General features: G+C 40.2%; 1 protein-coding gene and 3 long non-coding RNA genes across 9 annotated transcripts; 2 read left to right on the forward strand and 2 right to left on the reverse strand.

The window, feature by feature from the left end:
• Window positions 1-26399: 26399 nt before the first annotated feature.
• On the reverse strand, window positions 26400-32897 carry LOC109202533 (protein NLRC3-like). The gene is made up of 5 exons (XM_025907770.1): window positions 32780-32897; window positions 31707-31948; window positions 31419-31609; window positions 29821-31103; window positions 26400-26602 (listed from the first exon to the last, which is right to left on the reverse strand). The coding sequence occupies exons 1-5, from the start codon at window positions 32788-32790 to the stop codon at window positions 26425-26427; spliced, it is 1905 nt and encodes a 634-aa protein (XP_025763555.1). The 5' UTR covers window positions 32791-32897; the 3' UTR covers window positions 26400-26424.
• A 5346-nt stretch (window positions 32898-38243) lies between these two features.
• LOC109202618 (uncharacterized) lies at window positions 38244-39696 on the forward strand. Its single transcript, XR_002062563.2, has 3 exons — window positions 38244-38636; window positions 38741-38841; window positions 38986-39696. It is a non-coding gene; the product is annotated as an uncharacterized LOC109202618 (long non-coding RNA).
• Window positions 39697-41078: 1382 nt separating this feature from the next.
• On the forward strand, window positions 41079-42225 carry LOC102083031 (uncharacterized). The gene is made up of 3 exons (XR_268375.4): window positions 41079-41099; window positions 41378-41437; window positions 41792-42225. It is a non-coding gene; the product is annotated as an uncharacterized LOC102083031 (long non-coding RNA).
• Window positions 42226-42333: 108 nt separating this feature from the next.
• Window positions 42334-46631, reverse strand: LOC109202619 (uncharacterized). 6 transcript variants are annotated; one of them, XR_002062566.2, is made up of 5 exons: window positions 46584-46631; window positions 45364-45467; window positions 44450-44607; window positions 43959-44017; window positions 42334-43022 (listed from the first exon to the last, which is right to left on the reverse strand). It is a non-coding gene; the product is annotated as an uncharacterized LOC109202619 (long non-coding RNA). The 6 variants fall into 6 exon arrangements; XR_002062567.2 differs by lacking the exon at window positions 46584-46631 and adding an exon at window positions 45553-45665; XR_003220421.1 differs by lacking the exon at window positions 46584-46631 and adding an exon at window positions 45545-45624.
• Window positions 46632-61727: the final 15096 nt, after the last annotated feature.

A 61727-nucleotide genomic window follows, 5' to 3' on the forward strand; every position in this document is an offset into this window, starting at 1 on the left:
GCCCATTCTGATCAGACTGAAAGATTTATAGAGATTTATCCATGTGCTGGAAAAGGATTTGATATCAACATATATGCAGATTAGTAGGAGCATTTTCTTCATATTGATTTAGAGTTCAGTACTAGGAATATGTAGAATTAACATCTGTGTGCATGACGAGTGATGAAAACTTTCAAAGGACGTCAGAATTGGTGTCTCTACCTGTGACTGTCCCAGAGGAACCTACCTGAGGGATTATTAAAGATCTGTCTATCTAGAAAGACTTGCATTGATTCACAGTGTACAATTCTTTCTAATCTATTAACATCTTCCTCCAAATCCTGTTTCTGCTGCATCAGAAGGGCTCAAACCTCCTGCTGTTGTCTGCTGGACCATCAATTCTACTTTATGATCATCTTCAAAGATAAAAACGTGAGTTTCTTTGTGAACTCTGTGAAATGATGTTTAGTTTGAACCAATCCTGTGTCAGCTGCAGCCACATCATTGCCACGCATACAAATGGCTGCGTTCCTGTTTAGACCTGCTGGCTGTCAATGGGCTTCATTCCATTTCAGACTGCCGGTGGTCGCTGTGATCTAAACTCAACATGGCTCCTGTGTTAGAAGAGCCTCTGATTTTAAATTTGCACATTGAATAGTTTCTTTGCAACACTATGGAGCTACCAGCCCAGTATATGTAGCCCACAGTAGATGGAGTTATCAAGCTGCACTGACAAACATCAGGACTCATGTGATCCCTACATTATCAGGCTGGAAAATGTTGAACTTAAAAAAAGTATTAAATGACCTCCAGCAAAGTCAGACAGTGTTTCCACCGTAAAGTGTTTCAAACTCCCTCAGCTGAGACATGCTCTCTAAGGAGAGATAGTGAACCAGCTCAAGGACAGCTGCCGAAAGGCCGTCTGAGGCTCATCCGCTGTAGCAGGACAAAGCCCAGATTTTAAGAGGACAAGCTTCAGCTTCACAGACACAAAAAGCAACTCTGCAGTTGCAGAGCTGACCTACCAACAAGAGGCAAAGATAAGAAGTCACTCAACATTTGTTTTTATGAACCTCCTGAGACCCACTGCATATGGAGACATGGTGGTGATGGTAGCTCCATCTTCATCCTCCTCTTTCCAATATATCCACTAACCCTCTGAGCACATGTACAAACTGTCTCAGCCTCTCAAACTTTCAAACCTGAGCTGTGCCTGTGATGTACTCATTTCTAATCCTTTCCATTCTGGCCAGTCCAAGCATTTAGAAATAAATAATTACAAAAACACCATTCAAAGAGAATTCTTACTTTTTCTACTTATCAGGTCCAACCAATCTGAAGTATCTTGGAGAAACAAACAATATATCCTAAACTTGACCTCAGGTCCGACAAATTAATGCAGTAGGTACATGGTCATCTTCATTTACCTGATAAATATTTCATTTTAAAATCAGATCAAAATAGTTTTGCATTAAATCATAAATCTGCAAGAACAAACCTGTGTTCACAAACATGTTTATCTCTCTTGTGTTTACTGCGCGGTTCTGTGATTCTTTGGTAAATGTAGCTCTGACTCATGCCAAGTCATTTCATAGTAGGTTTCCTATAGAGAGGTGAGGATTATGGGAAAAAACAAAAGAGAAAACAAGCAAAGAAAATATTTTAGAGCAATTATGAACTCATTTAAAAGAAATCTGAAATCCCAACATTTATGAATATAAATAATGATTAGGAACTTACAGTCCACTTCTCTGGAAGGTGGAGAGAATTTTTGTGTGTTTTCCTAATGCAGGTCCTGCAGAACACATGAGTACTGCTGCGTTCATACACCAATATTCTCCACGTTCTCTGCAAATGATGCAAATGTTTGTGGATGGTGCTGAGGATTTATATCACACTTGCAAAATGTGATATTTCAGTGAATCCCATAGGCTGAGTTCTTTCCTCTTTGTCTTACTGTTTGCTGTCTCTGAACCAAAAGTGCTGCAAGTCACATGATCCATGTTCTCAGCCAGTGGTGTGACTGGTGTGGGGACAGGTAAACCAGTCTGACTGAAGCTAGGAGGTGAGGACTTCATTTGTAGATATGAACTGGATTAACTGGACAAACATGCAGACAGACAAAAAGTCTAATGACTAAACCGAGAGACCTTTGGGATGTAAAGTGTCAAACGTCAGGAGAGATCCACTAGTTCTATACAGTACATGTTTTCCTAGCTACAACCAACTGTACAGCAGCAATTTTAACATGAATTAGGCGATCGTGGCTCAAGAGTTGGCAGTTTGTCTTGTAATCAGAAGGTTGCCGGTTCGAGCCCCGGCTCCGACAGTCTCGGTCGTTGTGTTCTTAGGCAAGACACTTGACCCGTTGCCTACTGGTGGTGGTCAGAGGGCCCAGTGGCGCCAGTGTCCAGCAGCCTTGCCTCTGTCAGTGCGCCCCAGGGCGGCTGTGGCTACAATGTAGCTGCCATCACCTGTATGTGAATGGGTGGATGACTGGATGTGTAAAGTGCTTTATGGTCCTTAGGGACTAAGTAAAACGCTATACAAATACAGACCATTTACCATGAAATTGTGGAAGAAAAAATACCGAAATAGAAGAACACTGCCTTCATTTATGTCACTGGCAAAATCTTTGGTCAAATACATGTCACGTTACATTTGTAGTAGTTCAAGCCACGAATTTACACAGGTTAAAGCAATATAAGTCAAATATGACTGTTACATTTATCCAGCTGACTTCAATATTACCTATATGACCAAAAACCACAAAGTGGAATGAATTGGTTGGACTATATGAATAACCTTACTCATTTTTAATTATGAATCAATCTATTAAAAGGCCAAAAATCATTTTAGAAAATACTTTAAAAAGGAACGTTGGAACGTAGCTACTTTAAAACTAAAATTCAATCAAGAAGAGGTGAGCATCCAAAATCCTAGAGGAGGGCTCACAGTTTAAAAGGACCATCATGGCACCAGTTATGAGAGCAGTGCTGCTAAGGTTTCAAAACTCAACCAACTACTGTCGGCATGCTGTCCTGAAAATTACACCTCCATCAAAGTTCTTTTTTTGATGTTTCAAACCAAACAACAAAAACAGAGCAGCTGAGCTCCACATGCTCCAGTCAGTCTGATCAGAGGCCATAAAGAGCCACTCAGGATGTCCTTCAGCACAGAGACCAGACTGCAAATGAAGAACCAGTCTGAGCCCACACTCTGTTGCCATGGTGATCAAACAGCTGCTCAAACAGGTAAACTCTGACTTTAAGCCACTGATCTGTCTGGTCGGTTCCAACCTGATGATTCAGTGAGTGAACGGCACAGAAACATGGAGTCTGTCACAGGAAACAGCAGTTAGCATGAATTTCTCCACAAGACTTCATATTCAGACACTGAGCAGCTGTAGGTGAGCTGAACATGTCTGATGCTGAAAAACAGAGTGACTGTTTCCTGGAATCAAAAGCTGAAGTGATGAAGATGACTTCATAGTAAATAATGTCAGCAGCTGTGAGGAAACTCCAGATGTTCCAGATGAAGTGATCAGAGTGAGTAGAGTCAGTGTGCATCAGGAATGTCTGCTGTTGGAGGATTCTCGTGGATTCTTGTTGTCTTTGGCTCAGCTTGGATCAGTGATGGATGGAGGAAATTTTACTGCAGTCATCCTAAACAAGGAGGAGGAAAGGAGTTCCTCTGGATCATCTGTGCAGCAGGAACAGAGAACAAAATCACACTGCTATAATTTCATTGGCCAATGAACACAATGCAGGCTGATGGACTAACAGCGTGTTAACTTCCATCCAAAGTGTTACGGGTCCGAAATTGAGGATGAGAGTAAAACAATGATAGTCCAGAAAAGGCCGTTCAAACAATTGATTTTAATGAATGCACGCAGCGTGGAGAGGTGCAAACTGCAAAGCAGTTGTACATCTCTACCCAAAATACACTCTAGATTGCTTTTATAACATCAGGGTATTGTAACGCCCCTTCTTGCGTTTACAAGCACATAATTTGCATGTACAGAACATTCATGTATTTTAAGAATTAACTGCAACATAGAGGTTCCTCCTTGTGGCATACTCTTAAGAATATGGTGATGATCTAAGGCCTTTGAGATCACCATGGGCTGGACATCCTTCCGTCACCTGTAACTAGGCAAACTCAAATGCAACAAGAAGTTGAATACATTCAGGCCTTTGCTCAGCTACTTTTTTACTGTAACAATATACTCAGCATATGAGTTATGATATATATATATATATTTAACTCAATCATTTTAAAGTAGTTATACTGCACCTGTAATAAACATGTTAATATTTGATTATGATAACCCCTATAATATAAATTATAACATAATGCCAGCAACTTCAATAAATGCTTGGATGAAATGATAATTAATGCAATGATAAGATGATGGTTATGTAAAATAATCCCTGTAATTCCACAATTCCCCCTTTTGACGTCTTCCGAAGACGTCACTACACCATTCCCAGGTCCACTACCTTCGCTCTGACCCTCTCTAGCCGCCCCCTGACTCAGCAAATCCGACAACAACCTCATGCCCTCTAGGTGGTCCAGCAATAAAACACCAGCTCCCACTTGAAAACACTTCATGCTTAAGTGGTCTCTGCTCCTTTTCTGGGTCCCTCTCTAGTGGAAATCTTCTCCTGTAAGGGATAGAAAACAAACAACCTTTCTCTGCTATACCTTACTAACTTACTGTGTTCATCTCAGGTTCCTGTCATTATTCAAAATTGGTTCCCAATATCATATCAGGCAAAATGATAAACCCTACTGCCACGTCTGCTTTGTTAAGCTCCTCAGCTAGACTCTGTACCGGTTTGCCAATCTGTGTGTACATGTCTCTACACTTTTAATGTCTAAATGCACATCTGGATGTATGTGCACTTGTATGTCTATCTGCATCTATGAGTCAATGATTTGTCAGATATAAGGCGTTAATGTAAGAAATGTTTCCTGACTATTAACTCCTGATACTCAAGGAACTTTCCTGTTTGCCGAACTTCCTAGGTTTGGCCTTTTACACTTTGACTAAAGAAATTTTAACAGAGCCCAAAAAGATTTTTATTTTACTCCTGTGCTTGACAGGTTAAGCGAAGTTGTTTTTTGTTTTGTTTTGAAATTTTTCCCTTCTGTGTGTGTGTGTGTACATAAGTAAGAATATAATAATCAACCTAAGATCCCTGGTTTGCAAATGATTTTCTGCCCCCGCTGCAGGGCAACATCATGTGGTGGTGAGTCTATGTTGGCTAGTTTAATGCAAATATGTAACAGTTGCTTCATTACATTGCCCACTCAGAGTTGCGCAGTTTCAAAGTATGTGGAGAGTTCAATACACATTTCTTGGCTAATTATTTTCCCAATAAAAGTGAAATCACACATTGCATTTGATTTCACTTATATATTATCATGTTCTGGGCTCTATCCATTATATTAACTTTATTCAATCTCAATACTCTTTATGTGTGTGAGCAACGCTTTTAGTCTTATTAAACACAACCCAAGTAAAATGCACACCATCCCCATGTCAGCCTAAATCTCCGCTAAAGAGCACACTTCAAAGTTTTCTATCTGGATTTACGCCTCTTTTGGCCTCAAGCATATACATAACATGCCAAGGTTACTGTTAATGCCCGTTAGACAAGTTTCCATTATCTACAACATTTTGTTTCACCCGGCTCACCCTCACACATTTCCTGTTCACTTATTGCATATTTATCTTTAACACCATTTACCTCAGTAGTTGCTAAGCAGAAACAAAGCAACCTGTGGTCCACCTTTACCCTGTAAAATAAACCCCTGTTATGATTGTGTCTGTAAGCATGTTTTGCATTCATTCATTACACTCCACGCCATTCCTACAAGTTAGGAGCTGTAAAGTTGAAAGCTACCTCAAGTCCAGGCCTTTGGCCTGGCCTATATTTAAATCATGTGTGTTTGTAAGCGTGCATGGAATTCACCTGCTATGTTCTCATCTTCCCTCAACATGTATCACCTGGACACTCTCACCAGTGAAGCTTAAAACCCTCTTGGATAGAACATCAACTCTAAACAAGCACAGTTATGCATTGTGTATAAAATTAACTCAACCTCATGCTAACCTACATAAGTACCTGTCTTAAGAGAGACCTCTGCACAGCTCAGACACCAGTTGCAAGAGCTCTCTAACATTAGAATCATCAACTGTGACTGATATAGTGTTATTTCGGTACTTTATACTTCACACATTTTGAACGTTATTTATATGGGGAGTTCCTCTTTTTGTGTCTATATTTATTAATATGCCTTGTGCACTAAAGCTTCCTGTTTTTCAGTCTGGCTGAGCACTCGTTTGTGAGTATAAACTGGCCTCTACAAGCCTTCATTAGCAGATACACATTACAAATACTTCATATATGCAGAGAAAAACCCAATAATCCACATTTCACTATTTTGTTCTTTGGTTCAGATTTGGATTCTGTATTGTTCTTCATTTGTTATTATTTATGTTTAGATTGTTTATTGCTAATCTTGGTTTGTTGTTGTCTGTTTGGGAGCTGACATAGTCTCTATAAATGAACTTCTTTTGGTGGAGTAGCATCAGGAGAGAAGCTCCAGAGAGGCATCTTCCATGTTAAACACTAAAATATAACAAAAGAGATCTTCTCAACGTGTTGTATATTTGTAATATTTCCTTATTATTTTGTCATAAAATAAATCAACCAAATAACTTAAGCTGTGTGACAGCACCTTGCGTTTACGCCAGGCTGTGAACTGCCCTGAAGCTACACCCCCTTTCACCCCATTTACTTTCTCAATCTTAGTTTAAACTATTCCTGACCTTCTCCTTCTCTCGTCTGATCGTCTCAAGCACATCCTGTACCAAATTTACTTCCTCTTTTCAAGTCCCACATTTAATTACAAGCTCAAACATATTTGCCCTATATTGCTGTCTCGACGTGTGTCCTGTCAACTTAACAGAGTTATTCTCAGAACTCAGAGCTTTCTAAGTCTGTATATTCTACAAGAGAGCAAGTCGGTAAACAAGTTTATCCTCACAAAGGTTATTAGATAAAGGTCACGTAGAAATTTGCTTAGTAACCCTAAAACAGCACATTTCATGTAGCTAATCGCATATATTAACACCCCCCTTTTTGTGACACATCTCATGTGTTACAAACTCAAAATCCTTCACTCAGGTTAGGGAATTAAAAGAAAAGTTTAGTCCTATCATATTATGTATAAATGCTCCGGCCCTTCAAACCTGTATTTAAGGAATGAAATCAAATTAATCATCATGTCAAATCCTTTCTTGGCTCCATCCACAGCCTGCATCCTTGAAACGTCCTAGAAACAAAAACCTGTGTGTTAACCAGAACATCACCTTTTATACTCAGTTTATCCACTTATGATCCAACCTGTGTTATAACAGAAAAGTTAAAACAGAACAATTATCAGTCATGTGTCCAACCTTAGTCCAGTCTTTTGTCAGTGTCCAGTCGGTCCAACCTATGGTCTGCCTGGTCCGTCCAGTCACCATCCATTCCCACACATTCACTCACACGCATTAACATCAGGTATTGCTGACAGTGGAGACTATCTCGAAAATATTCAGTCTTCACTCTCAGCAACATCAACTCATTTATTTGTTTTACTTTGTTTTTAAGAAAATAGTTCTTTCTGCTTTTAGACTGGATTGGCTCGCGGCAATCCTTTTACTTTGTCAGCGCTGTTATCCACTCTTTTGCAGGCCTGCTTACAACAAAAATGAGAAAAAAGAGAGCTGAGTATTAGCTCATCAAAGTACAAAACAAAATCACCTGACAGGTTTTTCTTTATAAGTGCACTGTTACAAAACCCCTTAAACATGTCCATGTTTATTAAAACTCCCTCTTTAAAAATAAAACAACAACCTCAAAAATCTTCAACAATCTTAAATTTCACCCATAGACCACACCCAAAACGTAAAAAAGCTACACCGTTTTGTACACGAGATCCCCCTTTAAGCACTTTACCAAACTCACATTCAACCTTAACATATAAGCACGTTCTCACAATATGTCAACACTAATTTATAAACCTCCTAATCAAATTTGCACCTCTGAACAATCTACCCCTCCTTTAAGGCCTCAATCACACACACACAGCAAGCTCCTCTGTCCACATTCACACGAGCTCTCAAACTTTTGCATACTCAGCCATATCTCAACAATTTAACTTGGCAAAAGAAATACATGTTTAAACTTTATCACATTATTGAATTATTTTCATTTTCTTTCTATACTAATCACTTGTTTTGATCACTCAGTGCAAGAGCACTCCTGAGTCACTCTTATAGACACTTTTCTTTTGTTTTTCCATCTATTTTATGAACCATTCACACCATTCTCTCACTCATACAAGCAGCAAGCAGATCTTCATTGCATATGCTTATGTTCTTAGCCAGGTTTTTAATCAATATCTGTTCATTAAGCTTCAGGAGCTTGTCTTTATAAGGTTAATGCATTTTCTGTTTGTGTGTGTATGGGTATATGTTATTTTGCATCTATGACTTCACAGTCTCCCAGACTTCTTCCCAACTCTCCAGTTAAGCAGTCAGTTTTCTTTTTCCCCGAGTTACTAACCCACATTTTGATTTCCCACCTTAAATTACCGCCCTCCTGGTCTTCAGCCAGGAGCTGGGGCTTGCTTTTCAGGTTCCTGGACACATCCTGCTGTGAACAATTCAACCAGAAACTTGCCTTAACTTATCCATAGATGTTAACCTCTAACTTTCTTCCGACTGCTGCTGTGGAGAGCCGGTCCAAGTCTGCTTTACTCCTGAAAATAACAAAACTAAGACATTTTCATTATTATCACCAGTGGTTAAATAACCCATTTCTCTGTCTCTGGTCAGAAACACCAATTATGCCATGCATGTAAGCGTGTTCTTCCCTGCATTTTATGTTAATTGGGTGTAAACTGCTTCTTCATTAAATTAATTCATTGAGTTTCTCATTGCATTTCTATGTATTCATGTTAATGTACACTACGTGTAAGCTGTTTCTTCATTGCATCCTATATATTCATATTTAATTTATGCATTTCACCACTGAGCTTTAGATTCAAACTATCTCACTTCTGATTCATTTCAAAAATAATCTCACATGTAACAATTTGTATGTGTGTTTTCTATTCATTAAGGTAATAACAATTATTTCGTTCATTATTCTTACCTTTTCTAATGTTTACCTCTTTGTTATGCTGTGGTGGACATCCCTAAACAATTCATGAGTTCAGGTTTCAATTTTCAATCCAATTATATCCTATATTCTCGCAGTCAAACTCGTCCAGCTTCATCTCTCACTGGTCCTCTCTGCACAATGTCCTGTTCGGGCTTCAAAGCTCCCGCAAACACAGTCTCAACTCAGCTGTTGTCTTCTTCTCTGTTTCTTTACAGTCTTTCTTTCAGATTAAGTCCCAGCATGGCAAAATATCACTCAATGTCCAGTGCTCTTCCACAATTCTTTATCCCACTGTTCAACTGCCCAGCCTGTATTTTCACAGTACATGTTACATTACTCTTACATGCTGCTGCTGGTCGTCAGTCGTCATCAGTGTTACTGGATCAGTGGCACTGTCGTTTGCCTGCTGTATTCAAGTCCACGATGTTCTATCGGTCTTCATCAGGCGATTAACTGTCCTTTGAACTTCTTCTCCGCTTCAGGGACAAAGTGAGAGATCCAGCCGCACAATTTCGAGCCAAAAACTGGCTTATTCTCCCAATTCTCTTAATCTACTTTTCTGCTGCTGAACTCAAGGTTGCAAAGTTGAAAGACGCCCACCTGTATTGACACACTAAACCATATAATTAGTATTATATTCATTTTTTCTTAAAGGCTTCATTTGCTTCATGTGCCTAGAGTTAAATCTCTCTCTCTGTGTTCTTTCTGTACACACTCAGTTCCCATATATGGGCATGCACAGTTCCTGTTCACTATTTCCTGTCGCTGCAGCCCCGGTACATAGAGCAATATTTCCTGTTCCTCAAACTAATCTAACTCCTTTGTTTTTTTGTTTTCTTGAATTAAAAACACTTTCAAACTTTAGCACATCCTACTTTTCATCACACAAGAAATATATTTCACACTCCTTTATTCCATACACACCTTTTAAATGCTCTAACCTCTTTCAGACGCCATAAATCGTCTCACACGCACTGCCTTTCTCTCTCTCAGACTTCCCCTTTTCACTTACTCAGACAAATCACCCAGTCACTCAAATCAAATACTGACAGCATTCACACAGTTAAAATCACACAAAATACGCTTTCATACGAGTATTTTGGACATGCCTTCCATGATCAGAAAGAGCAAGTCAAAAGAAAAAAGAAAAAGAAAACTGAAACCTCTCATAACATCACTGAAGGTCAAATATCTTCATAGACCCAAAAGTAAGCATATTATTTCCCTAGTCAAAAGTCAAACCGTTACTCACAGTAATTTTAATCTCACAGCCTTTGTGTTTTGAGTCATGGTCAGTGGCCCCTATTTCACAGCAAACACGCACCTCTGTTTCAACCAGCCCTGTCTGACCATCCGTTATTGGAGTCAACACAAGACTAAACGTAAAGCCAGTCATATCTCTGCTATCTTCTTCCAAAACTCCATGGTCTGTTTCCTCCATGGAGTGTACAGGTTACATTACAAAACTACATTTGAAAGCCACTCGCACACATGCAAAATGAGACAGACATGTATTATAAAGTAGTCATCGTATTTAACAACCGTAATGCCAACAAAGTAGAAGTAAAAGCAATTCTTCCCTTAAAACACCAATATAAGTCGTCCTTAACCCAGTCTCTGCAGTCAGTCATTAGTTACTCATTAGTAAACAGGAAATGTCAGTCTAAATAAGTCGCAGGCATCTAATTTACATAAACACAGACACACTCTCAAAATAACCAGCCGGCTGCAGTGCCTGTGACAGGCAAAGCCTATACACAAACATAGAAATTATAACACAGAGACGTCTAATAAATTAAATAATATTTACAAGGCCTTAAATTGCACAACCTACCTAATTTAGACAAATTTGCATTAACCCTCCAAGGGACAAACTCCAAGTTTTTGATAATCAATGACCCAGTATCAGGTCCAACCTGTGTCTGGTCTAATTGCTAAAGTTCCTAAGTAAATTTAAAAGCGTCCAACGCCCAAGGTCCAACCTTTACTACCCAAACAAAGTGCAAACACCGTTCCAAATGGTCAACTGATCCAATCAGTAGCTATTTTGGACCGTCCTCAGTTGTCCACGATTGCCAATCGGACTATCCCGTCCAACGGAAAATCCTGAGCGTCCCCAGGAAATTGGGAGCGTCACCTCCGAACAATGCACTTTCTTAGAACTTCCCACAGTTCCGTTCTACAGAAATTTACTTGTATTTTAAAGACATCCTATGAAACCACAAAACCGACTGTATTGATGTCCAAGCCCAGCTTTATATTCAATTATGACTGTATTACCATATACAGATTTCAAATGACCTATATCCTAAATTCAGTAGTCCAACTACTTTAAATTCTCTTTCCTTAGCAGTCCAACTGCATTTCCTTTAATCAGTACTGTCACTTAACCTTACATTATCATTACTTCAACTTCAATTCTCATGAGATTTTCACCAAAATCAAAACAGACCTTTACCAGTAATTTTCAGTGAGTAGACTTTCAATTTTGTCAGACCCAATTCAGCACTGTTTGGAAATAATTCAACAGGTAGTGCCTTACCTTTGAATAAGCCGGCTTATGTCCACTCACTTCGACCACTGACTCGTGTCTGCCTGTTTGAGCACCTTGGACCCTCTCAGTCTCAACCTCCACCTTTTCTCCCTCAACCCTCGGCCAATGCACCAAATGTTACGGGTCCGAAATTGAGGATGAGAGTAAAACATTGATAGTCCAGAAAAGGCCGTTCAAACAATTGATTTTAATGAATGCACGCAGCGTGGAGAGGTGCAAACTGCAAAGCAGTTGTACATCTCTACCCAAAATACACTCTAGATTGCTTTTATAACATCAGGGTATTGTAACGCCCCTTCTTGCGTTTACAAGCACATAATTTGCATGTACAGAACATTCATGTATTTTAAGAATTAACTGCAACATAGAGGTTCCTCCTTGTGGCATACTCTTAAGAATATGGTGATGATCTAAGGCCTTTGAGATCACCATGGGCTGGACATCCTTCCGTCACCTGTAACTAGGCAAACTCAAATGCAACAAGAAGTTGAATACATTCAGGCCTTTGCTCAGCTACTTTTTTACTGTAACAATATACTCAGCATATGAGTTATGATATATATATATATTTAACTCAATCATTTTAAAGTAGTTATACTGCACCTGTAATAAACATGTTAATATTTGATTATGATAACCCCTATAATATAAATTATAACATAATGCCAGCAACTTCAATAAATGCTTGGATGAAATGATAATTAATGCAATGATAAAATGATGGTTATGTAAAATAATCCCTGTAATTCCACAATTGACACAGCCAGCGAGTCTCGTACTAACCAAAGTAATCAGAGTAAGAGCAGCTCTGATTGTGCTTCTCTGTGAAATCAGCAACAGTTCACATCAATGAGAGGAGCCTGAAGGAGGATCAATGTGTTCCTGCTGAGAGAAACTGCTGGGACTGTGTGAGGTCCTGAGGACTGAGACTCGGGTGGAGCTCAGGATTTATCAGAGGAGAGCTGCATGATTACATGTTTGTTCTTTGTTTTCAGCACATCCAGAAGCATCCAGGCATGAATCTAACACACTAACAGATTCATGAGCTTTCATTGATCACAGATTCAGCAGAAAGAAGTCTCTCTCTGTGTGCGCACTGCTGAGAGAACGCAGCCGAGTTCAGCTGATTATGCTGTGTTTTAGTCAAATCCAGCATTACTGAGGAGCAGTAAGTAACACTCAGCTTAAGAACTGATAACATCTCCCCCTCTCTTTTAATAAAGAAACACTGCAAGAAGCTGCTGTTAGCTCTAAAATTTAGTCCACTTTACAGCACATTTCATGCTGCAAACATGAGGAATTCACACTTTGAAATGTTCTCCTCCTGAAAGAGAAACAAATACATGTCCCACAAGGCCTGCCTCCAAAATCTCCATCCACGCTTTTCAGTCCCAAAGCGAACCCTGCGCCTCTTTAGGAAATCCTGACAGCAGCGCACACACGTGTGTGATGATGTCACAAACACACACCTGGGCTGTGTCCCAATTCAGGTTATGCACGCTTGAAGTACGCATTTCAAGTACGAGTACGTCACTGCCACGCGACGACGGCTGTCCCAATTCAAAGTGTACTTCAAATGCATACTCCAAATGCGCCGTCGACTTCTCAGAATATCAAGCGTGGTCCGGTGCACGCTTCGTGGTCCCATATATCCCACAATCCATAGCGCGGCGGTGGGTGTGGATAATTTTGCCGCAAAATGCGGCAGAAGGGAGCGGCCGAAGAGTGAACTGTCAAAAGTAAGTACTGAATATTATGTCACTTATTTATGTGCGAATGTTTAAGAACATTAAAACATTACTGTTGGCCACATGTCGGCAAAGTTATGTGACATTAGTGATGTTTGTACTTTCAGCGGTAACTTGGTTTTAAAGCCTCTACTTCTAAATATATGTATAGTTGACCTTAATCTTACAGAGAATGTGATGATTTTATGGATAATTAAAGTCAGTCATATATCCACAAACACAACAAGCTGAAAGTCAGTGATGCTGCTCGGTTTGCAGTCCTGAATATCACGGCACAAGCAGGATTCACTGCACTGTTAATGTTAGCTATGTTATATTGCTGCCTCTGTTCGGTGGTGTCGAGCCAAACGGACTTTAAGGTGTGTTTGAACGAGCTGACGGTTCACTCGTTAAGCTGAAAGAAAGATGCTTTAATCACAGGAGTCACACATGTGTCCACTGGACCATCTGGAACTCTTCTTGTTTAGCACTCGTAATAACACAAACACTAAATCCTCCTTCTCTTGTGCTGTTTTGTAGCAGTGTATACACCTGAGACTGTCACCTGTCTGTCTGTCCTGCACTCTCTCTCTGTTTCTTTCTCTCTGATTGTGGAATAAAAGTATGAACATGTATTTATAAGTTACACTTGTGTTTGAATCCTGCAGCTTATCACACATTTGATTTCCATGTGTGACGACTGCAAGTGTCCAGAGTGAGGACAGACTGAGGGACCCACTGCTGCACATCATCTGTGAGGCTTTGCACCCCTGATGATCCACCAGGACAAACTCAGCAGTGTGTGAGGAAGAGGAGGAGGAAGAGCCAGCAGCAGCTGACAGATGGAGAGAATAAACAGACTGTTCCCTGTTTGTGAAGGACTGCTAGGAAAGTTTAACATAACTAATTATCTGTCCTGAATCAGTCTTATTAGGTAATGTTCAAATAATGTTATCATCCCAGTGTTTTCAGTGTGGGAGAAAGTACTCAGGGCCTTCAAGTTACACACTATGAAAGGCAGCAACAAGTTTAATATTCAGAAACCTAAAGTATGTATCAGCAGCAGAATGGAGCTAAAAATAAATTTTAATTAATTTTAATAAAGTTTGTTTCAGTTCTATGAAGCTTTGAGGATTTTGGATTAGTAGCACTGCTGTGCAGTGATGGGAATAACGGCGTTACAAGTAACGGCGTTACTAACGGCGTTACGTTTTTCAGTAACGAGTAATCTAACTAATTACTATTCCTATCGTTACAACGGCGTTACACTTACTAACAAGGAAATGCGGTCCGTTACTATTTTTCAACAAACAGACGGTTGACGCTGTGTTCAGCTTACCGCATCTTCTGGACGCTACAGCTTTAAGCAGCTGCGCGCTCCCGCGGACGCTAATCACGAGCACTGTCCAGCACAACACCTGGAGCTCAGGGGGCAAAACAATCGCATGAGTGCTGCTGTTTGACTGAGGAAGAATAAAGTAGTCGTGGTAAGCCAATCACATGACCACTTCAAGACAAAGCAACAAGGTGATATATACCAGTTTATAAATTGTGTCGATAGGCCACGTAAAACCAGAGTCATGATAAACAATATATACGCGGCGTTTTTTCCTCAATAGTTTCGCCACGTTAGCGCTAGCAAGCACTCTCTGCTTATGAGCAAAACAAAAAAAAAGTTTTAGGAGTGACAGCGAGAGAGAGAGAGAGAGCAGGAAAAGAGAGAGAGCGAGTTTTGAGATTTGTGACGTTTAGCGTGTTTGGAGTGTGTAGTTAATGTGTTGTCTTGTGTAGTTAATGTGTTGTCTTGTGTAGTTAGTGTGTAGTGTTGTGTATAGTTTTGTGTTGTGTGTCAGAACAATGAGGCGACTGCTGTCTCCAGGTAGAAACAGGAGTGATACACCTGCTGCTGTCAGACCTGCAGGTATCAGGCTGTGATGTTCTCCTTTGTAGTGGACAGAAATTATGTTTTGGAGTGGCACAAATAATTTGTGTGACATCTTATTGAATGCAGAACAGCTGATTGTTCTGTAAATAGTTTGAAATGGATATTTTAAAAAAGGGTAAAAGGTAAATGGATGCAAATAACTTTGTTGTTTGCAAAACTTGTGCATAGGATTTTAAAATTGACAATTAATATTTGCATTTGAAGTTATGAAATATGATTCATTAAACATGTTTATGGTTGTTACAGTTAAAAATATAACTTTTTCTACTCTGATTTTATGCTTTTTGTTTGATTTTAGATCAATTCTGGTTGTACAGTATGAAAAAATGAGAACATAACTGTAAATTCAGGCACGTGAGGTTGCGCTAAAAAGAATGATACCAAACAAGGCAAAGTAAATAGTTTTTAAAGGTAAAATGTGGAAGGAAAATCAAGAGTAGTAAAAAAATGTCCAATTATACTCTGGACGCCAGAGGGTTAAACGTTCTTTGTTTTTTTTTAAAGTAACGCAATAGTTACTTTTCCAAGTAATTAATTACTTTTAGAATATTGTAACTGAGTTACTAACTCAGTTACTTTTTGAAGAAGTAACTAGTAACTATAATTGAATTACTATTTCAAAGTAACTTGCCCAACACTGCTGCTGTGTTTGTTGCATCATATTGCTGTAATTGTTTATATGCTTTATATATTCTGAGGTAAGTTGATCTATAGTGTTACATCATATTCTATAAGGATGTTATGTGTTTGTTTACTTTCTGCCCAGTTTGACCCATTTAGCAGAAGTCAGCCTGTTTAAGGCTCTGATATCTATTCTGTATGACTTAAAGCAGTTATGACATGGTCCGATTTTCTCACCCAATAAAGGAATATTTAATATATCAGTCTGATCTTCATTCTATCAGAAACAGTTATCACAGCTCGTAGATTTTCTTTTACACATATATGTAAGCAATGAGCCAAATGTAGTAATGCCAACATACTGAAAGAACAATATTTGTCTGTTATATGTAATATATCTATATGTACACTGTAAAAGATACTTGTCTTTGAGTGAAGATATAAAGTGATAGGAAATTTGAATAACTGCAACTTGAATCTTTACTGAAGCTCAGTATTTGACACAGAGTTCAAGTTCACTGCTGTAATAACTAATAATGATTAATATAATAATAACTTTAATATTGTCCATATTATATTTACATTACCAAAGTGAGATGACTTTAGTCTCATGAACAACATTAGCTAATTGTTATTTACTAACTAATCTTAAAATGACTGTTCAGTACAGAAATGAAGGCCAACTATCATGTTTTACAGTCCTGTGGTCTCAACTAATCAAAGTGATGTCATGACTCAGCCTCAGATACTTATCAAATCACACAAAGCTCATACAAAACAAATGAAGAAAAAAAAGTTTCAGTTACTAACAAGGAAACGCGGTCCGTTACTATTTTTCAACAAACAGACGGTTGTAGCTGTGTTCAGCTTCATCTTATATCAGCTGCAGGAAGTAGCTGTAAGTAATCTGGAAGCTTCAGCTTTAAGCAGCTGCGTACTCCCGTGGACGGTAATCACGATCACTGTCTAGCACAACACCTGGAGGTCAGGGGGCAAAACAATCGCATGAGTGCTGCTGCTTGACTGAGGAAGAATAAAGTAGTCGTGGTAAGACAATCACATGACCACTTAAAGACAAAGCAACAAGGTGATTTATACCAGTTTATAAATTGTGTTGATAGGCCACGTAAAACCAGAGTCATGATAAACAATATATACGCGGCGTTTTTTCCTCAATAGTTTCATCACATCTACTGTCTAAGGACAGCGCTAGCAAGCACTCTCTGCTTATGACCCCCCTTATGAAGTTTTAGGAGTGATGGCTAGAGAGAAAGAGAGAGAAAGACAGCAGAAAAAGAGAGAGAGTGAGTTTTGAGATGTCAGAGATTTGTGACGTTTAGCGTGTTTGAAGCGTATAGTTAATGTGTTGTCTTGTGTAGTTAGTGTGTAGTGTTGTGGATAGTTTTGTGTTGTGTGTCAGAACAATGAGGCGACTGCTGCCTCCATCAGCGTTAAACATGATATATACAAATAATTTGTGTGGCATCTTATTGAATGCAAAACAGCTGATTGTTATATAAATAGATTGAAATAGTTATTTAGAAAATCAAGGTAAAAGGTAAATGGATGCAAATAACTTTGTTGTTTGCAAACCTTGTGCATAGGATTTTAAAATTGACAATTTATACTTGCATTTAAAGTTGTGAAATACGATTCATTAAAGATGTTTGTGGTTGTTACAGTAAAAATATAACTTTTTCTACTCTGATTTTGTGTTTTTTGTCTGATTTTAGATCAATTGTGTTAATACAGTCTGTCAAAATGAAAACATAACTGTAAATTCAGACACGTGAGGTTGTGCTGAAAAGGATGATACCAAACAAGGCAAAGTAAATTGTTTTTAAAGGTAAAATGTGGAGGAAACATCAAAAGCAGTTAAAAATGGCCAATTATACCCTGGACCCCAGAGGGTTAAACGTTTTTTTTTTAAAGTAACACAATAGTTACTTTTCAAGTAATTAATTACTTTTAGAATATTGTAACTCAGTTACTAACTCAGTTACTTTTTTGAAGAAGTAACTAGTAACTATAATTAATTACTTTTTCAAAATAACTTGCCCAACACTAATCACATCCAGCAGTTGTATTCTAACTGTAAAGCCTGCTGAGCCAAAGCACTGGCACTTTTTAATATACAAATTGCAACCTTTAATAGAAACCTACTGGTCAGCATCTTATTAGCCTGCTGTTAGCTTCATTCCACAGAAAACTGTTAGAAACTAACAGAGTTCATAAAGAACAAAGAGAAATGTAGCGATTTAAAGCCTTTGAAGTGCTTCAGATGATCTCTGTTCACTTATGTCCACTCATTCATTCATTTGTGTAAGCTATCTAATGCAGCTTTGATCTTCACAGTCTGCTTTATGAAAACTCATTCTATCCCTGAATGTCAGAGTGTTCCTCCTTCTCTTTTCCCATCATTCATGCTGGCAGTGGAGGACATTTGGATTTTGGACTGTGTTTTGGATGATTTGTGTGTGTTTTGTGTTGGGCAGCTGTCTGTAAAGCAAACGGCCATTTTGGTTTGGATTTCAGTGTCAGACACACTTTAAGGTGGAATGAAGAGTTTTAGAGTTTCACAGTGAATTATCCAGTGGAGGATTCTTCTTCTTCTTTGAAGATTTGAAATGTGAACATCGTTCTGCTACAGTCAATGGACTAAACCAGAGAAGAAGAAAACAGACTTTACCATGAAGATCCTCAGTGTGGATCAGTATAATATCAGCCTGATGTCTGCAGTTTAGCTTCAGCAGAACTTTAACATCATATTCATCTCAGCACAACTAAAACATGGTGACTGATAGGGCTGCCACAAAAATTAATTTTGATAGTTGACTAGTCACTGATTATTTTTGCCATTAGTCGACTAATGAGATCATGAGTCCATTGGACGTAAAACATACAGCTTATTGCACCAGCATGCATCTGCTCTTATATAACTATCATTAGCTTTCAGCTTGAAGTATTTAAGGTATGTGCTAACTAAGAAAAAATAAAGATAAGATGATAATTTATTAAACTTTTAATGAAATTTGCAGATTGTCTTGGTGGAGTTTAATAAACTCAGCCGTCTGCTCCTTGGCCATGTAAAATATAACAGGACACTGGAGTAAATTCTCTACCATCTCACACTTCTGTTTAATCAGTTTTCTGTTTTAAGGTTATTCAGCTGTGTGAAAAATATAACATTAATCTCAGCTGATGTACTCAGGAACAAACAAAACAGAAAAAAGCCAAACAATAACATTTTTAAGTTATCTAAGTGACTTATATCATGTTAAACCTGAGTAGCCAAAGGGGGTTTGAATACAATATGCTGGGAGTTGAACCTTGACCTCCCGGCCAGCTCGTCTCCGAAAACGTCAGAGCACTTTTGCAAATATGCGATGTCTTGATAAATTGAGCAGATATTTTAAGTTTACACAGCTACATTCTCACCTAAAAAAACAAATCTGAAAACTTTATTTTGTGACCCAGAAAGACTAATAAGAGTAATATTAAAACTAAGTAGCTGCCGCCATTCTTGGAAACTGGAATTGGCTGGGGCACTATGAATTCTGGGATAGTTTGTGTCACGAAGGAGACACATCCTTCAAATCTGGGGAAATTAAAGATGCATTTGTCGGTCGCATTTGGAGAAGTCTTTGACTTTGGACAACCTTTGTCGCGTCGCTGTAACATAATTGGCCTACAAATGCGACCCCTGAATTTGGACACAGCTACGATACCGGAGACTACTTCTTCTTCGGTGTTTAACGGCAGCTGGCATCCTTGTAGATGTATTGCCGCCATCTTCTGTTTCAGTCCATTTCTACACTCTTAAATCCTACTACTGTACTCATTCCTGCGTCTTCAAGGATCTTAAAAAGCTTCAAACAACACGTCGACTATTAAATTAGTTGTCGACGATTTTAATAGTCGACGTAATCGTGACTAGTCGACGAATGGTGGCAGCCCTAGTGACTGACCTCAGAGTTTCAAGTCCACATTCTGGACTCTTCAGAAAACCACACAGCAGCTTCACTCCTGAATCCTGCAGGTTGTTCCAGCTCAGGTCCAGCTCTCTCAGATGGGAGGGGTTAGACTTTAATGTTACTGCCAGATTATTACAGCTGATGTCTGACAAACCACAGCTCCACAATCTGTATAAAGAATGAAAGATGCAAGTTTATCAGACAAAGTGTGAGTTTGAAATCATTCAGTGTTTCATAATCTGTTCAGAGCTGAAGAAGGTTCAGAATGTAGAAGTTTAGAAAATGGAAACTCCAAAAAGCTGAAGCCAACAGGAAGCAGCTTCAAACAAACAGAACAAGAGAAAAAACTCTGAATGTTTCACATTGAAGTCGTACATTTCTTACAAGACAGCGTCACTGATCATCATCTTCTGTTCAATAAAAAAAATGAAGCCTTAAAGGGCTCAGCCTTTATCTCCAAGAAACAAAGCTTATCATGGACAACCACCAGTTCAGCCGATCTGTGGACAGCACCAGCATCTTTAACTAAGTGTGAGAGGTGAGCAGTTTTTGGAAGCCTTTACTGTCTGATAGTGATGTTTAAACGATGGCTCAGAGCAGGATTTTGATCATTATTTTGCTTTTCTTCTATTATTATGTTTAGCTTCTGCTTCACAGATATTCTCTGAGATATTCTCTGAAATATTTCCTACTGTTGGACAAACTTTCACAGTTTCTTCATAAAGGAGATCTCTTGTGGAGTCCATCTGTGCACACACAACACTACCAAACTCATCTATTCAATTCAATTCAATTCAATTTTATTTATATAGCGCCAAATCACAAGAAAAGTCGTCTCAAGGTGCTTTATATTGTACAGCAGATACAGAAAAAAAAAACCAACAATCATATGACTCCCCTATGAGCAAGCACTTTGGCGACAGTGGGAAGGAAAAACTCCCTTTTAACAGGAAGAAACCTCCGGCAGAACCAGGCTCAGGGAGGGGCGGGGCCATCTGCTGCGACCGGTTGGGGTGAGAGAAGGAAGACAGGATAAAGACATGCTGTGGAAGAGAGACAGAGATTAGTAACGGATATGATTCAATGCAGAGAGGTCTATTAATACATGGATGATCTGATATCGTCGTGTTGGTGTTGTTCCCAGATCATCATGAAAATGTTGTTTCAGGTTCAACATTGCAAGTCACCAATCACATTGTTGTGACATTATTCTTTTGCGCGCCAAGCCATTCGTGCGTTTATGAAATTCCAATGTTGCAAGGACAATATCAATTCTGCTTACCGTTTATTAAAGGGTTAGGGTCAGGGTCAGGGTCCGTTGATCGGCGGACAGACGCGGTTTCTCGCAGCTTAAATACAGTTTCTTGTTTTACGGTGGTTTTTCCGGAAGTCGCAAAACTATGACATCACAACATTCTGATTGGTCACTTCCAATGTTGATCCTGGAACAACATTTAGTATGATGCTCTGGGAACAACACCAACACGAGGAAATCAGATCGTGCATTAACACATAGTGAGTGAGAAAGGTGACTGGAAAGGAAAAACTCAATGCATCATGGGAATCCCCGGCAGCCTACGTCTATTGCAGCATAACTAAGGGAGGATTCAGGGTCACCTGGTCCAGCCCTAACTATATGCTTTAGCAAAAAGGAAAGTTTTAAGCCTAATCTTGAAAGTAGAGATAGTGTCTGTCTCCTGAATCCAAACTGGAAGCTGGTTCCACAGAAGAGGGGCCTGAAAACTGAAGGCTCTGCCTCCCATTCTACTTTTAAATACTCTAGTATTAAATTCAGTTCTTTGTATTCTTTTAACGGCAAAGAGAGACTAAGCTCAAAGTGGTCTAACTCAAAAAATGATCTTTAATTTTACATTTTCCGGAAAATGGAGACTGAGCACAGAGACACCAGCTCAAGTCTGAAGCAGCAGCAGGCAGCCTGATTATTATATACTTCCTCTGCACGTCATGCACACTTTAAGTTTCGATCAAACACTCTCCTTAGTTTCACTTTCTGTCTGCACCTCATATGCTCTGCAAAAGCATGCAGTTTCCTGTCAGTACTTTTTGGCTCAGACTGTACTCAGAGCTGGCCCTCTCTTATACATAAAACAATATAATCAGCAAATAAGCACTAAGAATATATATTTAAATCCCAACACTAGGAACAACAAGTAGGCCTGCAGAGCGAGAGCGAAGTGCTCTAATAGGGTGATATGGTACTACAAGGTCATTAAGATAAAATGGGGCCTGATTATTTAAGACCTTGTATGTGAGGAGCAGGATTTTGAATTCAATTCTGGATTTAACAGGAAGCCAATGAAGGGAAGCCAAAACAGGAGAAATCTGCTCTCTCTTTCTAGTCCCTGTCAGGACTCTTGCTGCAGCATTTTGGATTAGCTGAAGGCTTTTCAGCGAGTTTTTTTGGACATCCTGATAATAACGAATTGCAGTAGTCCAGCCTGGATGTCAGGGCTCTGTGTGCGGGCAGGCGGGGAGGAGGATCCAAGTGCAGGACTCAAACACAGAATTGTAACTTAAAACCTCAGCTTTATTGCTGGCATGAAAAACGAAACATAAACTGAGCAATGGTATTGAATACTGAATAACTGAAGCACTGACACGGAAAAGCACAGGCATAATCTGATGGTACGACGCGACCCTGGGTTGAGGAAAACACAGGGCTTAAATACACAGGGTAGTAATGAGGGAATGGGCAACAGAAGGGAGACACAGCTGGGAGAGATCAGGGCTAACGAAACAGGGGAGCGAAGCTAGACACACTAACATAAGACAAAGACTTTCACAATAAAACAGGAAACATGAATCACTACTCAGAGACACGGACTCAACACAGAGAGACAGACAGAAAATGACACATGGAACTGAACTATAAGTGAAACCACAATTCCTAAAACATGAATAACAGAAACATGAAACTCTAATAATCATCATCATCATCATCATCATCACCACAAGAGAATGAGAAAACAATCCAAAACACCAAGATAACTGAAACACAAAGTACCAGAGAAACATAAAGAATAATCCATGATGCAAAAGTAAACCAAAACATAATAAACTCAAAATACTGGGTCCAACGGACCCAGAACCGTGACACTGGAAGTAATAAATGCATGAAATAGTTTTTCAGTGTCACTCTGAGACAGGATATTTCAAATTTTAGAGATGTTGCGCAAATGGAAGAAAGCATTCTTACATATTTGTTTAATATGTGCATTGAAGGACATATCCTGGTCAAAAATGACTCCAAGGTTCCTCACAGCATTACTGGAGGCCAAGGTAATGCCATCCAGAGTAAGAATCTGGTTCGATACCATATTTCTAAGATTTTCAGGGCCGAGTACAATAACCTCAGTTTGATCTGAATTAAGAATCAGAAAGTTAGTGGCCATCCAGGTCTTTATGTCTTTAAGACATTCCTGCAGTTTAACTAATTGGTGTGTGTTATCTGGCTTCATGGATAGATAGAGCTGTGTGTCATCTGCATAGCAGTGTAAATTTATGCTATGTCTTCTAATGATGCTGCCTAGGGGAAGCATGTATAATGTAAACAGAATTGGTTCTAGCACCGAACCCTGTGGAACACCATAATTGACCTTAGTGGGTGAAGAGGACTCTCCATTTACATGTACAAATTGGAGTCTATTAGTTAGATATGATACAAACCACTGCAGTACAGTACCTGTAATACCTAGACTGCAACTCTGCTTCCTGGTCCCAACTCTGGATAGTCATATTTTGGGAGGCTTAATAAATATACATATCACCTTGTTGTCATTTAATAAATGAGAGCTGCTCCATCCAAAGTGGGATGGATGCCGTCTCTCCTAACAAGACCAGGTTTCCTCCAGAAGGTTTACCAATTATCTATGAAGCCCACATTGTTCCTGGGACACCACTCAGACAGACAGCAATTTAAGGAGAACATGCGGCTAAACATGTCACTCCTGGTCTGATTGGGGAGGGGACCAGAGAAAACTACAGAGTCCGACATTGTTTTGGCAAAGTTACACACCGATTCAATATTGATTTTAGTGACCTCCGATTGGCGTAACCGGGTGTCATTACTGCCGACGTGAATTATGATTTTACTGAATTTACTTTTACCCTTAGCCAGCAGTTTTAAATTTCCTTCAATGTCGCCTGCTCTGGCCCCTGGAAGGCAATTGACTATGGTTGCCGGTGTCTCTAGCTTCACATGTCTGAGAACAGAATCACCAATTACCAGAGTTTGACCCCTGGTGGGAGTGTCGCCGAGTGAGGAAAAACGGTCAGACACATGAACAGGTTGGTGGTGTACCTGGGGCTTCTGTTTAAGACTATGCTTCCTCCTCACCGTCACCCAGCCACCCTCTTTCCCCAGCTGCTTAGGGTCTGCCGGGGAACAGCTAGCGGGGCCTACGCTATCTTCGGCTGCACCAGCTACAGGGGCCTGGCTAGCTACGGGTGAATGAAGGGTGCGAAGCCGAGTCTCCAATTCAGTAATCCTGGCCTCCAGAGCTGCAAATATGCTACATTTGTTACAGGTATCAGATAAGCTACTCAGAAACACCACTGTGTTTGAGCAGGAACAGGAAGTGATACTCTACAGCAGAGCGAGCGAACACCAAGTGACAGCGCCGCCCATCTCATACTGAACACACACACTTTGTAGGAATCATCAGTACTTTGACTGTTTCTCATGTTAGCCAATTAGCATTTCTCCAGTCTGAGTCAGAGAGCATCACATGACGTGACAGAAGCTGATCGGTCAGCTGCAGTGATGGTGGTGGAGCAGCATTAATGATGATGCTGTAGAACAACAGGAACATGGGGATATCAGTCTATTAGTGGGTTTAGTCATTCCTGCTGCACTTTGTCCTTCTTATTGAAGTCACCTGCTGAGAGCTCACACTGTTCTCTGTAGAAATGATGTCAGTCTGATGTCAGTATAATATCAGCCTGATGTCTGCAGTTTAGCTTCAGCACAACTTTCACATCATATTCATCTCAGCACAACTAAAACATGCTGACTGACCTCAGAGTTTCAAGACCACATTCTGGACTCTCCAGAAAACCACACAGCTGCTTCACTCCTGAATCCTGCAGCTTGTTTTTGCTCAGGTCCAGCTCTCTCAGATGGGAGGGGTTTGACTTCAGTGCTGCTGCCAAATAATCACATCTGATCTCTGACAAACCACAGCTCACCAATCTGTATAAAGAATGAAAGATGTAAGTTTATTAGACAAAGTGTGAGCTTGAAATCATTCATTTTTATAATCTGTTCAGAGCTTAAGAAGGTTCAGAATGTGGAAGTTTAGAAAATGGAAACTCCAAACAGCTGAAGCCAACAGGAAGCAGCTTCAAACAAACACGATAAGAGAAAAAACTCTGAATTTTTCACATTAAAGTCATACATTTATCATAAAAACATGAAAAAGACTTGAAAATGTCATGTTTTTTCCTTCAAGGAACCACATGGCTTCACTTTTAAAGGTGAAGCTGGAAAGAAATTTACCTATTTTTTTTAATATTTTACATTTATATTTATTATTGCATTTTGCACCAAGGGAGTGGCACTCCAATTTTGTTGTACCCTGTACAATGACAATAAAGGCTATTCTATTCTATTCTATTCTATTTGAAGTCCACCAACACTGAATGTTAGACTGGGCTCTATGGAAACACTGGGACTGGTCTCAGCTGCCTTCTTTCTGTAGTCATTAAAACAGAGTCCTTTCTCTTCTCCAGCTTCTGTTTGAAATCCTCTCACAGAGCCTGAATCCTGCTTTGTTGTCATGTTTGGGCCTGTGTTAGGCTGCTCTGTGTTCCTCTGCTTTAACACACACCTCACCACAGCAGCTGTGTGGGTCATCTCTGTAGCAGCCAGATCAGCTTCTGATACATGAACATCATCACAGCTCCTAACTTCACCTTTATTAGCGCTGACATTCATGTCTTTCTTTTCTCTCCCTGTTTCTACACAAACTCAAAGTCTCTGCAGCCTGTTTTTATCTGCTATCATCAGATCTTCAACAGCCTCATTCACATCCCTCACACACTCTACAGCCTCATCAGTACTGTCTTCATCTTCACTGACTGATAGTGCACAACATGAACCTGTGGAGGCCGAAAAACTGTCCTGTCAAACATCTCGCCGTCACCGCTCCACTTCTGTCAGCTTTGAAATGAACCCTACTCAAGTCTGTCACTTCTATTTGGAGCCAAAAGGAAAAACTGTTGTTCAGTCGTTTGGAAAGACACAACATTTCTGAAAGCACTCAAACTTCTTCACATTTGTCTTCAGACACATCCTGAACATTTAGGAACTAAAGGAAATTTCAAACATCAATCAAAGATCTGAAATATAGAAAAACGACAACAGCTGCAGTCAGTGAACTCACCTCAGAGTCTCCAGTCGACAGTTTGGACTCTCCAGTCCAGCACACAGAAGCTTCACACCTGAATCCTGCAGCTTGTTTCCACTCATGTCCAGCTCTGTCAGATGGGAGGGGTTGGACTTCAGAGCTGAGGCCACAACTTCACAGTGAGTCTCTGAGAGTCCACAATTAATCAGTCTGTGTTAATAGAAAATATAAAATGTGTTATTATAAAAGCAGAAAATCTGCATTATAAACAGACTGAATGTATACGAAGACAAAACAGAGTGAGGTCATAATCTGATGAACATCTGCTCTTCACATCTGTGCTTCAGCTCCTCTTACTTTGTTTGACATGACACAACGATTGAGTCTCTCTCAGACCTGCAGACTTGTAATGAGAATCTTTGTTTGGCTTTAATCTGCAGATGAAGGAGGAAGATGGTGTCACATTTAGGCTTCCATAATGTCCACAGTCTGTCACTGAGATCTGATCCAGAGTCAGAGTGAAGACACACATTTGGACTGTTTCCTGTTTTTAATCTGACTCCAGAACATTTTCAATGAGTTCAGCTCAGTGAAGAGTTCCAGCTGGAAAGATGATCTCTGTTTGCTACCTGCTGCTGTCAGGTACGACTGTTCACGTCCACACGCAGGAAAAATCTGCTGACTGTTACCAAACAGAGCAGAAATCTCATCACTGGACAATAATGATGAACGAACTAAGAGCTGCTGATGTCATATCTAATTTCAGGGGAACTAAACAAAGAAAGTATTTCTTTTTTTTTTCTTTCCCCCCACCTGTCCTGTTTGGTTCTTTTGCCATCAGAATTATTATCTGAAGGCCAAGAAAGATGCCCAACGGACTATACTAAGTGGACCATCCCAGCCTTGCCGTATTGGTCCATTTGATTGACCTTTGTTTTTATTGTTTATTTTTATTTTATTTTCAGTTGTTACATATGGGACAGATATGACTGGGGAAAAGGAAAGGGAGAAAGAAAGAGAGGGAGGGAAAGAAAAACAGCGGGAAAGAGGAATGGTGATAAAGGGCACAAAAAACAAACAAAAAACAAACCAAAAAGAAGGGGGGTGGGGGGGCTTCAAAATACATATATATCAATCACCTGGATCACCTGTTAAGAAAAAAAAGAGAAAACAAGCAAAAAAAGAGCAATATAATAAACAACATCATCGTGATAGTCTTTGTGTATATAACAATACTAAATATTGAATATTATTGTGCAACAGGGGCGACCGTGGCTCAGGGGGTTGGGAAGGGCCCCTGTAACTGGAAGGTCGCCGGTTCGATTCCTGGCCTCTCTGTCCTGGTCGTTGTGTCCTTGGGCAAGACACTTTACCCTACTGCCTACTGGTGTTGGCCAGAGGGGCCGATGGCGCGATATGGCAGCCTCGCCTCTGTCAGTCTGCCCCAGGGCAGCTGTGGCTACAACTGTAGCTTGCCTCCACCAGTGTGTGAATGTGAGCGTGAATGAATAATGTCATTGTAAAGCGCTTTGGGTGCCTTGAAAAGCGCTATATAAATCCAATGCATTATTATTATTATTATTAACACGTAAGATTGACAGCGCACAGTGTGCCTTGAGGTAGGAGCCAAAAAAGGTGTAGTTTTTATCTGTGAGCACAGCATTCAAAAGGTTCCTTCATGTAATGATCTGCTAGAGGGTGTGGGGGGCCTTAGCCCTGTCCTCCAGGGAATGAAGCAGGTATGGAGGAGATCCAGGCTCCAGACATCCAGAAAGAGTTGAGGAGAGCCCCGAATGAGGGGTCACCCAGCAGCCGCAGAGCATGAGCCGGGGGGGGGGGGTTGCAGTGATGTGCCCGTGAGCTCTGCCGGCAGCCAGCTGTGCCAGAGTGGACCGAGCCCCAGGCCCCGAGGCCGAGGGCACCCCACCCCCCGAAAAAGCCCAACCGAGCCACAGGTGCCAGGCCCCGACAAGCAGCCACCGGGAATGAGCCGGTGCATACCTGAGCACCCAGCCCCGGACAACAAGAGCCACCAATGCACCAATCTCTGAGGGCATTAGCCACCGGCAGGGGGAGTGGTGGGGGGAGACAGGCCTCCATACCTTGGAGGGCCTGAGATGTCCCTAGAGAGGTGCCAGAGAGGTGGCTAGAGAGGTATCATCTAATACCCGACCTATAGACATATAGATATAGCCATTAGTCTGCTGGTATATCGCTGGTTGGCAAAAAAAGATTTGTATTCCTGTTCGGGGCTTCAGTGTTTATGACTCCAGATCCAGGTGACAGCAAGTCAAAATGATGTTACCTGTCTATTTTCAGCAGCAGCCTGTATTCACTTTGAATATTGTTATAAACTATAAACATGGATCAGTTTGTCTTTGATTGGTTTGTAAATGTCACTGCTTCCATTGGACCTGGGTGACGGTACAAAGACAGAGAGGGAGAGAAAGGAGAGAGAGGATGGAGACAGCAAAGAGAGAGCAAACACAAACAGGTGAGAGTGGACAGGTGACCAAGGTCAGCAACCAATCAGAGAGCTTCTGTTTGACCCACAGTCACTGATGATGACTGCACATAACCAAGCAGTGTGTAACTCTGATATCAAATATGGATCCTGCTCTTATAATAATGATCATCAGATGATATTATTGTGTTATTTTGTAGCTGAATACGATGTTTGTGTGATTATCAGTGAAAGAAGCAGTGAGGAGTAACTCACAGAGAGAGAGAGAAAGAGGACAGAGCAAGTGTAGAAGAGCAGGACATTGTGAGTGAGGATGAAGGTACTGAGGAAGACTCTGGTTTAGTGTGATTAAAGTGTGATGTACTGATGAGTGACAGAGCTCTGGTTCAGAGTGAGGGCTCAGAGGTGAACCAGCTGTGCTCTCTTACTGCCCACAGTGGACAAACTGAGTGAGAAGACACTGCTGACATCTGGACTGAACATGTGTCAAATATGTCAGCTAATGCTGATGTCACAGCAGCTCATGGATTCACTCTCGTTCCTGCTGCTGCTCCTAATGACCAATGTCTGACTTCATTTCCTCATTAATCACAGAGCTGATCAACTAAAAAACAAGAGCTGAAAGAAACCTAGCGATGCAAGGGAACGACAGCGTCAGGCTTTCTGCTTTCTGATTGGTTGACCTCCATCCCCCAGGCCCTTCAACCCACTCAGCTCTCTTACATCTGAGCTACAATTGCGAGTTTGGTGCAACAAGTTTCATAAAAGTGTTAGAATTTGTGGCTATGACCAGTTGTAGAAGTTGTAATCACAGTCATTGTAAGCAGTAAAAAAATGAATGAAGTTGAAATGCAAGCATTTTTATGTAAATATCAATCTACATGATCATGTAGTGTGTATATCTGAAGAACTAAACTACTAATCTACACTAATTAATGATGTTAATGATCACATCTGGACTCACCGAGCCTTTCTGCAGTTCCTCACAGCTGGAATCAGTCTCAGTCGTCCCTGCTCTGATGTGTTGTACTTCTGCAGGTCCACCTCATCCAGAACCTCCTCTGACATCTGCAGCATGAAGGCCAGAGCTGAGCACTGGATCTCAGAGAGTTCCTCTGATCTGTTCTCTGACTTCAGGAACTTTTGGATCTCCTGATGTACTGAGAGGTCGTTCATCTCCATCAGACAGTGGAAGATGTTGATGCTTCTGTCAGGAGAGATTTCATCACTGTTCATCTCCTTCAGGTTGTTGATGACTCTCTGGATGGTTCCTGGACTGATCTCTGTCTGACCCAGCAGACCTACTAAGAGTCTCTGGTTGGACTCCAGACAGAGGCCATGAAGGAAGCGAACAAACAGGTCCAGGTGGCCATTTTTACTCTGGAGGGATTTCTCCATGACTCTGGTCAGGAAAACATTCAGAGATGACTCATTATAATCGTTCCCCAGGAAGTCCTCCACCACATCAGTCTTCCTGTTGGTGAAACAGTGGAACATGTAGAGTGCAGCCAGAAACTCCTGAATGCTCAGATGAACAAAGCAGTAGACTGGTTTCTGGAAGATCACACACTCTCTTTTGAAGATCTCTGTACAAACTCCTGAGTACACCGAGGCCTCTGTCACATCCAGACCACACTGCTCCAGGTCTTCTTGGTAGAACATGACGTTTCCTTTCTCCAGATGTTCAAACGCCAGCCTCCCCAGCTTCAGAAGAACTTCCCTATCAGCCTCCGTCAGTTCCTGTGGACTCGTCTCATGTCCCTCATGGTACTTGTTCTTCTTCCTCTTTGTCTGAACCAGCAGGAAGTGTGAGTACATGTCAGTCAGGGTCTTGGGCAGCTCTCCTCTCTGCTCTGTAGTCAACATGTGCTCCAGAACTGTAGCAGTGATCCAGCAGAAGACTGGGATTCTACGCATGATGTGGAGGCTCCTGGATGTCTTCATGTGGGAGATGATTCTGCTGGACAGCTCTTCATCACTGAATCTCCTCCTGAAGTACTCCTCCTTCTGGGCGTCAGTGAAGCCTCGTACTTCTGTTAGCCTGTCAACACATGTAGGAGGGATCTGATTGGCTGCTGCAGGTCGGGAAGTTATCCAGACGAGAGCCGAGGGAAGCAGATTCCCCTGGATGAGGTTTGTCAGCAGCTGGCTGACTGATGACTTCTGTGTGACATCAGACAGCAGCTTCCTGTTGGTGAAATCCAATGAAAGTCTGCTTTCATCCAGGCCGTCAAAGATGAACAAAAGCTGAGAGACAGCCAGCTTCTCTGCTGTGACCTTCTGTAATGTTGGATGGAAAACATGGAGCAGCTCCAGAAGACTGTACTGCTCATCTCTGATCAGGTTCAGCTCCCTGAATGAAAGCAGAACCACCACACTGACATGTTGGTTCTCCAAGCCCTCTGCCCAGTCCAGAGTGAACTTCTGCACTGAGAAGGTTTTTCCAACACCAGCCACGCCGTTGGTCAGAACCACTCTGATGGGTCTCTGTTGGTCAGGTAAGGCTTTAAAGATGTCCTGGCACCTGATTGGAGTGTCATGGAGGGCGTCCATCTTGGAAGCTGTCTCCAGCTGCCTCACCTCATGTTGGGTATGAACCTCTTCACTCTGTCCTTCTGTGATGTAGAGCTCAGTGTAGATCCTGTTGAGGAGGGTTCTACTTCCTGTTTCATCACTTCCTTCAGTCACATGTTCACATCTCTTCCTCAGACTGATCTTATGTTCATCTAAAACCTCCTGCAGACCAACATCTGCTGAAAGAAAGAGAAAGAAAACTCTTCAATGTCTGAACAACACAAGAAGTCCAGTTTTCAGAAATGAGTCCATCAGCAGACAGATGTTCAGTCTTACTTTGTACACAGCTGCTCTGACTGGCTGTCTGCAGTCCAGCTCTGGTTCTGGATCTTTCTCCACACTGGGGACAGGAGGAGTCTCCTGATGAAGCAGACTGGTCCCAGTATGAGCAGATGCACTGTCTGCAGAACCAGTGTCCACAGCTGGTAGAGACTGGATCCTTCAGGACGTCCTGACACAAAGCACAGCAGGTCAGCTGCTCCTCTTTACAAACACCACTCCTCTTCCTCTTCCTCGCTCTGTGAACACATTTCTTTATCACTAAAATCATTTACTGACTGTTTCTATAATATCAAAATGTAAAAGATGGTGCACAAGTTCTGATGGTCACAGAGAAGAGCAAACGTGGAGATACTGTTTGAAAACAGCGTTCAGTCTGGAAACAAAGTGATGCTTCATTTGATTTCATCAACAATAATGAGCAGCTTTTCCTGTCTGCCTGTCTTATTAAACACTCAGTGATCTGCCAACAGTTTGCTATGGATACACACTTCCTGCAAAGACTTCACAGTAAAAGCCTTCCATCAGAGGGCGCTGCTTATATCCTGAATGTTTTCCAGTCAGTGTGCAGATTAGCTTGGTTTAGTTCATTTTCATTACTTTACAGAAGTAACTGATTAGCTACAGAAACATATCCAATATGAGCAGTTTCCCCTCCAGCATAAACTCTAAGCAGCTAAATCTTTGCTGGTTCTTTATTATTGAACAACACAAGATGTAGTTCTTGTCCCAGCTGAGCATCTGTTATGCAGTCTTTAGCATTAGCATTGGAAGCATATCTGCAACAGAAACATGGTCTTTTTTTTGTCTTTTTTTTCTAACTTTTGAGAGGGGCCGATGAGGGAGCGAGAAGAGAGGAGAAGATCGGTGTTCCCACTCTTAGTTATTACAATCAACCCACCGTTGACTCTGTCACAGTCAGGGGGTCATGGAGTGGGCCAGCCCACTCCCACTCAGTCTGAGGGGAACCCACACTGCACACTGGTCCTAATGTCAAATCAAACAACAACTACAAGGAAGGAGGTAGGAAGGACTAAGGAACGGAAACAAATGGAACACTAACAAATCACCTTCTGTTCATCTCTGGGTTCTCCTGGTGACTCTATGTCCACACTGGATGCAGCAGTTCCTTTTTATGACAGGAGAATGGTGGCTAAGCTGTCATCCCTGTTGGACAACATCTCCCACCCCATGCATGAGACTCTGACAGCACTGAGCAGCTCCTTCAGTGGGAGACTGCGGCACCCACGGTGTGAGACGGAGAAATTTCGCAGGTCTTTCCTCCCCACTGCTGTCAGACTCTACAATAAAGACTTTTGCAGCTGATCAAACACACAAACCCACACATGTGCAATAAGACTGGTATAAGTGCAATTCTTCATCTGACGAAGTTGTATTTTTGTATTTTCCTACTCAGTTGTATATAGTATTTGTATTTCTATTTTATTCTATTGTATATATTATTCTATTCTATTTTATTCTGTTGTATATAGTATTTTATTTTATTTTATTGTATTTTATTGCATTCCAGTGTTTTCTAATTTCTGCTACATAACTTTGCACTTTTGCTGTAACAAAACAAATTTCCCACCTGTGGGACTAATAAAGGTCATCTTAATCTTAATCTTATATATTTATTCATTATTTATTTATGTGTGTGATTCTTCTATTCTCATTGTCTTTATCACATCTGTATTTTCAGACTTCCTCTGCCTGCCTATATAAACATGGACCCTCCCCCGACCCCTCCTCTTTAATAATACAAACCAAAGGAATAAATGGCTTTTATATAGAGATATATAACTGTGTGTCATGTTTGCCCACTCTGAGCTGAACTGGGGGATTATTCCCATCATTCTCCAATGTACAAAAATATCAGACTTTGGTAAAGTTGGAAAAATATTCACACATTAATTTAACTCCATAATCTAAAAATAATCAGTAAAACATCATGACAACACCGCTCTCAGTAAAGGGGATGATCCACTACAACAAAGTTTCCCTCTGAGTTAAACTAATCAGACTTTTCTCTATGAGCAGCAACTGTGAGATGAAGGTTCCAGGACGTCTACATACAGCTTAAATATTTCCTAAGTTCAGTCTCAGGAGTGAAGCTTCACCACAATCATGCTCAGAGCTCTGATCTCTGCTGATCAAACTACAGTTAAAACTACACACTTCTAAAATGATTTTAGGAAAGTTATTCTGACAGGACAACATGACACATTATTGTGACTTTAACTCTTCTAGTAATTATTATTTATTAATGAGTCACGTCCAGGAAACAGATAAAAAGAAAACAAAGAAACGAGACAAAAAGATTTAACTTAACCATTCACTGCAGTTTTACTCATCTATAAGATAAAAGTATGTGAAACATTGCTGACAGTATCTGCTGTGACGTCTCTGTGCAGCAACTATAAACATCTGTGACTCCTGATCGTTCACATCAGTTTGAGTTTGTTTGGTGAATCAGAAACATTTTATTACACTGGAGGTGTTAAACGTACGCGTGCTTGTAGGTTTGGTTTGTTCCTCGCAGGCTGTTTTGGACATTAAACAGAATTCATTTGTGGTCAGAGACACTGATAACTTTGCATCATGTCTGAGACAAGACTGAATAAAAAGCTGTTAGGATTTGGCTCCCTGAGCAGTTGGGATGGACTCTGTGGGTTTAGGGGAATAAACAGATTCAGTGTCAATAAAACCAGTTTTAACAGCTCTGTAATCTGGAGTTAGGTGCTGAGGCTAATCAGTCACCCTGCACCAGAAACAGCTCTGAGACTTGTGAGTGGGGACTACCACGTCAGTCCAGGACCACTAATGTGGTCTGATATATGTGGAGCAGGAGGAGGGCGAGGACCAACACGTTCTCACTCCCAACTCGTCAAATGTGTGACGCATGGTCAGGCTCCCTCTGCTTCACTTATGGACGCGCAGGGTACCCCCCTCGCGTCGAGAATTGACGTGCAGGGTCCTCCTATTGAATACTATAGAGCTCCCTAAACGTTGTTTATTGACGACAAGAGATTTCCGCGCAAGAGCCTGTTGTTCGTATATTTATATATTTCCGAAATCACATTGTAGTGACGTATACTGAACACAATATATTATATAATGTAAGCAACTACCTGAGAAACAGCAGATACAGCAGATAAATTAATTATAGGCTATTACTTTTGCATTTATGGAGGGAGAGGTGTATGCTGGGTAATGGCACAGCTAGCGACTGGGTGACTTTATTCACCCGCTTCGGCTGTTATCAGTCCATACAATGGGGGTTATTAGCAGAAATCAGTCCCATAGATATGGGCCATCCACCTGCTAGATTGTTCAGAAGGTTGTTATCATCCATCCAGATGGAGGATCACTAACAGGAGCGTGGAAGACTCCAGAATCCACTCTGGCTGGAATCCGGTGGATACAGCAGTGTTACAGGTAAGACCATTTAAACGGACGGCATTTGTAGAATGACTATTAAAAGTCAGCGAGTGTCAATAATGTTAATGTGGTTATGTTAGTAACACACCGAGTGCTAATATAACAGCTTTAAGATGCATTTGTAGATATTATTACGTGTTTTACCGTCTTTATGCTGCTAGCTTAAAGTTACGGTGTAAACATTAGCTTATATTGTAGTAAAGCTGTTACTGTTTAAACGATGTTAGCACAGAAATATTAGCTTCTGTCATGACTGATGAAGTTTCTAGTTAATAAAGTTTCCAGTAAAGTGATTAATCGCAGCCACAGATTGACAGTAAATATCTCGATTAGCTTCAATGCATCTGTAATAAATATGTGCAAGTTTCAGTGCTTCGTTCAAACTGTATGATACTTATACTGACCCAGGGTCAGTGTAAATACAATCCTAGCTGTGTGAACAAAGCCTGGCTCCTTTAATCCTGCATGACAAACCTCAGGATGCAGGTTATTATTACTCTTTCCTGCTGGCACACCTGTCACACCTGAGAGTCAGCTAGAAACTTACAGTGACGTGGACATCATGCAAAGACTGCCAGACTCTGTAATACTGTAAATGATCAGTGACTCAGGTTAACACTAAACTTTAAACAGTCCCTCTGTGTCTCTGTGTGTGCTGAACATCTGGAATCAGATTGAGTCAGGCTGCATCAGCTGAATCTGTTATTTGTAAATATCAATATTTTTTATTCAGGTGTGGGGATAATATGTAAGACTGCAGTGAAGAGATGTACCAGATTAATCCCTGGCCAAAGGTATCGTACTTAAATCAGACTACTGATCCAGCCACATCAGCCTTTTGTCTGTTTAAAGTAGACTTAAAATGAACTCCAGGTTCCTGAGAGGTGGACTGTGAGCACAGAAACACATGTTCATACATACAGCTGCAGCAAGCTTACATTAATTTTAAATCGATTTGTTACTCTGATGTCTGTCTCTGTGTTAGTCCTCTGACAGACTGGTACCTGTCCAGGTGTGCTCTACCTATGACTACTGGGACAGGCTCTTGCTCCTGTAATAGAAATTTTCTATTATTCTCATTTAAAGTATTTAAGTGCTTATGCATATGCTTAGTTGTGACACTGTTATAGACTGTTCAGTGAAAGTTTCTAAAACTAGATGAACTTACTTCAGCATCAGCAGTTTGAGAAAACAACTCCCTTTACAGGTGCTGATAAGGCCAAGGGCACAAAACAGCGTAACCATTGATCTGTTAGGTTTCATAGCGAGACGCGTGAAGTGTGGTACGATCAGTTTGTAACTTCCTCCCTCTTCCTTGGAATGCATAAAGGAGTAGGAGCGCGACTTCTGTGGCAGAGCTGACATGACTGTGAACTGTGATGTTTGATGTGTGTTGGCTCTCCTGCACGCAGTAATAAATAGCTTGATCACAGCAGATTTTATTTACAAAATTCCACAACGCCCCCCCACCCTCCCACTGTGAACCTGAATTGAATATTCAGAAGAAAATGAATGGATAGACTGACATTTGTTTAAATACTTCTAGAAATCTGAGCTGTTGGTGTGTCCTTGGATTGTGTGGTAATAATATTAGAGCTGGCAATCTTTCTTACTGAATCTCTACTGTGAGTCATGTTACCTGAGATTAATTCTATGTTTACCTGACAGCCTGGAGAAATGTGCTGTGTGAAGGATGTAAATCAAATCAGATCTTAACTGCTTACATTTAAGGAGCCTGGTCATATTTGATTGTAATATGAACCAATGATTTTCTGATTGCTGATTCTAAGAGAGTCTTTGTGGAAATCCTGTTTGGCTTTTTGTCATTTTAATTCTCTTTTCCGTTTGCCAGAACAGTTCGCCACAGTCGCTGTCCACATGGATCAGTGGGACCAAGCAGCACTCTGCTAATGTGTGGACTCTGACCAGCAACATCCAGCAAGACCCAGGCAGCGTTTTCTATCTCCCAGCTGGAGTTTTTTGTTTGTCTGTGACTGGAGAGTCAGATTTTTGTTGAAGCTGGAGAAACAGAGAGGTAAGTCAGTTTGCAGAGATCCCTCCCACCCTGGCTTTTATGTGGCAGATTTCTTATCTGAAACAGTAATATTTCAGTGACTGCTGCTTATACCACGGGTTAATACACTCTACTGATCCCTGATGGGAGAATCATCACCTCTGCCAACAAAGAAGCCTGGTGGATGTTTGTTTACAGTCTGATGATGGGACATCATGCTCTGCATCTTCACAGTTTGTCTCTTGATTATTATTCATACACAGTAATGTGAAGTATGCTTATATCTAGTATAACTGGACCAACCTGGTGCTCTTCATTTATGGAGGCTGTTGAGTCTGAATGTTGGATGTTGTGTATCTCGTGTTCTCTGGGCTTTGTTGTCCTCAGTCTTTTTGCAGGATCAGAAAACAAAACCAGGAGACCTGTAAATGTTTCTTCTCCAATTGGATGATGATAAGACTGTGACACGGGATGCCACCTTTAGTCTTGTGATGAAGCAAAGCTCAGGAAGAAGTGTGATTAAATGGTACCCACATGTGTGCTGCTGAGAAGGATGTACAGGGGCACCTGCAGCCAAATCCAAGTCTCCTCAGGTTAGTTGTAGTTGCAGAATGCTTTAGGACTGAGACAGCTGAGGCATCAAATGTTTGATTAAACGGATGAAAAAGGGAAGTTTCTTCCCTGTAATTATCACTTTTTAAAATCTTTAGCAACTTCAGGTCTGTCAGCGTGCTGAGGTCACAGAAAGAAGAAAAGCAGCTTCAGACTTCAGAGTGTTGTTTACAGTTTTCTGTCATCATGATCTCCCCTGAAGTTTATCAAGCAGTAAGTCCACAGTACTGTAATGATGATTCTGACTTTGGTCATGGTTGCATAATATTTTAATAATATACAATTATTTTTTGTAATTCATATTTTTTCTGTTAATCAAAAATTTACTTTGTGAAATTTGTATTTGAGAATGCAGAATGTGACAATATATTTTTGTTCAATATTTAATTTCTTTCAGTTGCAATTGTTAAATCAAAAATAAATAAAATATATTCTAATTTAGCAAACTAATTTATCAAAATATATATACATATATCTGTATTAGTTTTTATACATTAATTTGACACCTGTATTGAAAATACCATATTGTATTCATACAGAATCAGTTTGGTATCATTGTTTGTCTGATTGCTGAAACTAAGAGCTAGTTTTGATCTAAAGTATCCAAAGTTGAGCTCTAATGTTTCTTCACCCTTGTGTGTGTGATATGTGATTTCCTACATGCTGACAGAGCAGAGCAGCAGTTTGTGCTCACAGATGGTGACGGTGTGGAGAGACGGTGGTGTTTCCTCAGAAGAACTAGCAGAGTCACCAAGGACACGAGTCCATCTCACCACCTTGACTTGTTGATCAGTGGATACACTTGTCTCCCCTTTAAAGGAGATACTCTTAGAGAGAGACGATCTGAGTCATCCTTAAATGTTAGTGCTTTCAAATACACAAACATTTTTAAAGGACAAAAACGAACATCCAACTTTGACTGTAATACAATTAAATCTTTGCATGTATGTTTTCAAACTCTCAGATGGGCAGGATATCAGTCTTGGACTGTCTAACCTGCCGGAGCAGCACTGAATGATCACCACACATGATCAGTTCCTGCAACATTCAGCAGCTCTGCTTTTGGTAAGTAGAGTTACCTAAACACATGCCATCCATTTCTAACGGCCTGGTTACTTCCTGTCAGTTATTTTAGAAACCATGTGGTCACCTGACCTAACACTGTTTCTTCTTCTTCCCCTTAATGTTGACGTGTCAAATGTCCAACAGCTGGAGAGGAAACTACACCAGTGTACTGGGATGTTTCAGCAACACGTGCCAGATCCTGTTCCTTCATGGTGACATCACCAGCGACGGCCCCGCCCACCTCAGGACCTCGCCATTGATCATGATGATTTTAATGATGACAGCGAGCGGAACTAAGACTGTAAAAATCAGAATGTTTAGATGCTTTCTAATTATTAATGAATACTGAGAGCCTCTTTCTGTGTTTTGTCTGTTTTGTTTTGTTTTGTTTTACCTCATTTGTTACTAACAAAGTTCACCAAACTCAGTTTACATTCTGTATGTTTCCATCTTTACCAGCCACACTCTACCCGCAATTAAGAAAATAATCCTTAGAAATCGTAGTTTTTCTCTTTTGTAATTGATGATAATTCAGTGAATATACTGCGCTGCTTCCTTTAATTGCGTCTCACATTGCTTTAAGTTTTTCCAGTGTCCAGTTATTTTTTACTGTTGTTTGAATTCTCTGTATGTTTGACCCTGTAGACTGTTTAATGGACTGCTTGTCTTCCTGTTTGTAACCGACGCCTGTTTTTGACTAAAGATTTGGATTTCTGACTTTAACACAGCCTCTGCGTGTCCTCCCTTTGTGTCCTCTTCCTCTGTGAATGTGTTGCATGTGTCACAGATTCATTTATTAACAGCTTTCCCACAGTGAGTTGCATCAGCATTCATTCACAGCACATTGCAGAAGGATTCAGATCAATACAGTGATCTTATAGTCAGAATTATCCTGACAGACTGCCACTGTAAATTATCTTTCATCAGGTACATTTTAAAGTTCAGTATTTCAAAGCAGGAGTTATGAAGAATCATATTGGCATTAGGACTGTAACAATATGTACTTACAAAGTCAAAGTTTTTTAATTATGGTAGAATATTGGAAGACAATCAGCTTTTAGTGTTTTCTACATATTAATTATACTGAAATAGAGATGGTGACCCTAACTGTACAGAAGCACTAAACAACTGACAATCTAACAAACATTACTGGCCTGAGCCGTCATGCACAGTGAGTCTGATCCTGTGCTGTGAGAGTCTGACAAGCAGGTTTCTGGTCAGTTTAGAAGAAATAATATCACAATGTTGATCTTTTTTCAATATTCCTTCTCTTTTACAACATAAATTGTGATCAAAGCTACTTATGTTCACAGCATGTAATAATAGTGACAGTCCAGGGCATTGTGGTCTGTTGAGCTAGGGTTAGGGTTAGCAATTCAGACATATGTAATCAATTTCTTGCTGGATATAACAAACACCTAGGAATTCATATTATAATTTGATTTTCATGAAATATTCAAATTCAGTATCAGTCATTTTATATTATAACCACGTATCCACCCAGGCTCATGGTGGGGCAGGGCTCTGTCCTGGGATGCTTGAGTGAAAGGTAATGTACACCCTGACCAGGTATCCAGTCTGTCACAGTTGTTTTCAATATTTGGTTCAAAAATATGAGTGAAAACAAAAATCCAACTAGGATTCTTGCATATGATGGATGAAGTCTGTCTTTGACTGTATTGTCCAGCTGATCCATCAAACCCCCAGCAGGTGAACCTTATCATGACATAACACAGTAACAATGTAAAAAATTAAACAGCAACAGTCTAAATGTAAAGTGCATTCTAAACTCCTCTTCAATAAATTATATGCAAAGAGTCATTCAGGACTGTAAAACGTGAACTACAGAACCCAGAGTCTTCATCATTAAATCTCTGGTTGCTTCATTTTTCTATCCTATCTCAGATACTTTAAAGGTTTTAGTAAAGTTGCATTGTCATAGTGAGGCAAAGTGTTTTATGTGTGTGTGCGTGCGTGTCATGAACGGCTATAAAAGCCCTTTAATTACAGAACAAAGCGGGGTTTGAGTTCGAGTTACGGCAGACTGGCACTACTTCTAAACGGAACGCAGCCTTCTGTAACGGAGTTAAAAAGACATCTGAAAAACATGCACTTACCTGGTCTTAATTATTATTTTAAGTGTGAATTTTATCATTTTTGTTGTATTTTATTTTGAAAACCCAGAAACCGGATCTCACTCTAGCGTGTAGAAGCTGCTAAGGCTTCCGCTCCTCACAGCGCGCGTTTGCACTGTGAGGGTAAGTTCTGTAATGAAAGGCTCTTACATTTTTATGGTTTCTGGTGTGAATGTTGTGACATAAGTTGTACATGTCGATGTATATAGGTTTATATTGATGTTAGAATGTTTCTGTGTAACCGAAACAAAGGATGGTTGCTGTTAAACAGTGTTTCTGCCGTATTTATGCTCTTTGGCAGTAAGCTTTTGTTAGCCCTCTAGTGGTTGCTGCGCATAGCAGTAAATGTGTTTGCATTTACTGTTTTTCTGTGCTTTTTGTAATGTTGTTTTACATTGTAGGAGCTGCAATTGTGGTACCATCAGAAGACACCTGTTGAATGTGTTTTATGTCTTCTGCAGGTACGTGAGCTTGTTAATAGTCATTTTGTCTGTAAAGCACAAGCAAGTGAAAATGTAGTGCACTACCGTTAATTTGTCCACTAGAGGGAAATGTTTAGCCAGTGATACTTCTGTTATCCTGTTATTTTGTTTTATACAGTTGTGAAATGTATTTTTATAAGTGATAAGATTTCTTTTTGTATACAAGTTCAGTGTGACAGACTGTAAAATTTAAGAAATGATTATTTTCCATCTTTTCTTTATTAAGAAGTTAATTGTAAGTCTGTTTAGACAGCGCGCGTTTGCACTGTGAGGGAGCTGCAATTGTGGTACCATCAGAAGACACCTGTTGAATGTGTTTTATGTCTTCTGCAGGCACGTTTGCACTGTGCAGAATAAACCGTGAACAGCCAACCCTACTGAGCGTCTGTGATTTGTGAAGAACGGAAGCGTTACACTTCCTACGGCGGACAGCTAACAACAGGAATCGGACGCGCGGTCCACCCTAGTCCACAGCAACCACCAAGCAACAGCCTAGCATGTCTTTAAAACACATTCTTTATTCATAACTATCAAAAACGTGAAATTATTTGTAAAGTGTGAAAGTGTTACAGCTGCAGAGAGCTATGGCGGTATCTTTGGAAGCTGTTTACATAGCTAATAATATACGATGTAACCATGGAGACAGTCAGTGACGTGAGCTAGCGGTGCACGTTTACTACAGTGATTAAGGTGATTGTGTGCACAGCGTCCACACGCTGCAGAGGGTAAAGACATTACTTCAGTATTGTTTTATATTTATATATATTTGCCTTCTGTTGACCATCACCTCAGGTTCACCATTACAGTTTCAGCATACAAATGTCTAAATATGAACATATTCAAAAAAAATCATGTCTCAGAAATAAGCACAGCTGTTCATGTTTGTCATTATAGTTTTATTTGTAAGAAAATTGTGAACTTCAAATTGTTTATCAAGTCAAAGAACATTTGACAAGTCTGAGTCATTCCTTTGCCCTATGAGAGCTGGAATAAATATATATCCTGACAGTTACAGTTGAAACAGTAGAGACAGGTAGAAATGGGATCGGACTAATGTTTGCTTAGTCAGACACGTCCTGTGTTCAGTCCATCATATTAAAAAACAAACAATAGCACGATCCCTGTGATTTTGCATCCATTTCCAAATTGTAGTCAAGCAGCCCAGTCTCATACATAGGTAACAGAAATGTCTCTAATGTAGACGTGTACAGTGTAGTGTAAGCATTAAAAGATCATAAAGGAAACACTAACATTTATGTGAAACTAATTGTAATAAAAAATGAACAGGTGCTTTATAGATTTAAAAAGAAAGAATCTGAAAACAACACTTTTTTTGGTCTAAGTGGTCAAAGTAGAAAACAGAACTGATGTTCAAGAACAAACCGTAGCTGCACTAATATTACACATCTCGATCGTTGTGGTGAACAGACATGTTGCTTTTAAAACCACATGCAGTGTGTGACCATGACTGTCCACTGAGACCATGAACGCCACTTCGCTGAAGTCTCCTTCTTCTTCTTGCCATCAGAATGGAAGCAGACAGAGCACGAGCTGCTTTGATCTACTGAGCTGAAACCATTAAGATAGAAACAATCGTTCAATGCAGTGTCTCAGGTAGCTTAGCCTGTTACAACTGTTGATACAAGCTCAGTACAGTTAACACAGTGTCGGGGAACTCCAGTGTGGGAACTAGTGGCTTTAGGTTTGTAGTCATTTAACTTTCATCCATTCATTCATTTAATTCAGGAGGAAGAAATGTCAGGTTGGTGCAGGCTGGTTACATGCATTTGGTCCCATGCTGTCTTTAACTAAATGACTTGGTTCACTTTATGGCTGGGCTGTATGTGGGGTTATATCATGTTATTTGGGCAGGACTACCTGTCCCCTGTTAGGCTTAGAAAGTTTCTCCATAAGCAGAGCTTCTAACTCTTATAGCTTTTAGCACATCTGTAGCTGTGCAGGCTGACAGGTTTTTGGTGGCTCTTTTTACCCCACACTGGTTGTGAGTGTGTAAATAGCCCCACTAGTTCTTTTGGGTTGCAGTTAACTTGGGAGGAAGGGGTGGGTCTGTCATGACTAGATGAATAACAATTATCTGGGATACAGAAATTTCATAATGCATGCAGACATCTCTATCAATTAAACCTGGCCTGAGGGCTGCCATTTTTTACATTCAGTTATTTCTCTTAGAAATGTTGGATCTAAATAATGAAAATGTTACAGTTAAAGTGACACTGGTCAGCGTAAATGGCTCATTGGGACATAGAAACCTTTAAATTAAATACCATCACCTGATATCGAGTGTCAAACAATATCAAAGCTGTAAAAGCTGTTTACAGTCAGAATGTATAAAAACTATGATTGTAAATAAATTCAAACAAGTGAGCTTTTCTCTTTGTGCTGAATATCAACACTGTGACTTCTTAGGCTGTAAGCTTTACTTCAGCACAGTTGTAGAAGCCGTCACTGCAAATGTCTTTTGATAACAAGAAAAAAATACCTTTTCAGTCCACGGCCTGAAGTTCTTCTCCAAACATCTTCTGCCATTGGCTTTGTCTGCTGGTTTGAAGACAATAAACCACAAAAAAGATGATTTAGTCACTTTGTCTGCATCATGCAGCTCGAATGTGTCGTGCAACAATGTTGAATAGCCGTCGTTATCCCTCTGCTGTGTCAGTAGGATTGTACTGTACAGCATCTCATTGATATGTGAGGAATGCTAATGTAACACGATAACAGATGTCTGGTCTTACATCATTAAAATATAAAGGGCAGGAGATATTTAGATATTTTTATATTTATATTATATTTTATAGCTGACAGATATGACTAAATAGATTGAATTTACTAAATGGTTGAAAACATGAAAAATATGTCCATAATCACAAATGACCATGAGAGCCAGTAGAATTAATTCAACTAAACACTCAAAAGACGTCCTTAAATGTTCTTTAAGTGGCAGAACAAACAAACAAACAGTTAATCACTTACTTGAGATGAAATCTGCTCAGCTACTTTGAAAACAGCTTCTAACTGGTTCCTCCTTTAACAGGATGACTGCTCAGGGGTAAGGCCATCATGCAGTCCAGCAACCTTTATGGTTCTGCTTTGATTCACCAGGAACTATTAGGGAAACCTTTCAGTGCCTCCTGTGAAAGACACAGGCATAAACACACAAACATTTATTAACATGTTCCACAGTCTTCCAGTTTGATTTTCTCATCCTGTGGACAACAACGTACAGAGATGCAGGTTTATGTTAACTTTTGTAAGGTTTCTTTACTGAACACATCCAGCTGCAGCTCCACTGTGATCCTGAACTGGATAAGCACTTAAGAAAATGTGTCAATAAATGGACAAACATCAGCTTACTATATTTATCCAAACAGACGGGACCAATAATGCTTCACTGAGTTAGAGACTTTAACAGTCTCTTCTATGTAAGAATGTCTCGTGCTGATAGACCTGCAAACTTGACAACAAAGGTTTTCAGACTGCATGTAGCTGTCCTCTATGTCAGCTAACACATTTACATTTATGTCACTTATTTCTGCTTTCCCATTTTTACCATTAATGCTTACATTTTGATTGGATACCTTGAGTTTGTAAATGATCAGATTACATAATTGGGATACAATTCAATACAATTCATGTACCCAATTCAAGGTCGCGGGAGGATGAAGCCTATCCCAGCTGATACAGGACAAAGACAGGCTGCCAGTTATCGCAGGGCCAAGACAATATGTGTAACAGAAAATCCACTTAAATGTTTGATATTTCTAATAATATTCATAATTATGACTATTATTTGAAATATTATTTAAAGGTTTCTTTATAAATACATTTCGATTTTTTTATAACCCCTAGAATATAAACCTGAGCTGTTTCAGATTCTGAGCTCTGACCTCAGTGACCAGGCTGTGTCCTCACTGCAGCTCCCTCTTGGAGGACTTCTGCTTCTTGTCTTCCCCCAGTGATGACCGCCTGCCCTTAATATCACGTACTGTACCTGAGGAACAAAAAAGGACAAACACTTGCCTTCATTTAAGAAGTACATTCATACAGAGATAATCTATAGAAACACACCAGTTCACCCTTTGGGAGGAATCAGCTCCTGTGAAACATTTCTGTAAATCAACATCGTGGAGAATGAAATGACTTCTTCAGGTGACTCAGCAGATCCACACTGACAAATGAAACTTCTGTGGAAGAAGGATCTGGATTTCCAATCCAGTTAAACTATTAAGGATTAAGGAACAGTGCTCATCTTTGCTCTTCTGAAATCTGTGTAAAACAACAACAAACATAAATTAGTAACAAAAATACAGCTGAGTAGAGGCTTTACAAACCACCAGCAGCCATAATGCTAAATTTTAATCTTCAAATGTTTCTGAGCCGTCTTCAACCTGCTTTTAACACAGAAAAGTCCCACAGTCAATGCAGCCTGACTCAATCCTAAATGTTCAGCACACACAGAGACACAGAGGTACTGTTTAAAGTTTAGTGTTAACCTGAGTCACTGATCATTTACAGTATTACAGAGTCTGGCAGTCTTTGCATGATGTCCACGTCACTGTAAGCTTCTAGCTGACTCTCAGGTGTGACAGGTGTGCCAGCAGGAAATAGTAATAATAACCTGCATCCTGAGGTTTGTCATGCAGGATTAAAGGAGCCAGGCTTTGTTCACACAGCTAGGATTGTATTTACACTGACCCTGGGTCAGTATAAGTATCATACAGTTTAAACGAAGCACTGAAACTTGCACATATTTATTACAGATGCATTGAAGCTAATCGAGATATTTACTGTCAATCTGTGGCTGCGATTAATCACTTTAATGGAAACTTTATTAACCAGTAACTTCATCAGTCATGACAGAAGCTAATATTTCTGTCCCAACATCGTTTAAACAGTAACAGCTTTACTACAATATAAGCTAATGTTTACACCGTAACTTTAAGCTAGCACCATAAAGACGGTAAAACACGTAATAATATCTACAAATGCATCTTAAAGCTGTTATATTAGCACTCGGTGTATTACTAACATAACCACATTAACATTATTGACACTCGCTGACTTTTAATAGTCATTTTATAAATGCCGTCCGTTTAAATGGTCTTACCTGTAAACACTGCTGTATCCACCGGATTCCAGCCAGAGTGGATTCTGGAGTCTTCCCACGCTCCTGTTAGTGATCCTCCATCTGGATGGATGATAACAACCTTCTGAACAATCTAGCAGGTGGATGGTCCATATCTATGGGACTGATTTCTGCTAATAACCCCCATTGTATGGACTGATAACAGCCGAAGCGGGTGAATAAAGTCACCCGGTCGCTAGCTGTGCCATTACCCAGCATACACCTCTCCCTCCATAAATGCAATAAAGGATACAAAAGTAATGGCCTATAATTAATTTATCTGCTGTATCTGCTGTTTCTCAGGTAGTTGCTTACATTATATAATATATTGTGTTCAGTATACGTCACTACAATGTGATTTCGGAAATATATAAATATACGAACAACAGGCTCTTCCGCGGAAATCTCTTGTCGTCAATAAACAACGATTAGGGATCAGTATAGTATTCAATGAGAGGACCCTGCACGTCAATTCTCGACGCGAGGGGGGTACCCTGCGAGTCGATAAGTGAAGCAGAGGGAGCCTGACCATGCGTCACACATTTGACGAGTTGGGAGTGAGAACGTGTTGCAGCTTCAGGTAGGAACTGTCTCTGCCTGAGCGTGTGTGACGTTGTAACTTCCTTACGCATGCTTCTGTTCCTTAATCTGTAGGTTCACTTCATGTTCACACAAGAAATTATACTTAAGCAAAAATAAAGGTTATCAAAGTAAGTAAGTGTAAAAATCTCTTAACAGTAGTCTAACCCCGGAGGTCGAAGAAACAAGCTGAGAATCACCCGACTGGAAGACACTGGTAGCTGCAGCAATAAAATAAGGGTTAAAAGCTCCTTAGACAGAGGTTCTAGTCTGAGTACATTGCAAAGGTATAAGGTGGCACCAAGATGGGGGTGGGAAACTGGAGCACCAAAATAAAGCTGTGGGAGAACTGGGGATTGATGGGAATGATCTGTAACTACTGTTGTTGTTGTAACCATAGTTTTTCTTGCAGCTGAACTGCGCAAACACAGAGGTCATCCCACATCTGGTCCACCCGTTAAAGGGGGACAGAGGGCCTTAGGACTAAGAAGGGGAAATGGACCTCGCAAACGTGGATTGTAGGGTGTAAGTGATCTCTTTAAAAAGAGATCAAAGGGGGAATTGTAAGATTCTTATTTTTTTCATATGTTATCCTATCCCTATAATTGAACTATATGAATCATTATATTGCTGAAAGCCACATCATACTTAGTATAGAGAGTATGACCGGTATGTAGTTTTAGTTTGCATCATACTTCTGTATTAAAGAATGTGAAAATCATTAGATTTATTAGATAGGTTTATAATATCCTAGACGGTTGATTTACTGTGAATGATTTACACTGTTTCATTGCATTTCATACTGTTGAGTCCAGAAGAGAATATTTTGTGCAGAAGGCCTTGGTTTCTGATAATAGAAGAGACAGGCCACATTCCACAGAAGTTCTATTTTCACAGCTCGTACATTTTCCTTTTTACACATATTACATCATATTCTATAATTAAGCATATATGTATATATATGTAAGCATTGAGCCAAATGTAATGATGCCAACATATTGAACAAACAATATTTGTCTCTTATGTATAATACATCTATATATACACTGTCAAAGGTACTTGTCTTTGAGTGAAGATTTAAGGTGATTGGAGATATAAATAACTACAACTTGAATCTTTGACCCAGAGTTTAAGCTCACTGCTGTTATTCATAGATAGATAGATAGATAGATAGATAGATATAATAGTCTGATATATAATTATATATCATAATAGTCTGACAATACATATGATATTGGCCATATTATATTTACATTACCACAGTGAGATGATTTTAGTCTCATGAACAACATTAGCTGATTGTTATTTACTAACTAATCTTGAAATGACTGTTCAGTACAGAAATGAAGCCCAACAATCATGTTTTACAGTCCTGTGGTCTCAGCCTCAGATACTCAACTAATCAAAGTGATGTCATGACAAAAATGAATGACCAACAAAACATTTTTCTCCTTCATTTCTGTCACACAAAGCTGTATGTAACGTTTCTCGCGGTTAGTATCATGGTTGCTAGGCAACCTGAACAGCGCGACGAAGGCTAGACCGTCCCATTTCACAAGCCTCTCACTTCCGCACTTCTCGTACTTATAGTACGCACCGTACGTAGTACGCGTAGAGTGCGTACTTCAAGCGTGCAGACCCTGAATTGGGACACAGCCCACGTTAGTCTTCAGTTTAGTTAAGTCTGCGAGTGTATGCCTACTGGAATTAAGTGTCTTGACGGCTGCCTCTGTTATTTTCCCCTCAGGAGGAGCGTGGAACATCGGAGGGCAGCAGGCACGGGGTTTTTCACTTGTACAAGTGAAAAACCTGGGTGTTATTTTTGAATCTGAGCTTGGTTTTATCCCACATATTAAACATGTAACCAAAATTGGATTTTATCATCTAAAAAATATAGCCAGAGTCCGCCCTATTCTCTCTCGGGCCAACACGGAGATGTTGATGCATGCTTTTATTACCAGTCGCATTGATTATTGTAATGCGCTGCTCTCTGGTCTCCCCAAAAAGAATATTTCACCTTTACAACTTTTACAAAACTCTGCAGCTCGTGTGCTGACGAAGACCAGAGGGCGGGCCCACATTACACCGGTTTTAGAATCGCTGCACTGGCTCCCCGTGTGTTTCAGGATCGACTTTAAAGTTCTTTTATTGGTTTTTAAATGTCTTAATGGTCTTGGGCCTTCTTATCTTTCAGATATACTTTTACCATATGAACCCTCGCGGACCTTGAGGTCCTCTGGTACTGGCCTTTTGATTGTCCCTAAAGTCAGGACACATACTCACGGAGAGGCAGCTTTTCAGTGGAATGGTCCTCGTCTGTGGAACAGCCTGCCGGAGGAGCTCAGGGCCGCAGAAAACGTACGTGTTTTTAAGGCTCAAGACCCACCTTTTTAATTTAGCTTTTAACTAACGTTTATTTATTTTATTCTTATTTATTCTATCCTGTTATTTTATTTATATTATTAATTTACGTTTTACCTAATATTTATTGATTTTATTCTTATTCATTTTTTATCTTCTTACTCTATTTGTATTTATATTTATACTGTATCCCACTCTTATTTATTTTATCTGTTTACCCTGTATATATCCTTATTGGGTCATATCTCCAGTGTTTCCTCGGAGGGGGCTCTCTGCACTGGGGCTGTGATCGACCGTGGCTGCTGGGGCTCTGTGGGTCCTCTCAGCCTGGCTGGGGGGCTTCTTTGCCTCCCTCCTGCTGTGTGCCCAGCCTGGAGGCTGCGGTCTGTGACCGGCTCCCGGTGCAGACGGCTCCCTGTGATAGTGTTTCCTCACCTGGCTAATGCGTACCCAGCCCAATTTTACTCTTGAAGTGTGCGTGTGTATGTGTGTGTGTGTGTGTGGAGGGGGGGGGATGTGTGTATTCATGATCATTTATGTTAATGAGAGTGTGGGGAGTGAGTTGGAGGGTGGGGTGGGCTGCTTTTAACCATATAAAGCACTTTGTGCTACATTTTTTGTATGAAAAGTGCTTTATAAATAAAGATTGATTGATTGATTGATTGATTGATTGTGGACACACGAGAGTGGAGAACACGGAGCACGGACTTTTTGGGAAGACACAACACGGGAGTCACGGGAGAGCACGGGGATTGACTGTTGTTGTTTCATTCAATGTAAAAAAACGCACTGCTTAGACACAGAGTACCGCGACTGGGTCCTCCTTTCCCCACATCCCCACGGTCTGCCAGCCAGACTGTGACATCACAGGACTTCAGTCATGGATTGGCCTCCCCAGCAGTGGCAGAGCGGGGGGGTGGCTTACTGGGCTTAAGCCCGGGTTGTTTTTTCAGAAGCCTGGGGTCTTTTGGAGTGTAATTTTTTCATAGTTAGATGCCTGGCTGACAACTGTATAAAACAAAAAACTACACACAATATTCGAAGCACATAGTGCACACTGTGGGAATTTGCGACTGTGCGTAAATCCCCCCTAATATTGGTATGATCCGAGCTCAGGCACTAAGCGACTGAGAGAGGGGGCGGGGGGAGCTGCTGCCTGCGAGTGCGCTGTTGGAGAAACGCAGCGAGGCAGACAGAGGAGAACTGAAGTTTGACCAGGTACCAAAGCAAATCATTCGTACTGTACAGATAATGTAAATATGACAGTGTATCACGAAAGATTGATATCAAACTGATCACTTGACCCATATTAAGTGACTTGCTCTTCGAGTGAATCAACAAATGGCGAAATGAAAAGCCGAACAACAACAATGTTGTTTCTTTAGATCAGGGGTGTCCAAACTTTTTTCGCTGAGGGCCACATACATAAAAATATAGGAGGGGCTGGGCCACTTACTAGAAATTAGGTATATAACCTTAACTTTACTGTATTAAAAATCACTTAAAAGTGGTCAAATGTGTTATATTGTTGAATATAATTAAAGACAAAACTGCCTTCATCACAGTTTTCCATAAATGGATCTTTATTGATTTATTCAGAAAAAGCTTTGGTAGCTCATTCTCAGAACAGCAGCAGATTTCTTCTTAGACAGAAGATTTACAGCACAGAGAAAAAAACAATAAAGGGGAAAATGGGACGGGTACATTTCAAGTTTGTTATTTAAGTTATTAGACGTAGCAAAACATCTATTAACGTTCGTTTGAAACGATTATCAACATTAACAGACTGAACTGGACTTAATAACAGGAATGCATATAATTTTAGTAAATTATTCTGGTGAGTGTCGCTGCGCTGGGTATGTAAGTCGGGCCATCCAGCCGCGTTGCTGATCGTACGCCACTTGTGGCAAAAATCCGGCCAAATGTCACTTGATCAAGGAGAAAATCTGCATCAGATGAGATCAGCTGACTTTGGGTGTGCGTGCGCTGTGCACAGCGGTGTGTACTCTGTGTGTTAACAAGATAAACGCATATAAGAAAGTGGTGCGCAAAAGCAGGGTAGTGACAGAATTGATGCGCATTATTGATATTTGAAGCATGTGTACCTGCACATTAACACACGGGTACTGTGGAATATATTTTTACTCACCTAAAGTGCTCGTGCTCTGATCCACTTCCCGCAAAAAATTAGCAGCTGTGCGGTGTCTGTGGCATCGGTGCTCTCATCGCATGCGATGGAGTAAAAATCAAAAGCACAGCTTTATCAGACAGTTGCAGTTTAATGTTGGCTGACAGTCTTCAGTGCGTGGCACAACTGTATTTCTGGACATGCTGATGTTGTTGAAGTCCTGCGGTACTGTCAGGTCAGGAAAGATGCCCTGGTCAGGATATAATTTGTAACTTCCAACAGAGTATGCTGACCATTGTAATTTTTAACAGTTTGACTGTAATATAATTACTTATATTCCTTTAGAGTTAAGTTTTAAGTTTTAAGAAGTAAGCAGTGTCATTTATACTTTCAGCAGCTTCTTTGGAGTGTGACATTTAGCCTAGAAAACCACACAAACAGTTTCGGCTGTATACGGCAGGCTTCAGGCCCCCAGAGAGGTGTGAAGTCATCTGGGGTGCAGACAGGTCATGACTTCTGCACAAAGCATGCACAAATTTATACACCAAACACTGAGCATACACACCCACCCATACACGAACAACTGTAGAATCATTTCAGTAGGTTGGAAGTGAGATGTGTTTTGCTGTAATGGCAAAGTGCGCCTAGGCTGTCTGTTGAAACAGGAAGACGCTAGATAGGTCATCAAGATAAGAACGAGCTTGTGGCGACAACACCTGGCTTCAAGCCGAAGACAATGTTCTTTTAAACTGTGTCAAAAGTTAACTGAACGTTTGTGGTTTTGGGTTGACGTATGCTGTATAAGTCTGCCTGGCAACAGAAGAGGGGGTGGTACAATTCTCACCTCTATAAAGCCTTTGTCTGACTATTGTAAAGGAGTCCAACACTGAATCTGTACAGTGTTGGCTCCACGCTGCGTGTATTCATTAAAATGTCGTCTAATTGCACCCGGCCGGATCAGTGGTGGTTATTTTGGATTCCTCCTCAATATCTGGACCTTGACAGTACTTTTTCCGGGCACATTATTTCGGTGACTTTAACGAGGCCATGTTTTATGAGGTCTCCATCTGAAAAAGGCTTGCCGTGTCTTGCGATGAGTTGGGCGACTTCATAGCTGCTATTGGAGCCTTTTTCTGGACAATTTGAGCACGAAAAAAAAAATACTGTTGCTGACCCCGCAGGATAGCTACCCTTTGCTTTACTTTCTGCTCTGGCTCAGCACCAGTGTAGGATGCATAGGCCTGATGTTTGGTTTCATAATGACGTTGTACATTATAGTCTTTCATAACTGCCACAGTTTCAGTGCAGATCAAACAGACACACTTCCCCTTGAATTCTTTGAAGAAATATTCACTCTCCCACCGTGTCTGAAATTTTCTGCACTCACTTTCTACCTTTCGCTTCTTTGGTTCTGCCATGTTTAGTGACTTGGGGTAAGTTTCTTCTGTGATTGTCCTTTTTGGTGGAGCAACTGCCTTGATCAACAGCAGCTCCCCCTGGTGTTAAAACTAAGAAGTGCAATAAACTCAAGCAAAAGTTGAAGTGCGGGCCATATTCTATTCTATTCATAAAATTACTTGCGGGCCAATTAAAAATGGACCGCGGGCCGCAATTGGCCTGCGGGCTGGACTTTGGACACGCCTGCGTTAGAGAGTCTTAGCTTACATGTGTGTTTATTTCATATTTTCAGTTGTTACCCTCCATGGCTAAATAAATCGGTTGAAAAAACTCTGATAGATGTTATTTTATATATTATGCTTTGTATGTTGTTCAGTATATTTCTATGCAAAACAAGAGGAATTTCAATACACAGCAGTATATTCACAGTTGAAACCAGATATTTACATACACTTCATGGAAAACACAAGAACATTTTTTTACTGTACAACATCAATTTAGAGTAAACTTGTTTTGTTTTGGATAAATAAATATTGAAATATCTTTTAAATTAGTTAAATGTCAGAATAAAGAGAGACAGAGCTGTCTATTTTTGATCACTTTCATCAAATGTAGGAGTACATATACACTAAGTTTATTGTTAATTAATAAGAAAACTCCAGGCGATTCCATTCTGAGCTTAAGAAGCTTCTGATAGGTTAGTAGAGTCCATGTGAGTAAATTGGTGGCACACCTGTGGATCCATATAAGGCAACACACAGAGCCTGTTTCTTTGACATGGGAAAATCAAGAGATGTCAACCAAAACACCAGGAAAAGAACTGTGGAGCTCCATAAGTGTGGCTCAATTTTGAATATAATTTGGTGCCATTTACAATTAAGAAATACAAATAGTTTCTCTCTTTTCTCTTAAAGTTAACAAATATGTTTTTTATATTTATCAATCTAAAAAAATAAACATTTAGTCTGATTTGATGTTACAATTAAAAAAGTGTTTGTGTTTTGATCTGAAGAGTATGTAAATATCTGGTTTCAGCTGTATATTTGATGATGTTGGTGTTTGGCTTGATTGTCAGCACAAAGAGGGAGAGAGAGGAGCAGAGAGGGAGAGAGAGGAGCAGAGAGGGAGAGAGAGAGGAACAGAGAGGGAGAAAGAGGAACAGAGAGGGAACCAGAGCAGGTGAGACACACATGTTAGTCAAATGGTTGTTTGCCAAAATTCATCAGAACATGTATCTCGTACCTAGTGTTTCTTTTTAGGTTTGTTATTTTTCAAATTCTATATTTATTAAGTTATGCAGGCTTGTTTGCACAACAAGGCTAAATAATTATATAAACTTTTCTGAATCTAAATAGTTACTTTGGTAGAATTAAAAAATAAGTGTAGTGCAGGTCTATGATGATTTTTAGTGCTAGTATCATGTAGTTTTGTATCTGGTTCTGTCTTGGTTAAGTCCAAAGTGGTCCTGATTTTGAACTGTTGTAGTCCTGTTTTAATTCCGGATCAGTTCTGGGTCTGGTTGAATTGGAGTTTAGTCCTCATGTCTTGATACAGCCCCGACGTTGTTCTACCTTGCTGCTTAATTAAAAAACTAGTTTAAGGTGTCCTGCAAATGTGATATATATTTTTATCCTATATGAAGTCATTCTTTTTTTAACAAAACTCAAAACAGAGCCTATTAATCTTTCAGTCATTTCAATAAGATGTCTGTAGAGTTTTATTCATTATCCTTAACCCTTGGATGCACAACCTACCAATACCTACACTCTTCCACAAGTGGGGTCAAAAATGACCCCAAATAGAAACAATGCATTTTGCTATAAACTCGGTTGTTATTCTTCAAAATCTTTAAAATGAAGAGTTGTAATATTTTCATATTTGAGGTATTGCTCATAAAACATGTTTGTGACATGAGGCCCTTTGCATTTTTATTTATTTTATCAGTAATTTTAAGAAATTGCAGTTTTTGCATCACCTGTATCACTTTTGTATGCTTGCTCTGCATATACTGCAGAAGCTGGGTCTTCGCTCTGAAAGGCACAAGTACAAGTTGACCTGTTCCTGGTCAACTGTAGGCAGAAATTCATCCACAGTAACACAATCACTGAGGATGAATTTCTGCCTACAGTTGACCAGGAACAGGCCCCATATGTAGCGGAAAGCTGCCATGTGGTTTGTTTTCAGTCGCTAGGCTCTGGTCCTCTTGTCATCAAAGTGCAAGAAACAGCGAATATGTTCAAATCTTTGAATTGACATAGTGGCCTTGTACAATGGGTTATGCAGAGGACTCCCAAAAAACACACCGACTGGTACATCCCAGTTCTTCTCACTTCCTGCAAGAATGGTCAATCAAATGAAGGCTAGGAGCTTATGTTTGATTACATTTTTCCACTCTTTTCCCATGTCTGTGGCTACTCTTCATGCCTCCATGTTTGTGCATGTCAGCACCTCTTCTATTATATTATCAGACATGAAAATCTTCCATGCATCTATTGGGGATACAGTACTAAACCCAGGTGCAAGCCCTGGCTGACTAATTCAGAATATTGTGGCTAGAGCAGTAAGAGGGGCTCATTCTGTTAGACTCAATATCCATTTCCTCTTCAGAGGACTCCTCTGTATCTGACTGGCCTTGTTCAGTGGGGGGGACAATAGTCTGGGTGCTCGATATCTTAGATGTCAGATTCTGAGTCAGTGCCTCCGATGGGCTCTTCATCCCATCCCTCCTGGATCATTTGTAGGGCCACAGGGATCCTAGCTGGCCTCATAGCAGCCATGTTACTTTAAATATTAAAAAAAAAACATCAGAAAGGACAATGTTTGAAATGCACAGGAAACTATAAACAGGGCTGCACATAAATGGTCCGCAGGTGCGCATTTGCTGTCAAAATAAAAGACGCGTACCAGATAAGAAGTTGGAACGCTCATTTGGGTACATTAGATGTTCTGGAGGAGGACAGACATTTGTTCAGAACTCTTAAAGATGTCGAAGAATCAAGCTCCGTAAGCAATTACTTTGGTGTTCCTCCACCACAAAAGAAGCGCGTATTCTCTTTGACAGCGAATGCACACCTGCGGACCTCTTATGTGCAGCCCTGACTATAAATCATGTATGTTACTGTGTAAAAATTAATTCTTGATCCATCAGAAGTGTAAGTGGGTCAGTCAGAGTTGCTAAGAATGAAAGTTTCATAGAAGATTCCACAGGAACTGCTTGGGGTCATTTTTGACCCCACTTGTGGAAGAGTGGGGTAGTGATACAAAAACTGCATTTTTTTTTAATTAATGAAAAAATAAATAAAAAATGCAAATGGCCTCATGTAACAAACATGTTTTATGAGGAATACCTGGAATATGAATATATTACAACTTTGCATTTTAAAGATTGTGAAGAAAAACAACCTGTGGAGTCATTTTTGACCCCACGTGTGCATCTAAGGGTTAAACAAACAAAGAAAGTACCATCCATTCATCTCCAGTCTGTATGAAAAACAGGGGAAAGGTCAAATTAAAACTTTGAAATTCCTTTCACAATAAATCCAATCATAAACAAAATAAAAAAATAGAAAAGTGTTTAAACACACTTTTCCATAAAGCTATCAATAGGAAATGTTCCAGTAAACATGTGTTTCTGTTTAACTTCTGTTGTTTTCCTTTCATGTGTCCACAGTTGACAGGTAACCCTATTGGAGTCAACATAGTGACCGGTAGCGTCTCAGCTTCAGTGTTTTGATGGGCACAGCCATTGTTACCACTGCTGCTGGTGGGGACCTGGAGTTGGTATACACTGAGCTGTGAGAGGACAGAGATGGAGAACAGACATTTAACTATTTAACAGGAGATACGTTACGACTAATAGACGACTACTGTTTAAATGATGTCTTTGCAGCCCTTATACTACATGTTACACAACTTTTCTTCATGCCAACAAGACTGAGGTGCCCACATAGTTGACACATACAACTGATTATGAATGCATATTTTACTATTCCTATTTTCACATCATCTCCTTGGCTTTATTATTGAAAGCCTGGAGATACTCTGTGCATGGCGGATGTGAAGTATGATTAGTACTACATGACTTACACCATCAGCAACAGAGGCAATGAAAGCTTTGTTGTTAACAGGTTGGACGGTAAAGTCAAATTTCTAATTCTACACTTGTGTTGGGTAAAGTTCTTCTCACTGCAGCAGATTTATATCTGTGGTTTCACAGGGCGTGATGTGGAGCTCAGCGCTGAGGTGCAGTTCTCCTTGGAGACGGCATCCTGGCTGAAAATATTATCATGCTTCCAAAACATGGTACTTTCAGCTTTTATTTTGAAAGAAACAAAACTTGAAAACGAATCCCCTTATTCCTCTTTTATTTGTTCTTCAGAGGAGCGTCACCTGGCCAAACTCAGGGCTATTCTAGGGCCTTTGTTATTATTTGACTCCATATAAATAAAACTGAATTTAATCGAACCATTTGCTGGCAAACAAAAACTCCCAAACAGCTAAAATACTTTGCTTTATTCTCCTTTTTAACAAATACGTTGAAGTCCATCCATAACAACACAGCTGAGATCTCCTTTTTAATCAAGTGTTTACATCCTTTGTACAGATCTGTATACAAAACAATCATTTATGTCCCATAGAAGTCTAGTTACACTTAACTATACAAGAACTCGTAAATGAAATAAACATAAAATATATAATCACAGGTGATAACAAAAAAGAGAAAGAATTCATGTTTTAGTGATGTTTTTGCAGCCCTAATGGCTCATGTTGGAGTAAAAAACTGAAGTACGTGGAAAGTTCACATACACAAGTGGGCGTGAGTGCACACACAGAGAGAAAAACACAACTGAACCATCTGTTTGCTGTTTCTGCTTTCATAATTTCATTTCTGCTGCTTTGTCAGGCTGGAGTATCTCAGTGACTTGGTTGACGTGAAGTATGACGAGTAGGGATGGGTACCGGTGTCCGGTGCCATGATGGCACCGGTTCTGACATAAACGGTAGTAACCAGACCGAAAAGCAGCGCACATTTCGGTGCTTTATTTCGGTGCTTTTTTTTTTTTTCCTGAGCCAATTCTAGCCAATCATTTTACGTTTCCGAGGATAGTAGGCGGGTCCAGGTGCGTACGTTCTTTTAGAGCAGAGCTACAGATTAAAAATGCCCAAGGCGAAGCGGTCAAAAGTCTGGCTGTACTTCACAGCAAAAGATGCAAACTCAGCAGCCTGCAACAAGTGCTTTAAGCTGATACTGTGATACTGTGCAAAGGAGGTAACACCTCGAATCCGATGAAACACCTGGCGACGCATAGCGTTTTTTTTTTTTTTTTTAAAGCGGATGATGATGGCAGCAGCAGCCGTTCTTCTCTGCGTGAGTAGCTTCATGTTGTTCGTGTGTAATTTACGTTGAGTAGGCTAACCACGTTATTACATTAATGCATGTAAGGTGAACTAGCAAACATCATCATAGCTACATGCGGGTGTCTTCTTGTTTGACGGCAGATACTCCCTTCACCCTGGCCAAAAAGGCTAAAATGACCAAAGAAAAAGTGAAAAACAGTTAAACATGAGAGGTTTTTGGACCAATTTTGTGTTTTTTCCATTGTTTAAGCACTGCTTCCAGCCAAGAGTGATACCATATATGCCCTATAGCTGCAGAAATGGCTTACATTGTTATCTTTTTACAAAAAAACAGCTAAACATGAGAGGTTTTTGGACCAATTTTGTGTTCTCCATTCTTTAAGCACCGGTTTGAGCACCGTTTAAGCACCGGCACCGTTTCAAAAGTACCGGTTTGGCACCGGTATCGGATAAAACCTAAACGATACCCATCCCTAATGACGAGTATCCCTGATTCAGTCCATCAAGCCAAAGGGGAAAGAAAGCTGTTGTTAACAAACTATATGGTAATGTCGCCTCCTGACTGGCACTAGAAAGCATGCCTCTATCACCTCTGTTCTTATTGATTTGCATTGGTTACTCATAAAATATCGCATTGAATTTAAAATATTGTTGCTCACCTTTAAAATTATAAATAATTTAGCCCCTCGTTATCTTGTCGATCTTCTTAGTATATACAGTGGCTTGCAAAAGTATTCGGCCCCCTTGAACTTTTCCACATTTTGTCACATTACAGCCACAAACACGAATCAATTTTATTGGAATTCCACGTGAAAGACCAATACAAAGTGGTGTACACGTGAGAAGTGGAACGAAAATCATACATGATTCCAAACATTTTTTACAAATAAATAACTGCAAAGTAGGGTGTGCGTAATTATTCAGCCCCCTGAGTCAATATTTTGTAGAACCACCTTTTGCTGCAATTTCCCACTGGACCTTTCTGAATCTTTTCTTCATGTCTGAACATCTTCTTCCTACTTGGTGAATTCTCACTCTATCGATACAAATTATACATCAAAACGTAGGTATGTGTACTGGCTTTCAAAAAATGTGACTCTCGTTATTTTGAGAGTTACAGATTTCTGGCAAATTGCCTCAGAGCAACACAAAGTCTGAAAACTCTCCATAGAAACAGAAATGGAATTTTCTAAAGGGACACATTTTCCAATCGTTCCTAAAGACACAAACCTTGTACCAATATATCGTCAGACACTCCTAATGCTCATGATTCAAGAATTTTTTTCATAACTTTTACTGTTGTCCCACGAATTACCTTTGAGGGGAGGAAATACAGAGAATGTGGTGGTTTTATGGATAATTAAAGTCAGTCATATATCCACAAACACAACAAGCTGAAAGTCAGTGATGCTGCTCGGTTTGCAGTCCTGAATATGACGGCACAAGCAGGATTCACTGCACTGTTAATGTTAGCTGTGTTATATTGCTGCCTCTGTTCGGTGGTGTCGAGCCAAACGGACTTTAACGTGTGTTTGAACGAGCTGACGGTTCACTCGTTAAGCTGAAAGAAAGATGCTTTAATGACAAGAGTAACACATGTGTCCACTGCACCATCTGGAACTCTTCTTGTTTAGCACTCGTAATAACACAAACACTAAATCCTCCTTCTCTTGTGCTGTTTTGTAGCAGTGTATACACCTGAGACTGTCACCTGTCTGTCTGTCCTGCACTCTCTCTCTGTTTCTTTCTCTCTGATTGTGGAATAAAAGTATGAACATGTATTTATAAGTTACACTTGTGTTTGAATCCTGCAGCTTATCGCACATTTGATTTCCATGTGTGACAACTGCAAGTGTCCAGAGTGAGGACAGACTGAGGGACCCACTGCTGCACATCATCTGTGAGGCTTTGCACCCCGATGATCCACCAGGACAAACTCAGCAGTGTGTGAGGAAGAGGAGGAGGAAGAGCCAGCAGCAGCTGACAGATGGAGAGAATAGACAGACTGTTCCCTGTTTGTGAAGGACTGCTAGAAAAGTTTAAAATAACTAATTGTCTGTCCTGAATCAGTCTTATTATTATTTTGGATTAGTAGCACTGCTGTGTTTGTTGCATCATATTGCTGTAATTGTTTATATGCTTTATATATTCTGAGGTAAGTTCATCTATAGTGTTACATCATATTCTATAAAGATGTTATGTGTTTGTATACATTGTAAAAGATTCTTGTCTTTGAGATGGAATACACATAAAATGATAGGAAATATAAATAAATATTCCTTGAATCTTTGCTGAAGCTCAAGTGCTCTTCTTAACTTTTATAACCTGACAGGTTGTGCCATACTCCATGATGTAGGATGCTACCAGTGGGTATAAATGACTACATCTGTGAGATGATGGTGTGGTGGGTATATATACAGCTTGATATTCAGATTTCAGCCTCTGCCTTTGACTCAGAGGTGGTGAAGTGTATGGGATAAATATTTACTCGTTATCTTCAGTTTCATCTTTAAACACCCAAGTGAGATGAAGTTTATTGGATTTACAGAAAGTGTGCAATAATTGCAGGTTAATGATTGATCCAAAGACAACTGACCTTTGAGCAGTTTGCCTCATTTCTCTAAGCACAGATAAATGAACACCATTGGACTTTATCAGAAATGAATGGAATGTCACCGGGATCAGGTGCAAAGTGACATCAGGAAGACTGGGTTTGTTTTTTAATACTTAAACAAGGTTATCAAATGGAAACACAGTAAAATGGTAAATGGCCTGCATTTGTATAGCACTTTACTAGTCCCTAACGACCCCAAAGCGCTTTACACATCTAGTCATCCACCCATTCACACACACTGGTGATGGCAAGCTAAGTTGTGGCCACAGCCACCCTGGGACGCACTGACAGAGGTGGGGCTGCCGGACACTGGCGCCACCGGGCCCTCTGACCACCACTAGTAGGCAACCGATGAAATGTGTTGCCCAAGGACACAACGACCGAGACTGTCCAAGCTGGGGCTCGAACCGGCAACCTTCCAATTACAAGGCGAACTTCCAACTCTTGAGCCACGATCGCCCATGAAATGTAAACACAGTAGAAGCTCAAATGTTGCACTTGAATACAGAGAGTATAGAAATGATGCAGGAATCATTTAAATCCACTCAGAAACATGAACGTCAGGTTAATCAGACAATGGACTGAAGATGAATCACAAATTATTTCTATATAGAAACACTCTGTTTGTCCTTCTTAATCATTCACTGAAAGAAGAGAAACTGGATACTTATTACATTAACAAGAGTTT

The sequence above is a fragment of the Oreochromis niloticus genome, linkage group LG6 (genome assembly GCF_001858045.2).
Source record: "Oreochromis niloticus isolate F11D_XX linkage group LG6, O_niloticus_UMD_NMBU, whole genome shotgun sequence".
Classification (NCBI taxonomy): Eukaryota; Metazoa; Chordata; class Actinopteri; order Cichliformes; family Cichlidae; genus Oreochromis; species Oreochromis niloticus.

Bases quoted from the DNA above. Each gene is read 5' to 3' on its own strand.
- LOC109202533 (XM_025907770.1), bottom strand. The intron at 31,104-31,418 runs GCTTCCAAGATG...GCTGTCTCTCAG, and splicing joins AGGTGAGGCAGCTGGAGACA to CTTTTGTTCATCTTTGACGG. The intron at 26,603-29,820 runs GTGAGTCCAGAT...CTATTAACACAG, and splicing joins AGGAACTGCAGAAAGGCTCG to ACTGATTAATTGTGGACTCT.